Source organism: Chelonia mydas, chromosome 6 (assembly GCF_015237465.2).
Source record: "Chelonia mydas isolate rCheMyd1 chromosome 6, rCheMyd1.pri.v2, whole genome shotgun sequence".
Lineage (NCBI taxonomy): Eukaryota > Metazoa > Chordata > Testudines > Cheloniidae > Chelonia > Chelonia mydas.
Genome location: NC_051246.2, coordinates 19,030,422 through 19,090,312, shown reverse-complemented (window position 1 = coordinate 19,090,312; position 59,891 = coordinate 19,030,422). Strand labels below are relative to the sequence as shown.

Below are 59,891 nucleotides of genomic sequence, written 5' to 3'. Positions count from 1 at the left end.
ACCCCCTGCTCAAAGCAGGACCAATCCCCAACTAATCTGCCCTCTCCTGGGAAACAGAAGCAGGAAGCCCTCAAGTGACCAAACTCTGGGTCCCCTGTGGCACCAACAGTTTCTTAAGGCTCAAACAGGCGTGCTGGAAAGAGAGAGTCTTGCTAGGGAACGTCCGTAGAGAGGCCCTGAGATTTAGTGAATCTGCAGTCCCGAGGCATTCGCCATCTCCATCCGTGCATGAGATAGCAGGCTGAGTGTGGCATGACACAGGCACTGAAAACCATCCCTTACCAACCTCATCCATGTGACACACTTTTAATTACCCCCCCCCCCCCCCCCGCCGTCAACCCATCTCCCCAACCCCAGCTCCAGGAGGGGCTCGCAGCGTTTAACGGAAAACCCAAAAGAGAGAAAACAATTGCGTTCTGAAATCCTCAGCTAGGCCTTCATTCCTCTGCCTGTGACTACAGAAACTCCTTTCCTTATGATCCTGGCTCCAGAGACTCTGGCATGTGTAAAATGCTGCTGCCATCTTCTCTCACACACTCACAGATGAATGAGCACATTCACCCCAAAATACTCCATCATCTCCCCACTCATTTCAAGGTTAGGTTCAAAACTGTCCTCAGTGTTCTTAAAACCATCCCAGGACATGCTTTAGGTGACTTCAAAACCTTCTCTCTGCCTCCACTTTTCATCTAGCCTTGACCTCTTCTCTATCCTGCCATGCAGTCTGACCACTGTAGCTGTAAGAACCTTCTCTGTAGAATCTTATATCTCTTCGCCTCTCAGATGGAATCCTATTGTCCCTTGCCTGTACACTTTTATTTCTCTCCGCTTTTGAAATTATTTAACTCTGTTAAATCAGTTAATGTTGTTTGTGTATTTTATACAGATGCCACAAAAGTTGTATTGTACTGAAGAAAATAATTAAAAGTGTACCAGCAGTTGAAAGCAGCCAAGCAAGTCTATCTCTGGTGCCCACAAGCCAATGAGGGGTTCCACCACTCTCGCTATACCCTGAGCGTTCACAGGATTAAAGCCTACTACCACGCATCCCAACAAGCCACATCACCACTGGACAGGTTTCCAGCTCCACCAGAGTGTTCTCCTGGGACTTGCATTCCCCCGACCATGCAAGTGTGCCAGATACAGTACATGCCCCGTAACTCACGGGCTGTGTGACCATAAATGCCGCACACAGAGCCCCTCCCTGTTCCTGCAAATACACCAGACTACACGCACGTACTTGTACTCGACTCCAGCGGAAATCGGCAATTAGAACTTGTACAAAACATGATCAGTCTTCAATCGGTTATTTTTAAAGCCCCTAAATGGAGCTCTTTCTGCTTCAGAGTCTGGATCCTCACAATCTGGGAACTGTTCTTCCACTGGGGGGGATGTGATTTCATCTTTAGGAAATGTCTTAAGGTTGGTGGGGAGGTGCTTTCTTGCCTATGGCTGCACACTTACAAAGAAACATCTCTTCCTGCTGAATCTCGTGTGAGGTTCACAGTGGGCACTCTGAAGGCATGCTAGTGTCCATTGAACAGAACGGCTGCATTCCCAGATCACTCCCCTACACAATTTGCCCATGACAAATGTAAGCATTAGTAGTACCTCCAAGCAGCGTTGGTAAAACAGCAAGGGATGAACCCCAGAATAATGAGAAAGTAAATTCCCCTCTCATCCCAGAAGTAGAATGTATCTCCAAGACAGGGCTGCGTCCCAACCTGGAAGCAGCACGGGAGAGAAGCTAAAGGCTGAATAAACAGGGAGACTGAATTTCCTTGATACTCTAGGAGGGCAGGGCTGTATTTTACAGGTAGAAGACTATATATCTCTTGATGAAAGCCCACAGCAACCGCAGGAAGAACCTCTCTGCTTCCCATAAGAGGAGCTGGTGTGCGGGCTGGTGGAGCATTTGGAGAATGGGCCCGTTACTGACGTAAACAGTTATTAGAAAAAAAAATCCACCTCATTCTATTTAGATCTAAAGCTCCCAAAGACATGGGTTCCTGAATATGGGGTAGGGAGTAATGGGTAAATTGATGGGGACTTTAATATTGGAATTTATCACAAGTTCCAACTTCACATCTGATTTTAAAGGTTCTCCCTTATACTTCTCCAGTTCCTTTATGCTGGGAGACACGAGAGGGAAAATGAAATGAAGCAAACAGAAGAGAGACAAGACTAAGGGTATGTCTACACTACAGCTGCTACAGCAGCACAGCCATGGCACTGCAGCTGTGCTGCTGTCGCATAGTAGTGCAGACCCTTCCTACACCAATGGAAAGCGTTTTTCTGTTGATGTAGGTAATCGTAGAATCACAGAATATCAGGGTTGGAAGAGACCTCAGGAGGTCATCTAGTCCAACCCCCTGCTCAAAGCAGGACCAACCCCAACTAAATCACCTCAGCCAGGGCTTTGTCGGGGATGATTTAGTTGGTGTTGGTCCTGCTTTGAGCAGGGGATTGGACTAGATGACCTCCTGAGGTAATCCTCTCCAAGAGGCAGTAGCTAGGTGGACTGAAGAATTCTTCTGTTGACCTTGCTGCATCTACACCAGAGGTTAGGTCAACCTAACTATACTCCTCAGGGCATGACATTTTTCACAGCCCTGAGCGATGGAGCTAGGTCAATCTAAGTTCTGGTTGTAGACCAGGCCTCTGTTCCCCAGTTGAGAAGGGAAAGGCTCAAGAAGCCTCTTTAGGTCAAGACTCCTAGGGTTGGCGGATTTCAGACGTATGTGGCCCAAGACAAAGCCATTACACCACAACCCAACCTAGTTTATTAATAACACTACAATAATGTGCTTATGTCTAGTGCAGCATCACAAACTAATGACACAGATACCCAAAGTAAATTCTGGAAATCAAATTGACCTGCAAGCCCCAGGGAACAAGCATTTACCTCCAGATCAAATACTGCTTAACTTATGAGATCTGGCAAGATCTCACTCCTGGAAGTGGAATGACGTAGGCCACAAAAACAAAAGATATGGTTAGGAGCTAGAAAAGACCAACTAGCTGACCCAACATATTGCCCCATCTCCAGTTTATCTTATTCCTGCCTTCTGCTTTCTCACAAAGTGCTTTTCCCAGGCCTCATTGTGCTGCAGACACAAATCAAGGTGTCTTCTGGGCACTTCCATTGTCCACACTTAAATCATCCCCTTGGTCCCTTAGTGCAAAGTAGCTCTCCCAAGTTCCCTATTTCCTCAAGTCGAGGTAATGTTTTCTACATAGCTGAATGCTCCAGCAGCTTTACTGACCCCTTTTGGAATTTCAAAAGTCTCCATCAGTCTCCCCTAGAAGGCCCCCTTTCCCTCACGAGAATAAACTAGGGCAGTCAATTAATCGTAGTTAACTTGCGCAATTAACTCAAAAAATTAATCGTGATTAATTGCACTGTTAAACAATAGGATACCAATTGAAATTTATTAAATATTTTGGGATATTTTTCTACATTTTCAAATATATAGATTTCAGTTACCACACAGAATACAAAGTGTATAGTGCTCACTTTATATTATTTTTATTACAAATATTTGCACTGTAAAAATGATAAACAAAAGAAATTGTATTTTTCAATTCACTTCATACAAGTACTGTCCTGCAATCTCTTTATCATGAAAGTGCAACTTACAAATGTAGATTTTTTTTGTTACATAGCTGCACTCAAAAACAAAACAATGTAAAACTTTAGAGCCTACAAAGTCCACTCAGGCCTACTTCTTGTTCAGCCAATCGCTAAGACAAACAAGTTTGTTTACATTTACAGGAGGTAATGCTGCCTGTTTCTTATTTACAATGTCAACTGAAAGTGAGAACAGGCGTTCACATGACACTGTTGTAGACTATGTTACAACTTATGGTGGTTTTGGTCCAGGGATCGGAGGGAGTTCTAAATGGAGACAATCAATTTCCTAGCTAACTATACTTTTGCTAATTGCAATATTGCTCTTCCCTCCCAGACCTTTACAATCAGCAGTGATGGAGGATCAACCAAATTAAAGAGAAGTTGGAATGATTTCTCTGTCTCTGAAGGCACCCTCTCTCTGGATACTGCTAAACTATCCCTGAGCAACAGGATTTGTCCCCAGGACTCCTATCCTTAGCAGAATGCACCACATGACTCCATGCAAGAGAACATTTTTTCAGTTGTGGCTATGAGAAAGCATTTTTGTCTAAATGGGAAAACAAATGAGTTGATTTCTCAGTCCCATACCCTCCCTTCTATGAGTCGACACACCTAGTGCAAGGATTTATCACAGAACCAGGAGGACATTTTTCAAGGAAGGGGGGCACACACACAACATATTAAAATATTGGCAGCACATCACTGGCGGTTTGTGACAAACTAGTCAGAATATGCCTGCTAGTGATCACCAGGAGTGAAGAAACTAATCAGGTTTCTAAGTCCTAGACTGGCTTCCCAGGTCCAGGAAAGAGGAAATTTTGTGAAATATGGAAACTGCTGGCAGTGGCCCAGTCCTGCTTCCACTTAAATATTGGGACTTTTGCCTTTAATTTGAATGGATCGGATTGATCTCAGAGTTTCATATTTACTAGAATAACTGAACACAAAACATCTCCATGTATTACTCACCAAGGAATGACTTTGACAAACCCAACAAATGCTGCTGCCTTGGATATGGTTAAGACTAACCATTGCATTTGGAAGATGATCAAAGTCTAGTGACACTAATTTGGTTAAAAACAACACACAGGTGTTGTGTCAATGCCAATACGTCTGCAACCACCCACATTTGGTGCTTACAAGACCAGAATCTGAGCAGATTATTCCAAGCTTGAGCTAAAAGACCATCCTAGTAATTGCAGAAATCTGTGTTTAAAATGATAGACATTACAGGAAGAAAAGGAGTACTTGTGGCACCTTAGAGACTAACAAATTTATTTGAGCATAAGCTTTCGTGAGCTACAGCTCACTTCATCGGATGCATCCAATGACACATGACACATGCACTGGAGATGGTAGTTTGTGGTTTTGTTGTAATATCCACTGAATGCATCTGATGAAGTGAGCTGTAGCTCACGAAAGCTTATGTTCAAATAAATTTGTGAGTCTCTAAGGTACCACAAGTACTCCTTTTCTTTTTGCGAATACAGACTAACACGGCTGCTACTCTGAAACCTATCCTAAGAGTGTATTCAAAATATACAAATTCATGCTTGTAAACTATACAACTCTCAACTTGTCTACAGTAAGAAAAACAAAGGGCTTGGTGATGTCTGCCAGGACTGGCTACACTAGGAAATGATACTTATGAAAGAGAATATTTGAGTGCCAATTAGACTGCCTTATTTACTTTAAACAGGCTATCTTCTTACTACAATACTGGCAAATCTGAAAGTCATCAGATCAGTCATCTCTTAGAAAAACAAAACAAAAGAAGAGCACACTTTAAGGCAAAAAATTAAATATCAGAACACATAACTGGCATACCCCAGCTATGACTAATTCTCCCTCTAGAGAAGGCTTTGCCACCAGTAGGTATGGAACCATGCTACTACAGCCATGCTCAAAAACAGTTTTCAAAAACAGAGCATGACATCTTGTTCTCCACATAGTTGTGGCCTTGTTTCCCTGCTTAAATAACCATGCCAGTGGGATTTCCATCCTGTGCGTCATCATGGAATCGTAGAAATGTAGGGCTAGAAGGGACCTCAAGAAGTCATCAAGTGCAGCCTTCTTTGCTGAGGCAGACCAAGTAAACCTAGATCACCTGACAGGTGTCACCAGGGGTCCCAGAGAGGAGGGTCCACAGGTGTGCAGACCCCTCTTATAGTAGGGATGTAGGAAAAGCAAATGAGGAAACAGTCGACCAGTGCCAAGCTCAGAAGAGCTCCTCCCTCACCAAACTCCCAACACTGAGGTTGCTGGTCAGCTATGGAAACAGCCATTCAACAGCACAGAGAGGGAGCCCCAGACTCAGCCAGCAACGAGAACAGCTTCCCTCCTTACAGCTGCATGCCAAAAAAGGAGGAACTGCTGGTTCCCCCCACGTGCTTGGCCAAGTGTTGGAGAAAGAGAAGGCATCTCTGGGTTGAGAAGTGGCTGGTGGTTGTGTTTGTAAAGGTAGTGTTGTGAGAGAGAAAGCCCTCCACAACATCACCACTGAGAGAGGGGATCTGAGGTAGGATGACTCAGAGGGGACATGTGGGAAGACAGAGAGAATCCTGGGAGGACAGCAAAGTATCAATTGGCTGTCACAGAACAGTCCTTCTCACTCCACCAGTTTCTTATGTAACTCTTAACCCAGTAGCCTCAGCCCTGCCTCTCCCAAAAAAGCCCCCCTACCCTGCAGCACCAGTACCTCCACTTTTTTGATCCACAACCCACAAAATGGTTGAAAACTCATCCTGTGACCTAAATCCTTTGCACTCCCAATGGACTGTGGGATAGGATGTGTCACTAGAAGATTTTTCAGTCATTCGGTTGGTCACAGGCCAAAAACATTGAGAACTTCTATCGGCTAATCCCTTAAGTAGTCTCTGACGCTGGTAAACCAAGTGCCGGCTCTGGCCAAGGCCGTAGGCATGAGTGAAGAACTGACAAAGTCATAGCTGGAAACCAAACCAGCTCACCTGTATGTTAGTTTTGCTTAAAATAGGTATTAGTCTTAGAAGAATGTTTGTAGACTCTATGAAATGCCTGTAAATTGCTGCATGCATTAATCTCACTTTTAATGTCTCTATTCCATGCTATAAAGAAATATGTAAGTTTTGCTTAATAAGTTTGAAAAGGTTTGCGCTGAACTTGTGAACCCAGGCATGGGAATCATTCTCCCCTCCCCCGCCCATTACGAATACCTTTCAAGATTCAATAGGCCATTAAGGAACATCATGATACAAAGGATTGGTGAATGGCCCTATTATGCTTTGGAAATGCTATGTGCAAGGAAGCTGGTCTCATGGACTGGAAGACTAAATGTAAAAGATAAAACAGAGTTACAAGACAATTTTTCACCTCCTTGCTGTTTGAACTCTCACAGGATCAGAGACTCTAAAGTAAGGCAGAGATCCGCAGGGGTTACCCCTGAGTCCACCATGAAAACATTTTGAACTGATAGATTACTGCATCCTTGTCATCTTTAGTTATCGTATATGATTCCTAATGTGCATATGCCTGCTTGCTTTAACCTGTAAATAACTCTAATTTCTTTTTCCTAGATAGTAAACCTTTAGTTAGATTATTACAGGATTAGTTAGAGTGGTTGTCTTTGGTGTGAGATCTAAAGTACAAATTGATCTGGGGTAAGTGACAGGTCTCTCGGGACTGGGAGCAACCTGAATATTTTGTGATTTTTGGTGTACGTGACCATTTATCACTAAGTCCAGCTTGCTTGGGTGGCAAGATAGACTGGAGAGCCTAAGGGAGAGTTTGTGACTCCAAGGTTGTAATGTTACAGTGATCTGGGAATTCACATTTGTTACTGGGTTGGGGAAATCTAATTACAGAACACACCACCCGTTTGGGGCATCTGCCCTGAGATTGGCACTAACGGTCGTGAACCGTTCCAGACAGCGTGACGTAGTCTTTAGCACAGTGGTCCTCAAACTTTTGTTGTGCCCCCCCGGCCTTACCCTGTCCATGCCCTGCCAGAGCCAGGGCCAGGAGCAGGGACGCGGCTCAGGAAGGGAGGGGGAAGACGCAGACAGGGGTAAGGGGCCGAGGCTGGGGGTGGGGCTGGAGCTGGGCACGGGGCCAAGGCCAGGATAGAAGCAGAGCTGCAGCTGGGCTGTGGTGGGGGTCAGCAGCCAGGCCCCCAGCTGGGTGCGGCTCCACTCCTGGCCCCGCTCCAGCATCACCCTTCGCAGGAACGGAGCCGCCATCGGGCTGTGGTGGGGGCCAGCAGCTGGGCCTCTGGCCAAGTGCAGAGCCGCACTGAGGTTGGGAACGGGGACAGGTGCAGAGCTGGGAGCTGGGACCAGGGCTGGAGCAGAGCTGGAGGCGGGGTGTGGCTCCCTCCCTCCCTTCCTTGGCTGTTGGCCCAGGCCCACAATGCCCCCCAGAACATTCCTCCACGCCCCCCCTAGGGGGACACACCCCACAGTTTGGGGACCATAACGTGATTTTTTTGTATCAAAGAGATTCAAACTGTACTGCAACCCTTTTAGGCTGTAACTATGTTGGAAAGTGGCTTCAGATACTGTTATAACACTTACGGTGGATATGCTTTTATGCTCATTTACTTCAGCTGAGCACTGGGCTCAGAGGTTCAAAGATTTCCCCATAATCCTATTTCTGATCAGTGTATGTTGGCCTAATAGTTCCATTTATAATTTAATGCCTGGGCCTTACATTGGTTCATTGGTCTCAAAGTTATTTTACATTTGCACTGAATGTGTCATCTGCTGATCTCTCAAACCAGCTGAATCTTATGGAGACTGGTTGCTTTGTTTCACATTCTCTGCTTTGGAGAGGAGGAACATGCATCTTAGACTCCTAGAAATTAGACACAGAAAAGACCTATTAAGGTCATCTAGTTTCTAGTCCATATACCCCAGAATCAATGCAAGACTGTCTCCTGTAGTTAGGCTTGGAAGGATTTCATTTTTACTGGTAAATGTCAGTAAACACCCATTTCACTGTACACACACAAACCAAAATTATTTGCATCTATAATAATCAAAATCTACAGATAGGCAATGTATGAAAAATGCTGTATGAGAACTTAGAGTTTGATTTAAGGATATTTACTTTGTATATTTGACTTGTGATGTTAACAATCTGTGTTTTAATGATTATAAAGCTTTAACTTTTTGAATCTCAACATCTACTGTCTTTAAATAATTATTGTCTGACATTCCCCCATAATATCCCCCCAACTGTGAACATTTAGATTGATTAAAAAATAAAAATGATTAAAACCCATAATTTTGCATAACTGTGAAAATTTAAGTTGATAAAATAAAAAATGCTTAAAATAAACATCAATATTATCTGTCAAAATTATAAAAAAAATACACATCTAATTCTGACAAACCTACCTATTCTATTTATTACTTCCTGAAAGCACCTAAATTACCTGGGATCTGAGTTTGGGATCTCTCTTTCTACGTTTTGTTTTAAATGACAAACAATCAAGCTTGCACTACTTCCTTGGGATGCTCTTCCAGTCCACTCTCATCATTAAGAAATGTTTCCTAATACTCAATATAAATTGTCCTTTGCTCAATTTTAGCCCATTATTTTCCCACGGACAACCCTAAACACTTCCTCTCCCTCCTAATTTTTATGTAAGATACTTGAAGACAGTTACATACCCTTCCCTCACCACTGTCTTTTAGTCAAGCTAATACATACTTAGCTTTTAAAACCTTTCCTCATAAATCAATCCCTCCAGCTCCCTTAATCTTTTTCTGTTTGAAAGTGCTCTTGAAATTCTCTCCAATTATCTACTAAGGAGGAACCTAGGACAACTACATATTATTATAGAGACATCCTTCAGGATAGGAATAACTTCCATTGACCCCAGGTGCCATCTTACTATTATCAGTCTCTGAAAGAGGGGCTACCAGCTGGCTTCTCTGTGGCATAATTCCTCTGCAAAATCCGTGTTTTTTGCTGCCATACTGCATTGCAAACACATATCTACATTAGCAGTTCACTGTCACCCCTAAGTCTCCCTCAGCATTCCTGCTCTCCAGTTTTCTCCCCTGCACTAGATTATTCTCAGAAGTATTAGCCTGCATTTTTCTAGATGGAATCTCATTTTATTTCCTGCCCATATTTCTGGACTTTTTAGATGCCTCTTTATTATTTCTGTGCCCTCCCTGCTGTTTGCAATGCATTCCAATTTAGGACCATACATAGATTTCATTTATTCTTGTCTTCTTCATCATTAATAAAACGTAATACAGCATCAATATTTACAGCACTCCCCCCCCCCTTTGAAGCTTCTCCCTAACTCTATATATTGCATCATTTTGCACCTGGATACAACTTTCCAGCTACTTTTCACTCCATGTAACTGGTCCCTTATCTAAACTAGCTGGAATTCACTTTTCCAGTAAGATTCTGTGAGACACCACACCGAATGATCTTCTTAAATCCAGAGGAACACTGCTTTTCAAGATAGGGCTTCTTTCAGCTCAGGACTAATCTAGGCCACATAACAACATCACAAGGTGTACAGTTTCACTTTTAACATTTTCCCTACTGCATTAAAGAAGCAGTGATCAAATGCCAAAGTAACAAGAGCTCTGTCTAGTGAAAGACGTGCATGACAATGAATAAGCATGAGTGTTTGCGTGTATAGGCTGGGTTGGATGTTTGGACCTGTACCTATGTTCCCATGAAGTGCCATAAGGACAGTATTGGCACAAGAACAATGGATATAAACTGTCCATGAACAAATTCAGGTCAGGAATTGGAAGAAGGTTTCTAACCATCAGAGTGAGGTTCTGGAACAGCCTCCCCATAGTTATGAACAATTTAATTAGTTTTAAGAGAGAGATGGACAAATTTATGAGCAGGATTGCATGACAGGATTGCTTGTGATGGTGGGGCAGGGCTCAGCAGCCTTAGGGGAACCCTTCTAGTTTGAGTCTTATGTTCCTAAAGCGCATGCTTCAGGGTTCAGCTGGTCACCTGAAGGAGTCAAGAAGGGATTTTCCCCCCAATGTATTCTGGGGTTTGTTTGTTTTTTGGTCTCCTTCCTCAGAAGCATCAGGGATAGCCATGGCTGGAGATGGCACACTGGACAGGGTGGGCCAGTGCTCTGAGGTGGCACTGAGTAGTCTCTCTGTCACATGCTTAGCTAGTTGTTGCCCATATGCTCAGGATCTAACTGCCAACCATATATGGGGGCTGGGAAGGAATTTCCCTTCAGCTCAGATTGGCAGTGTGACCTTGGGGTTTTCTCACCTTCCTCTGCAGCATGAAATGATGGCCACTTGCTGGGATTATCTGAGTATATAGATCTCACTTAATCAATTCACTAGCATTGCAGGGGCCTTGGGCATTGGTGCACCTCGCTCCCTCCTATTCTCCACCTGTGGCACATAACAGTTTACTCTTCTGTGGGCTGTAATATTTTGGTCTAATTTTGGTTGCTGGGTTTAATGTGCGAGTGTTGGTTGGTACTGGCGACCTGTGGTACACAGGAGGTCAGACTAGATGATCTGGTTTAAACTCTTCTGGCTTTAAACTCTATGACCCTATCAATTTATGTGTGTGCTCTTGTACTTTCCAAGATATGCAAAAATGGATCTGAAAGCACAAGAACTGCCCAATTTTTACAAAAGGCCTGAAGCACAACACAGTTGCAGCCCCAACCTGATATTTTCTTTCCTTACTCAATAGTGCTATATTCAGAAGGGGAGATGCTATATCACCTGCCAAAGAAGAAGCTGCTAGTGTCTACTGTAGAAATACACATGTGCAGTGTGTGTATTTTGGACCTGTGCAGTGACCCTTTTCCGCTATCGCTCTGTCCTTTTTATTTGCTGCATTCAACAGGAACCTTTTCTGTTTTAAAGAGGAAGCAGATTCTAGAAGAAAATGAGCACAGAATGCCTCCTCTCAGCAAACAGGTTGTTCCCACGCCTGAAAGCTAAAACAGACAGAATTATTGTAGCTTCTCATTCGACAAACAAATGTTGCTGTCACATCTAAGCCCAACGGGAACATTTAGGTTCTGATTGTGGCCCCCAGAAAACAGGGTTTTCTAGCTGAAACTTAAGGAGGGGTCTGCAGCAATACCTCTTCCCTATGAACTCTACCTCGGAATCTGGTTGCAGAAAGTCGCTCAAGACACAGCGGGGGACACAGTTAGAGAGTCCCGGAGGGTCAGCTCTTCTCATTCCTGTATGAAGAATGCTGTCTTTCCAAAGGAAGATGCCAGCTCCTGACTCCACTCATGGAAAGCTCGCTAATTACAGTGAAAATCAGAAAGAAGAAAGAGAGGGAGGGAAGGAGACTCGCTCTCCAGCTCACACAAATGACAGCTTGAGCAAACTTTTCCTGCCTCAGCGGCTGCTGCTATAAATAACACTCTCCAGGGCTCAGCACTGCAGTACGACAACCCAGAATCCCAGTCACCTCACACAGACCCTCTAAAACCTGCACTCCCCTATGCATAGGGCACCTCTCATACGCACACCCAAGCACTAAAAATTGCATTCCACTCCACTGTAAACACACATCTCCGCTACACATAGTATACACACATGCATTTCCGAAAAGTGCTGGATGCTCCCTCCCTGCTGGCACTGAGCCCACTGTCTCCACAGCACACCCCACTCCCTGATGGCCAAGGAAACAAAGGACCAAACTGACACCCAAACTACTGCTAATGCTGACAACACAACAGGTGCAGTTCCCCCTTGCTCTGTCAGTCTCCCTTTCCTACCCCACCCCTCAGTGGATTGTGCCTGTGCTACTGAGGCTGATGCTACTCCTGCACACTGCATCTTCACAGAAGCAATCAAATCCTCCCAGTTGAACTCTGCGCCACAGAGGCCACAGATGAAAAGGAGAAGCACGGGTACCAGCATCACCCTACACTGATGCTGATGGGGGCGCAGAGACTAAATGCCTCCTTTTCTCCCAGGAGTTCCTACTGGTAGCCCTTCTCTAATGGCAGCAGCTGCAGCAGGGTAAGAGGCTATCATTCTCATCAGTCTCACTCTGCTCCCAGTACGTAGCTGGAGAACCACCTGCTATGGATGGGGGCAACAAAGACAGGACTCTTCTTGCATGTGAGATTTGAAGATGTCTGGGGTAGGGAAGATAAGGCAGGAAACAGATTCTCACCTACCTCAAGCCCAGGATTTCTGTGAACTTCTGTCATATTTAAACCACATCTATAGCCTCTGGCAACCCAGAGCTAAGAACCCTTCTCTTCACAAACAGACCCTCCAATCACTACACTTCTGAATACCCAGCACACACCCCTCCTCCACAACGCCCACACACATCACACAGTGCATTCTGCACACACACACACACAGCACATCATCTGCATACATATATCTTCTGCAGAAACCTATGTAACAGGCCTCTGACCTCTGCCTGGTCCTCTGATTACACAGAAAGTGCTTCTCACCACCTCCAACAACCCGTCTCCCTGATCCCCGAGAGGAGATGATGGCAGACAATGGGAAGCAGTTTCTAGACCATTTCTGATTTAATCAGATAACCCAATTTTAAAAGATCTATTTAAACTCTCTGATCCTCTAATTTTCTAGTTATGAGCCCTGTGATCATCTCCGCTGTGCCTGATGGGATATTCTCCCAAACCTCTTTATCTCTTCTGTCACAGCCACACCCTCCCCTACCCCCACTGCCAATCCCTTTGCTTCCTCAGTAACTTTCCTTTTCCCTGGAGGTCTCTGGAGTCTTTATAATGAACGAGGGTTGCCAACTTTCTACTCGCACAAAACTGAACACTCTTGCCCTGCCCCCACCCTCCCTTTTTCAGAGGCCCTGACCCCCGCTCACTCCACCCCCTTCCGTCACTCGTTCTCCCCACCCCCACTCACTCGCTCATTTCCACCAAGCTGTGGCAGGAGGGGGATCAGGGCTGGGGCAGAGGCTTGAAGGGAGATGAGGGCTCCAGCTGGTGGTGCAGGCTCTGGGGTAGGGCTGGGGATAAGGGGTTTGTCGTGCAGGAGGATGCTCCTGGCTGGGACTGAGGGGTTTGGAGGGCAGGAGAGGGGATCAGGGTTGGGCCATGGGGTTGGGGCACATTACTTCTTTTCTTCTGCAACCCTCAGCTGCCATGGAACCTCCCAGGTCGAACATGCCATAATCCTCTAAAAGGAGCATTATATTAAAAGTTATTTTCTGCTGATTTAACTAATCAGGCTCCAGAAGAGAGACTTACACAAAGGGGCCTGTGTGGACCATGGTGGACTCCTTTACACAGTTCCGGGGTGTGTATGTTTCTCAATGAATTGTACAGTCCGGTATATAATCAAAGTATTGATGGAATGTCCCAGCTGATTGTCTTGATGGTTTATTAAGCCAAAACTATTTTCCTCCTTGCTGCCATCTCTCCCCCTCATTTACAGACTTTTCTCCAGCAGCTGCGGACATGAAAAAACAAGGAATCACTGAGCACTCAGGTGTAGTGTCAGGATGGCATGTCACTGCAGGAGTGGCATTGCTTCAGCGCAGTGCCAGAAGCCAGTCAGCAAAGAGAGGCAAGAGTGAGGGGAGGGGAGGCAGAAGAGAACCTCTTACATAACTCAAGGAGAGGGAGAGGGGAGCTGTAGCCCCAATTATGGAAATAAGAAAACTTAGCAATACAGCTTTCTAGTTTCAAACAGCTGTGCAGACTTTAACTATGGGAGGGAACAAAGACAGAGAGGATAAAATACTTGCCCAAAATCTTAGTGGGAGAACTGGGATCAGAAAACACAGTCACATTCTGACTTGCAATCCTGAGCTTATTTCCTTAGATTGCACCAATTCTCAATGGTCATTAACATTTCTAGACTGAAATGTACAAATTATAAAGTATTATATTATTATAAATTATATATATAAATTATAAAGACCAACAACAAGAGACCAACTTCTAGGTGAGGAAAAGCAGATTAAGAATTCCTGCTCCATAAACTAATGGTACATAGGAAACATGGGCTAGTCACACATAGCAGGATTCCACTAAGCCCAATGTTACAGGCTGCAATGAGTCTATCGTAGGAAGTCTGAAAAAGCAGCATGAAACCATTCAGAACAAAAATCAGAACCAAGGTTACTAAAACAAAGAAGAGCATGTGAATGAGACAAAACCATTACTCTCAACAAAAGGAGCTGAGCTCACCAAAGAGAAGTGGTGTGCGGGAAATGGGAACTTGGTATCTCCTCCAGCCACAACCCCTGCCTACCAGGCCTTTAGATTGTTTAGTTAGGAACTACATCCAAAAGACATGTCTGTTTTGGGCCAGTGCACAGCAAGTGAAGAGGAAGCAAGATCTGCTGCCTTACCCAGGAGCAAACAGAGTGAGATGAAAAGAATTGCCAGACAATAACAGGTCAATGGCACAGCTCATCTGGTATCCTGTTCTAGATGTTTCAGATAAAAGGCATAAAGTCTCTAAAACGAACCTAACTGTGCAGTTATCTATGCTTTTCTCACCAAAGGGTGGACTAGTGCAATAATACTGAAACAGCACTATGTTAATGCGCTCTAGGGAACTTTTAGTTCACACTAGCTGGATCTACATGGGCCAGTTAGTGCACAACTTGTTGACGTGCTTTAGAAATCACTTCCTGTTTAGTGCACATTGCCAGCCATGTACACAAGCTCTTTGGACTTTTTTTGCCTCCATAATATCATGTGACAGCAAGTTCCACGGGTCAATTATATGTTGCTTTTGAAAAAAACTTTATTTTTACCTGGTGCCAATTCACTCTCTTTCTTTCTATTCCTTGGTAGCAAAGAACAATAGTAAACAAGCCCAGAACATAGTGAAGTCTGCTACAGTATTCAGCTTTTTGAGCAAAATATCTTGTCCAACGCTTTGTGAGTCTGAGCTTCCTTAAAGGAGGATAAAACGAGTGCCCACATATTCCTCCCTTTCTCTATTGTATCCTTCTCTCAATCACAGTTCGGCTCATAGTGTGCAACGGAAGAGCAGGCATTAGCACGTAGGATCCTGCTTCGATTGAGAAGATAGTCTTGCCAAAAGTCCAGAAAGATCATCAGAAAGAGAGAGGAAACAAAAATGCTAGCACAATGAAGTTATCAATAATTCATCAACAGTCCACTGATCTCTCCTGGCATCACTGAAACTTGAAAGATGTTCCAGCTGTCAGACAGGAGTACACCTGGGAGAAATGCCCACAGAGGATACAATAAGAACATCCTCACTTCCTTTCATTGGGTAGATCTTGAGCTCACAGGCGCCAGCTTCCAATTTTCCCCAGGGGTGCTTAAACCCGCACAGCGCCAGGCCCTGCCCCCATTCCACCCCTTCCTCCAAACCCCCATCGCGCCCTGCCTCTTTCGGCCCCCACTCCATCCCCACCCCACATCTTCCCTGCCTCTTCCTGCCCCCTTCCTGAGCATGCTCCTCTCCCTCCCTCCCTCCCAGCGCCTCCTGCACACCGCGGAACAGCTGATCCACAGCGGGCAGGAGCGCTGGGAGGGACGGGGAGGAGTTGATCTGCGGGAACACTGGCAGGCAGGAGGTGCTGGGGGGGAGGGAGGGGAGCTGGCTGCTGGGCGCATGCTAAACACCCACCAATTTTTTTCGGCGGCACCTGTGCTTGAGCTGCAATTCCAGCAGCCACTCCACTCCACCCCAGCAGGACAGTGAGGAGACAAGTAAGAGGGACTAAGCAAGATGTGAGAAATGGAAAGCCACTTCCGAGGGTAAACACGTGCTGGCAGTGGTGCTAGTGGGGGTAATTCAAGCCTCTGAAACACTCCACAAATACTTATCTTCAGACCCAGACAGAGGAAAAGGAATTGGGATAGCCAGGCTTTCTTGAGTCAAGCAACTCAAAAGCAAACTATCACATAAAAGACCATATGGAAAGAAGCTAGAGAGTAAAGAGATACAGAGCTAGAACAGCCATCTTAACTCCCCTGCTTGCTGCAAGCAAGTTCCTTTAAGTCACAGGAATAACACTTGGCATTCCATTACCCAGTCAAGAGCAGGTGGCAAAGTGGACTGAACACTGCATTAGCCACCTGTAAAGAAAGCAAAGAGACTCTGATGTATTGAGATTATAATGAGTCAAGGCCCACTTTTCAAAAATGTCCACTCAATTAGGTTGCCTCAGTTATTGGGTGCGCAATCTCAGACACCTTAAAAACCAGATCTCATGAGTCTCAACAAAAACTGAGGCACATAAAATAAGTGAACATCTTTGAAAAAGTAGGCTGAAATATCTCTCTCTCGCAAAGATTTTACATTGCCTAGGTAACTGCCCTCATCAGTTCACAGAGGCTGCAAAGAAGGTGAGTACAGTGCCTGCCTGCAGACTAAGAAACCCCTGAATTGGGCACTTTTGGCAGGTTTTCTTCACAACCATGTGGTGTAGGACTGTAGTTATTTAAATGAAAAGTGAAATTCTACAGAAAATGTGAAAGTTTAAGAAACAGGAAAACATTCCTACTGACTATCAATGAGTGAAGTTTTTCAGTCCTGAGCTAACCATTACATATACCCCCTACTAACAACTCAGATTAGCTTACAGAGTAGCAGCCGTGTTAGTCTGTATTCGCAAAAAGAACAGGAGTACTTGTGGCATCTTAGAGACTAACAAATTTATTTGAGCACAAGCTTTCGTGAGCTACAGCTCACTTCATTGGATGCATGCAGTGGAAAATAAAGTGGGGAGATTTTATATACACAGAGAACATGAAACAATGGGTGTTACCATACACACAGTAACAAGAGTGATCAGGTAAGGTGAGCTATTACAGCAAGAGAGCGGGGGGGGGGGGGGGGGGGGGGGGGGGGGGGGGGCAGGAGGGGGAACCTTTTGTAGTGATAATCAAGGTGGGTCATTTCCAGCAGTTGACAAGAACTTCTGAGGAACAGTGGGGGGTGGGAGGGGAATAAACAAGGGGAAATAGTTTTATTTTGTGTAATGACCCATTCACTCCCAGTCTCTATTCAAGCCTAAATTAATTGTATCCAGTTTGCAAATTAATTCCAATTCAGCAGTCTCTCGTTGGAGTCTGGTTTTGAAGTTTTTTTGTCGAAGAATTGCCACTTTTAAGTCTGTAATCAAGCGACCAGAGAGACTGAAGTGTTCTCCGACTGGTTTATGAATGTTATAATTCTTGACATCTGATTTGTGTCCATTTATTCTTTTACGTAGAGACTGTCCAGTTTGACCAATGTACATGGCAGAGGGGCATTGCTGGCACATGATGGCATATATCACATTGGTAGATGTGAAGGTGAACGAGCCTCTGATACTCTGGCTGATGTGATTAGGCCCTATGATGGTGTCCCCTGAATAGATATGTGGACACAGTTGGCAACGGGCTTTGTTGCAAGGATAGGTTCCTGGGTTAGTGGTTCTGTTCTGTCGTGTGTGGTTGCTGGGGAGTATTTGCTTCAGGTTGGGGGGCTGTCTGTAAGCAAGGACTGGCCTGTCTCCCAAGATCTGTGAGAGTAATGGGTCCTCCTTCAGGATAGGTTGTAGATCCTTGATGATGTGTTGGAGAGGTTTTAGTTGGGGGCTGAAGGTGATGGCTAATGGTGTTCTGTTATTTTCTTTTTGGGCCTGTCCTGTAGTAGGTGACTTCTGGGTACTCTTCTGGCTCTGTCAATCTGTTTCTTCACTTCAGCAGCTGGGTATTGTAGTTGTAAGGATGCTTGATAGAGATCTTGTAGGTGTTTGTCTGTGTCTGAGGGGTTGGAGCAAATGCGGTTGTATCGTAGAGCTTGGCTGTAGACAATGGATCGTGTGCTGTGGTCTGGGTGAAAGCTGGAGGCATGTAGGCAGGAATAGTGGTCAGTAGTTTTCTGGTATAGGGTGGTGTTTATGTGACCATCGCTTATTAGCACCATAGTGTCCAAGAAGTGGATCTCTTGTGTGGACTGGTCCAGGCTGAGGTTGATGTTGGGATGAAAATTGTTGAAATCATGGTGGAATTCCTCAAGGGCTTCTTTTCCATGGGTCCAGATTATGAAGATGTCATCAATGTAGCGCAAGTAGAGTAGGGACATTAGGGGATGAGAGCTGAGGAAGCGTTGTTCTAAGTCAGCCATAAAAATGTTGGCATACTGTGGAGCCATGCGGGTACCCATAGCAGTGCCGCTGATTTGAAGGTATACATTGTCCTCAAATGTGAAATAGTTATGGATGAGGACAAAGTCACAAAGTTCAGCCACCAGGTTTGCCGTGACATTATCGGGGATAGTGTTCCTGACGGCTTGTAGTCCATCTTTGTGTGGAATGTCGGTGTAGAGGGCTTCTACATCCATAGTGGCCAGGATGGTGTTTTCAGGAAGATCACCAATGGACTGTAGTTTCCTTAGGAAGTCAGTGGTGTCTCGAAGACAGCTGGGAGTGCTGGGAGTGTAGGGCCTGAGGAGCGAGTCTACATAGCCAGACAATCCTGCTGTCAGGGTGCCAATGCCTGAGATGATGGGGGCATCCAGGATTTCCAGGCTTATGGATCTTGGGTAGCAGATAGAATACCCCAGGTCGGGGTTCCAGGGGTGTGTCTGTGCGGATTTGTTCTTGTGCTTTTTCAGGGAGTTTCTTGAGCATATTTTCTGGGGACAATGAGCTAGACCAACAGACCTTGATGTGGCAACAATCCCCCTTACAACAAAATGAGAAATAGGACCTCACAGCTGAACATATTTAAAGGTACTAAGTGTACCACATTCAGGTTGCATCTACACTGGCAGAAATGGGACCTGTAATTCCCAATGGACAAAGCTGCACTGATTGTAGCTATAAATTCAGAAAGGGCTCAGACATTTTCACCACTGTATCATCTAAACTTACTTCAGACAGGGTTAGACAACAAAGCATTATTTCCCTGTCTATGCTACAGCTTCCACTTGTTCTGCCACCACCAGTGGCGAGTTACAGGTCCTAATTATTCCACTGTAAACAAGGCCTCAGAGTGTAGAGCAAAGATACACACTTGAAGCCAGAACATGTGGCTTGTACATATGCTTGTGATATACCAGGTAAAACTTCATGGGGCACTGTAGCATTCTTTCTGCAATGGGTGCACTCAAGAGAGATTAATTACATCTATATCGAAAAGGGATCAAGATCACAAGGTTACTTCAGTCTCAGGTCAAGGCCCTCTATAAGGCAACTCCCGGATTTTTCCTTGATCCCTTTGTAAATGCAGCTGTGAAACTCTGCCCAGGCCAGCAGTACCTCCCCATCTGAAGAGGATTTAAAAATCTATTAAAAGTACTCCCCCTAGTCTCCCTTGCCATTTCCTTTACAATTCCAAGAAAGACTTCAATCCAGTCCTGGGATTCCAATCTGAGCTCAATCACATAATTCAATCCCTTTGCCAGGGGATACAAACAAACCTCACATCACCGAACTCCTTATGAATAAGGAAAACTTTTGCTTACAACAAGTCACCTGATCGCCTCCATAAGAGGTCAGGCACACTAAGACTTCCAGTGTGCAAAGTCCAGAATGCTGAGGCTCTTCCAGGGGAGAGCAGCATTTACTGGGCATCTTTCTGAACAGTGTACTGTAAAACAGTGCAATGGGACCAGCAAATGGGAGCTCTTGACTGCATGTGTTCCCTGCTCCAGTGGGGGTGGAGGAAATGGATTCAAGAAAGCCCTTTGGAGTCACTCTGGGCAAATCATTCTGGAAAGGTGAAATGAAGGTCAGAAGACAGAATCAAATGGGGGAAACGACACTAGGCCTATCCTTGGTGCAGAAGATATGATACAAGCTCTGCCAGAAGCTCAGCTGCTCCCTGGAATAAAGAGCGTTGTGTGTGTTCTAGTCCTGAGGACATGCGCTGTCTTCCGCCGCTCCCTCCACACAAAAGGAGCAATTGAACTATCGAGTCCATAAAACAGCAACAGGCTGGATTCCTAAACTTCACTGTCCACTGTGTGCTTAACTCTCTGTAGCACTCAGGAATAGCACAGAGTGCTGCACAACCCCGAGGAGAATGCATCAGGAATAAAGTCTCTTCCATTTCCTACCCCATCCCAGTCACAGGAAAATGCAGCCCCTTCATTCCCTCCCTGATCCATTCCTGGTTGGAAGAAAAATCCAGCTCTTCATCAGATTTCTATCCAGACCAAAAATTAACCCGTTCTCCCAGCATTCCTGACAAAGTCCCATCTGGGTGAAAATTCAAGCCCCTGCACTTCTCATCAATTCCTTGGAAATGGCTAATGAAGAAAGAACTGTTTCCAGCCTCTGAACCCCTTTCCCAACAGCAGGTGCAGGTGGAGCTAAGGAAACCACAACAGCCACGAACCTGTTATTTCAGGTAATGCATGGAATATCACAAACAAGCTTTGGAGGGAAGGGATAGTCTTTCAGAGACTCAGTCACCCTTCCCGGACTATGTAACTGCTGCTTCCAGAACTCTGGAAGCAGCAGTTACATAGTCCGGGAAGGGTGACTGAGTCTCGGATATCATCAAATCTACCTTCTTGTCCTTGCCTTGCCCCGCACCGCATCCCCAATCTTTCCTCTGCCACTTTGCATTTCCAAAAATTGGAGAGTTTAAAAAAGCCTCCACTGTGAAATACAAACTCCACGAAAAACCTTCTGCAAATAGTCAGCAGTCAGGTGAAAGGCAGCTGAGCAAACACTGCCAAGTTCATCCTAAAACAAACACAGGAAAAAACAAACAGACATGGTAGCAGGACCTTGTGCTTCTTTAGGTTTAACACATAAGGGACTTCAGCATCATATCCTCTGGCTCTGTCCTGAAGACTTATGTTTTCAGATACAGAGGAGGATCAGTTTGGTACCCCACTGCCAACATGGAAGCTGCAGGCCAGAAATCTTGGCTAACTGGAGGTGATCCAGAATGGGATTAGAGGAGGGAGGGTGAGGGGAACACAGTGTTTACTCACTCTATCCACCAGCAGATTTACTTCCTCAAATGTCAGTGCTAAGTGAAACACATTAGTGAAACTATGCCAGTTGAAAGGACTGAGAGTTCAAATTAAACACTTGGTACAGAGTCATTCTTAAGGAGTGTTCAGTCCTTATGGTTTACACCAAAGCATGAAAAGCTGTGATTTCCCAGGCTAGTCAGCAAAAGGAGAGCTTTGGCACTGCACCAGCTAACTTACAGTCCAACAATATGCAAAGCAAGCCTATCTTAAATCAACACTAACACTAAGACAGTTTTAGCTGCCTAAGTTAGGTAATTCAGAGTGAAACTCCTCCATTTGCCTTAGATCTGCCATCTTCTGCGTTTGTGTTCAAGAGGGTCTCTCTTCATGCCCACATGATACGTGGCCAATAATACAAAGTGCTCAATATTTGCATTTACAACTATTGAAACAAGTGCCATTTCTTCCTATTCTACTAGGCTGAATTATTTTCCAAACCATACACTATGTTGCACAGTACTATGACCCCTCACTAAAGCCCCTGTTTCTCATGCACCCATACAAGAGGGCAGTAGGATTACTGCTTCTTGTCTTTTGTCCAACTAAAAGCTCAGCAATTACATTGTGTTTAAGTCATCTTTATGCTTATAATTTAAATTACAGTAGAAATTCAGAGTTACGAACACTTCGGACATGGAGGTTGTTCGTAACTCTGAAAAGTTTGAAACGCTGAACAAAATGTTATGGTGGTTCTTTCAAAAGTTTACAAGTGAACACTGACTTAATACAGCTTTGAAACTTTACTATGCAGAAGAAAAATGCTGCTTTTGACCATCTTAATTTAAATGAAACAAGCAGTTTCCTTACCTTGTCAAATCTTTTTTTAAACTTTCCCTTTTTTAGTAATTTATGTTTAACACAGTACTGTGCTGTATTTGCTTTTCTTTTTTTTTTTTTCTTTCTTTTTTTTTTTTTTTTGGTGTGTCTCTGCTGCTGCCTGGCTGCATACTGCCAGTTCCAAATGTGGTGTGTGGTTGACCGGTTAGTTCGTAACTCTGGTGTTTGTAACTCTGAGGTTCTACTGTATAAGGAAAAAAGGTGTGGGAAGGGGAGAGAAGCAACTGAAACAGCAACTGGAGATTCTGAGAGGGGCAAAGTAGGAGCTGCAGTTTGCTGCACAGAAGATACCATCTTGCCTACTGCACAGAGGGATGTTGTGAGGATTAACAGAGTGATTTGTTCCTTTCTGCACAGTGCTTCGAAGACAGAACATGATGGATACTGATTGTTACATGGACTCCTCCTTTCTCTTTGAGTTCTCCCATCCATTTACTAGGCCCAATCTTGCTTAGCTAGAGGAGCTAATCAAATCATCACTGTCTATGGTAGAAGAGTCTAGCTAATTATTTTGACATCTAATTTGATATAAATAATAAAAATGGCCTAACAGAATTTCATTCAACTCTCCCCAAACAAGTCCACCTGCTCTAGACTAAGGCCAAGCACACAGATTTTCAGCTCAGAAGTTATTTTTTGAAAGTTATAAGACACTAAAATCAAAGGTTTAAAATGGAAGTGCCATCTCAGCCTTACCTATAGTCTCCTTACAGTTATGCAATAGTCTTGCAGTACAAAATAATGCTTAGTCCTCACCAGCATCTCGTTCTGCCCATTGCATGAAGAAGGCCTGGCTCTGCTGCATCAAGAATTCAAGCCTCGCAACGAGTAATTTCCTCTTTGTGTTTTTGTTGCTGGCAGCCTCCTCTGCCAACCTACTTCTAACAAGCGTCTCGCTGTACTCAGCCTGCTGTAGTGCTTCACTACCCTACGGTATGCTGAGACATCTGTTAACCCTACCCTGCACTTGCAGTAACTCCTCCTGAATTCATCAGTCCAGGAAGAATATAGCTGCAGGTGAACAAAGTGGCAACAGGTGATGGGAAAGCCCTGGCATGGGAACAAAGCTCACCACAGCATGATAGGCTGCATTCCTTCTGCTGCTTACCACTCCCTGCACCTGCCCTAAAGGCAATTATACTAGTGTGTCAATACATCACAAAGTGAGTGCAGCATGTCTCAAAGGATAATGATCAGATATATGACATGCCTTAGAGCTCCAAACCAACACAAAAGCTAGACTGCTTCTAGCTAGCCCAAGAGTTCAGTGCCCGAGGAATCCATAACAACTTCTGCCAGCACATACAGATACAAACACACCCATATAAACAGCTGAGAAGAGAGACAGCATTAGCTTCCCCTGCTTCCCTGGTGTAACAGACGAAAGAACCTCTTTAGTAAGACAACTCGTCTCAGATGGATATACAGATACAGTGCCCATGCACACCTTCACTTGACAAAAGCATATGGGCATACGTACATGCAGACATACACTGGAGACTTAATTGGCAACTTCCAGGCAAGAACACGAACATACCACTTCTACTAACATGCAAGCACAAATACCCTTTTCACTAGGGTGACCAGATGTCCCTTTTCTGGAGACTTTTTCTTATATAGACTCCTATTACACCCCACCCGCGGTCCCATTTTTTCACAGTTGCTATCTGGTCACCCTACTTTTCACACACCTGCTAATGCACCTTCACACTAGCATGCCAAGTACATAAGCACAGAGCTACCTCACCTACCTCCATGCAAGCTACCATTCACATGCACCCACCCATACACATGCAAATCTCCAAAGGCACACACCTATTGACATATACATGAACGCCTATATGCTAGCCCATGGGCACATTTCCCCAGGAAACATGTAGACTCTGCAGACATACCAATACACTCTCTGATAAGGAAACACTTCACAGGCACACACACACACCACACTTATTTCTGCAGCAGCCCACATGATGTCTCCTCTCACCCTGGTAAATGCCTGCCTCATGCTCTACAATCCAAGAAAGAAAGAAAGAACGAAAGAAAGAAAGAAAAGACGTGACAGGACCTCAGACAGATCAATGTAAATGCCCTTCCCAACAGCAGCAAGTTGGAGCCCAACAAAATGAGGAGGAATGATTAACTAGCTGTACAGGCAGGAGCACCTTTCTGTAAAACCCAGTGCTTGCTCTTCCAGGCCTAGAACCTTTGGAGGCATCTGGGATGATGCTGCGCTTGTTTAATGGCCCTGTTTTTCCAGTTCAGTTAAATCAGGCTTAGGACCCAGAGGTCTTCACAAGGGTTCGGTTCTATAAAGGCCAGGAAAATCATGTCTCCCTTTTTCTTCATGTCTCTCAAGAAGCACAGAGCATGGAAATGGAATATAGAAAGTTATACTGATCCAGGAATATTACAAAGGCATGAAATACAGGGAGAGAGTTGCCTGGTGGAAAGAAGGGCTTTCATTACTATGTGATGCGCTCAATAATAAACTCTGCTTAGTACGGACCTTCCCCTGCTCCCATTTGATGCTGCTGAAGTTCTGGTGAAATTCTACTTTATTGATTAATAAAGCCATTCTGTAAAGAGAATCTGCTAACTATGTGCAAACAATAAGACTTTTTAAACCACAGTAAAGCAGGTGTTTTAGTTGTTTCTAAAAAGCTTTGAAAATTAAAAGCACTATATAACTGCTAAGTATCTGACAGGTACAGAGTACATAATCACCATTTTCTTAATGTGCTCACCAATCATATTGGAGCACAGACGCCAGCTTCTAATATTTCCCGGGTGTGCTCAACCCCTGCTCCGCCCAAGCCCCGTCCCCTTCCCCTAAGCCCCCACTCCCACCCCAACTCTTCCTGCCCCCGCTCCACCCCCAGCCCTGCCCATATTCCATCTCTTCCCCCAAGGCCTCACCACCACCCCGCCTCTTTCTGCCCCCTCCCCCAAGCACACCTTGTCCCCGCTCCTCCACCTCCCTCCTAACACATCCTGCACGCTGCTGAACAGCTGTTCCAAGGCGTGCAGGATGCGCTGGGAGGGAGCGGGAGGAGTTGATCAGCCAGGGGTGCAGGTAGGTGGGAGTGGGGGAGAGGGAGGTGAGCTTGGCTGCGAGTGGGTGCTAAGCACCCGCTAATTTTTTGGAGCACCCCTGGAGTCAGCGCCTATGTACTGGAGATTTGGAAGAGACAGTAGCAAGACTGAAATCTTCGTTGAGTTTAAACACAAAAAGGAAGCTTACAAGAAGTGGAAACTTGGTCAGATGATTAGGGAGGAGTATAAAAATATTGCTCGAGCATGCAGGGGTGTAATCTGGAAGGTCAAGACACAATTGGAGTTGCAGCTAGCAAGGGATGTAAAGGGTAACAAGAAGGGTTTCTACAGATATGTGAGCAACAAAAAAAAGGTCAGGGAAAGTATGGGACCCTTAATGAATGGGGGAGGCAACCTAGTGACAGATGATGTAGAAAAAGCTGAAGTATTCAATGCTCTTTTTACCTTAGTCTCCACAGACAAGGGCAGCTCCCAGACAGCTGTCCTGGGCAACACAGTATGAGGAGGTGGTGAGCAGCCCTCAATGGTGAAAGAACAGGTTAAGGACTATTTAGACAAGCTGGACATGCACAAGTCCATATGTTCAGATCTAATGCACCCGAGGGTGCTGAGGGAATTGGCTGATGTGATTGCAGAGCCATTGGCCATTATCTTTGAAAACTTGTGGCAATCGGAGGAGGTCCCAGACAATTAGAAAAAGTCAAATATAGTGCCCATCTTTTAAAAAGGGAAGAAGGAGAACCCAGGGAACTACAGCCTCACCCCAGTCCCTGGAAAAATCATGGAGCAGGTTCTCAAGGAAACCATTTTGAAGCACTTGGAGGAGAAGAAGGTGATCAGGAACAGTTAACTTGGATTCACCAAGGGCAAGTCATGCCTCACCAACCAGATTGCCTTCTATAATGAGATAACTGGCTCTATGGATATGGGGAAAGCAGTGGATGTGATATATCTTGACTTTAGCAAAGCTTTTGATACAGTCTCCCACAGTATTCTTGCCTGCAAGTTAAAGAAGTATGGGCTGGATGAATGGACTATAAGGTGGATAGAAAGCTGGCTAGATTGTTGGGCTCAACGGGTAGTGATCAATGGCTTGATATCTAGTTGGCAGCCGGTATCAAGTGGAGTGCCCCAGGGGTCGGTCCTCGGGCTGGTTTTGTTCAACATCTTATTAATGATCTGGACAATGGGATAGATTGCACCATCAGCAAGATGACACTAAGCTGTGGGGAGAGGTAGATATGCTAGAGGGTAGGGATAGGATCCAGAGTGACCTAGACAATTTGGAGGATTGGGCCAAAAGAAATCTGATGAGGTTCAACAAGGACAAGTGCAGAGTCCTGCACTTAGGACGGAAGAATCCCATGCACCGCTACAGGCTGGGGACCGCCTGGCTAAGCAGCAGTTCTGCAGAGAAGGACCTGGGGATTACAGTGGATGAGAAGCTGGATATGAGTCAGCACTATGCCCTTGTTGCCAAGAAGGCTAAAGGCATATTGGGCTGCATTAGTAGGAGCACTGCCAGCAGATCGAGGGAAGTGATTATTCCCCTCTATTCAGCATTGGTGAGGCCACATCTGGAGTACTGCGTCCAGTTTTGGGCCCCCCACTGCAGAAAGGATGTGGACAAACTGGAGAGAGTCCAGCGGAGGGCAGCGAAAATTATCAGAGGGCCTGGGGCACATGACTTACAAGGACAGGATGAGGGAACTTGGCTTGTTTAATCTGCAGAAGAGAAGAGTGAGGGGGGATTTGATAGCAGCCTTCAACTACCTGAAGGGGGGTTCCAAAAGGGATGGAAGTAGGCTATTCTCAGTGCTGGCAGATGACAGAACAAGGAGCAACGGTCTCAAGTTGCAGTGGGGGAGGTCTAGGCTGGATATTAGGAAACACTATTTCATGAGGAGGGTGGTGAAGCACTGGAATGGGTTACCTAGGGAGGTGGTGGAATCTCCATCCTTAGAGGTTTTTAAGGGCTAGCTTGACAAAGCCCTGGATGGGATGATTTAGTTGGTGTTAGTCCTGCTTTGCGCAGGGGGTTGGACTAGATGACCTCCTAAGGTCTCTTCCAACCCTAATCTTCTATGATTCTAAGACAGCAAAGAAGAGAGTAAGAAGATGTACCAAATGTGAGGACAATAGAGGAGATGGCAGCATAGGGTGTGCCAAGGAAAACCAATTGATTTGAGGAGCTGTAATTATTATCAGTGTAATCTTTGAGTTGGTGGGAACCAGAGGAACATCTATAGTGAAATTATATCTTGCAAGAATTCCCAAGACTTGGAGAGAAGGTCCACGTTGCCTCTTCTTGATTTTTTGTATAAAGAGCCTTAACCAGTGTCCACTGGGAGTCACTGAGAATATTTTCACTGACTTCAGTGAGCACTGGATCAGGCCCTTTGACAATGGATATTACATATTATGGGTTTTTCCCCCATTCAGCAAAAAAGACGGCGGTTTAGATTAATAGAGTCCAAGGCCAGAAGTGACCATTGTGATAATCTAACCTGACATCCTGAATAACACAGGCCAGAGAACTTCCCCAAAATAATTCCTAGAGCAGATCTGTAAGAAAAACATCCAATCTTGTTTTAAAAATTGTCACTGATTAGAGAATCCACCACAACCTGTGATAAGTTGTTTCAGTAGTTTGTTAACAATTTGTTTTATTTAGTCTCAATTTGTTTAACTTCAACTTCCAGTGATTGGATCTTGTTATACTTTTCACTGCTAGACTGAAGGGCCCATTATCAAATACTTGTTCCCCTTGTGGGTCCTTACAGACTTGTTCCTCTCGTAGGTACTTACAGGCCAAATCACCCCTTAATCTTCTCTTTGTTAAAAAAAATATATCGAGCTCTTTCAGTCAATCCTTATAAGTCATGTTTTTTAATCCTTTACTCATTCTTGTGGCTTTTCTCTGAATTCTCTCCAATTTATCAACTTTCTTCTTGAATCATGGACACCAGAACTAGACACAGAATTCCAGCAACAGTTGCACCAGTGTTAAATATAGAGGTAAAATAACCTCTCTACTCCTATTTGATATTCCCCTACTTATACATCGAAGGACTGCATTAGGCCTTTTGGCCACATCACCACACTGGGAGCTCATGCTCAGCTGATTATCCACCTTCACATCATTTTCACAGTCATTGCTTCCCAGGACAGAGTCCACCATTATGCAAGTACGGCCTATATTCTTTGTTCCTAGATGTATACATTTTATTTAGCTATATTAAAAACATGTATCGTTTTCTTGAGCACAGCTTACCAAGCGCTCCAGATCACACTATACAAGTGACCTATCCTCTTCATTATCTACCACTCCCCCAATTTTTGTGTCATCTGCAAACTTCAGTGATGATTATATGTTTTCTTTCAGATAATTAAAATGCTAAATAACATAAAACCCCACTAGAAACACACCTGCTCAATGATGATTAGCTGTATACAATTACACTTTGAGACCTATCAGTTAGCCAGTTTTTAATGCATTTAATGTATGCCATGTTAATTTTATATCTTTCTAGTTTTTTAATGAAAATGTCATGTGGTACAAAATCAAATGCCTTACAGAAGTCTAGTACATCAACACTAGTATCCTTATCAATCAAACTTGTAATCTCACCAAAAAAAGTATCAAATTAGTTTGACTCTATTTTCCATAAACCCATGTTAATTGGCATTAATTATATTGCCCTCCTTTAATTCTTTATTACTCAAGTCGTGTATCAGCTGTTCTGTTATCTTGCCCAGGATTGATGTCAGACTGGTAGACCTATAATTACCCAAATCATCCCATTTACCCTTTTAAAATATTGGCTCAACATCAGCTTTCTTCCAATCTTCTAGAACTCCCCCCAGTGTTCTAAGACTTAATGAAAATCAACATTAATGGTCCAGCAAGCTCCTTAGCCAACTCTTCTTAACTTTTGGATGCAAGTTATCTGAACCTGCTGATTTAAAAATATCCAACTTTAGTAGCTGGTCTTTAACAACATCCTGAGGTACCAGTGGAATGGAAAAAGCATTATAACATAATATGACTATAGCATCAGGTTTTTTTCCCAAGATACAGAACAGAAATATTTATTGAACACTACTGCATTATTATTGATAATTCTACCATTTCCATCATCTAATAACGTACCGATCCAATTATTAGGATTTTTTTTTTTTTTGCTCCTAACATACTTTAAAAACTCTTTTTTATTGTCCTTAACTCTGCTGGCCCTAGATCTCTCCTTGTACCCGAAGTGGCTTCCTTTATCAATTTTCTACAATTCCTAGCTTCTAATTTATATTAATTACTGTCAACTTCTTCTTTCTTCCATTTACTTTACAGCTGCCTTCACTTCCTCTCTAAACCAGGTCAGATTTTTAAACTAATTTGACTTTCTTCCTTGATTGTCATTTTTTGGGCAGCTAGTAAAGTGCTCTGAAACAATTCCAAACTATCATTCACATTTTTCTGATTCAATTCTTCCTTCCAGCTGATCTAGCTCATATTTATTTTCAGCTTTGTGAAACTGGATCTCTTAAAGCCCCAAGTATATATTTCACTGGTCTGGACTTTATTCTATTTGATATTATAAATGTGATCAAGTAATGAACACCTGTACCTAAATTACCATTAATTTTTAGTTCTGTTATCAGTTCCTCTTTATCTGTCAAGACAAGGTCTAATACAGAAATCCCCTGTGCTGGGTGCAACATTTTTTGAATTAGGAAATTGTCATCTATAGTATTTAGAAATTCCAAGGATGTTTTAGCACTGGCAACATGACACCTCCAGCATATGTCACTCAGACTGAAGTCCCCTAAGATCACACAGCTTTTTTTCCTACACATTATAGATAGATGCATAAGGAGCTGGTCATCTTGTTCCCTAATGTGATTTGGCGGTCTGTAGCAGGCCTGTGCTTTACCTGTTATAGGACATTGCATTCCAGATAATTTTCTTCTCAGTTATCAGTGACTCGGAAACAGGTAATGCCATTTTTGACATTGAGTACCACGCCCCTTTCTCCTTTGCCCACTCAATCCTTCCTACATAGCTTATAACCAGAGACCCTAATTTTCTGTGATTAAAAAAACCCCTAAATGCTCAAAAACCCCAACATCAAAATCTGTGGTTTTCCGCAATTAAAATGAAACGCTGAACTTATTTTCCCTAGCCACAATATATACAGGTATCTGTACAACGCAATGTTTTATTGATACAGTGCAATCCATTTATCTGATCTAATTGGGACTGGGGCCAGATCGGATAATCAACAATTCTGACAATCTGGAGCACTTCAGATCCAGGCGGCGGGGCTTGGGCCGTCAGCCCTGTTTCAATTAATACAGAAAGCTGGATAATAGAGACTTGGATAAATGGGGTTCTGTTGTGTATGTTTTTATTTTTTCACAAAATGTAAAAAACTAAAGATTCTCTGTAAAAATGCAAATTCTGTGTTTTTCTACTTTTTCCCCACAGCAAATGGACTTCTAGGATCCCTGGTTATAACCACTGATTTTAACATTCCAATCATGGGAACCATCCCACCTGGTTTCAGTCATACCAACTAGATCAAATTTATGGTCATAAATGAACAATTCCAATTCCTCTTGTTTGTTTCCCAGGCTTCTGGAGTTGGTGTATAGACAATTCAATAATTCCATTCTCTTCATGTCCTTTGGTTTCTGGATTAATTTTGTTCTTAACATCCCGATTTTGTGCTGAGTGCTCATATCTTCCCTTTTTTTTATCCTCCCCTTTTGTTATTAGTTTAGCACTCTCCCGACTACTCCAGCCAGCCTGTCCTGCTTCCACTGAGGTGGAGACCATTCAAACTTTACAGATCTTCCCTGTATCAACAGGATGCTCCCATCTAGCGCAACAGCTGTCAGTAACAGATGTCCATGGTGACAGTGGTATAACAAAACAGAACGTGTGAGGTTACCAGCATTTAAAAGGCCAAGTTTGACTGAAGGATGATGGAGTCACTCAAGACCTACGAGATATGGGAACAGGTCATCCTAATGAAGATACTTTGGGGCATGATAAGAGGCAATGTGATAGTAAGCTAGGCGAGTGGGTACATCTCCGGTAGGTCTAGGAGGCTGGGATGACTGGAGTCTGGCTGTTGTCCTTTGTTTACAGATTTTGTTTTGGGTTAGGCAAGGATAGGTAATAGAATGGTCCATTTTCCAAAGCTGCTTAGTTTTCCATCACTACATTTAGTTCATAGAATCACAGGACTGGAAGGGACCTCGAAAGGTCACCTAGTCCAGTCCCCTGCATTCATGGCAGGACTCATCATTCCATCTGGTTCTGTTTATCTTGGGGTTTTCCATAATGCCCATTACTATATCATCTAAGCGCTAGATTTTAGAGTTTGCGAGGAGATGTAACAGTGTTTATACAGTGAAAAGACCAATGAAATGCTAGCAAGTTCTAGTTTAAAAGACAAATCCCTCCAGCTGGGAGGTGATGAATGAAGAAGGACACCTCAGTTATGGTTCAATGGAGGATTCAGTATCGAAGAAAAGGGTGAGGCTAGAGGCCTGTGAGATGGGAATCATGTAATAGTGTGTTCATATACTTTATCCCCTTGTGTGGATCCTAGAGGTTAGGGCTGAAAATTTCTATTCTTCAAGTGTGGTTTGTTCCACAGCAGAGATTTAAATTTCATATTTTGGAGAGGAATGGGGGTGGATTTCAGTTACCTTTTTTCTCCTCCTTTCAGTTTCCACCCTTAAGAGCTCTCTCTGGTGAAGAGGCTCTTTTACTTTGGAGATCTCCCTCCCAACAGACTCACACAGTCACTCTCCAGTAATCTCAAAAATTCAGCGCATGCAGAGGAGATGAAACAAGCAGCCTCCCCTGAAGAACAGGCAAGTGAGGCTAAAGTTCCTTGACTTAGCACCTTCCTTAGTCTTCCTCTATGTGACCCATCTCCGCTATTGAGTTGGGAAAGGAAAGGAGAAAGAGCAGAGTCAGCCCCTCAAGCAGAGCTCCAACTGATCACTGGCTAAAGAACTAAGCAAGGAAATGGCCTAGCTTGACAAAGCAGGACTCTACTCTCTGGACTTTTCAAACCGCAGACAAGGCTTTAAAAATGAGTGACTCCACAAATGAATGCTGAACTTGAAGCCATGCATAAAGGGAAGTTAAGTACAGAGCTAGGTTGGATTTTTATAAGAACGCTCCAGAGGGTCCCTTCTGATGGGCGTTGACAAGGCTCACAAGCGGATGTAGACTGAAAGACAAAAAAGGGCAAGGTTAGAAGAGCTTTTCTTAAAGTTAGCCATGGCTAGTATTGTGTGTTTTGCACTCCTGTAAGCCACCTGGCTTCACCGTCCATATGATCGGAGTTAGCACAGGTCATCTGCAGACTGGAAGACCCAGCACTCAGTTCTGCCAGATCTTCAGAGGACCTAGTGGAAAAATCATGAAGCCTTTTCAAACCTGATGAAGTTAAAATGCTTAGACAATACCACTTTGTGTTGACTATGACTAACAACAATTTTTGTGGTGTAAACCGCAACAGCAAATACACCTGTACACAGCTGTGTTGACACAAGAAGCTGCAGCATCACTTCAACTCTACTCTTCATTCCACCAGATAGAGAAAAGTGTACCGTCCCCATCCTCTGGCAGGCGTGAAACAGTCCAGACCAGCCATACTGGCTTCTAAGATTCTCACTATGGATCAGCATTCCTAGTTTCATCCACAGTTATGTGGCCATTTTCATTATCCTTTTTATGTCTAGACTATTACTTATATGGTATTGCACCTCTTTGGTTCTCTCCTCCCCACCTCCTGGTTCAACTGTAAGCACTGTAGTTGCCCCAACTATTTGATTCAGAGTTTCACTTGTATTTCTGCCATCCGTAGCAGAAAATAAGAGCTGACTCAGGGAGCTCGTCCAGGATTTGAAGCTGGTACCTCTTGGATTCAAGCCGAGAATCATACCCCTAGACCAGCGACACAGTGTGGAGGAGCTCAAGAGAGAGGGTGTCAGTCATATGAACTGAGTAGTGAACCTCTTTATGTACAGTGGTGTCACATATTCACATGTTACCTAAAAGCTCAAAATAACCAGTCAGACTGGTTAGAAGTCTCCTCATACCTCACCATGACTTCACAAGAGGAAGGTATGCTCTCATTCAGTGAATTTCTATTTCAGTAAGTGCGTCTCTCATACCAGGACACACTCATGCAGCATGAGATGCAGTAACAAGCTATTCAACCGTAGTAAAGAATCATTGTTTGGATCTTCCAAGCAGTTCGCCTTGTCTTACATGTCACAGGGCATTGAATTACATCAAATAAGCCACCCTCCAAGCCAGGGTGGGAGAGTGAACACTCATGAAAATAATCATCTGGTCTCACTCTTCCCTAAAGATGCTGATGCACTGACCTAGTGTGTGTTGAGGGGAGGATGGCTGACACAGATGCATATTAGAAGGACTGACTCTCCTGTTTCTGAAAGCATTCTCAACTTGTACACACACAAAGGCACAGTAAACTCTTAATGTTGCAGAGCCACCAAGGAAATGGAATTACATGCAACACTGGGATCCCACATCTAAAGGAAAGAGCTGACTGAAGCACCTACGTGACACAAACAAAAAGGTTTTGGAGAATTAATATAAAAAATCCACACTAGTGAAATAGTGAACTCTGAACTGCACAAACACATCAGGAAATGCTCAGTTCAGGTTCCCACAGTAACTTTAACAACAGCATTCTGCCTGTACGTGCTCCAAAAATGTCTTTCATTACCCAATTACAAAACATACCACATATGCAGTAACACAGATTTGTACATAAGACTGTAGAAATAGGAGCAGTTTAAATAAATGAACTGTAGAGAATTCATCTTAACAGTGCAGTACTGGAGCAGCACAGAAACACAGGCCTTTCCATTATTATTGTTTGCTGAATAGTACACTTGGCTAGTATTATGTAATAATGAAATGGAATAAGCAAGGGATTTGAGTGAGGATTATAACAATACTGACATTTTAAATTCTAGATCATATTTGGCTCCACATAAACACTGCTCTCTTCCTGCTTCTGGAAGTCTGCAATTTTCAGTGAATCCACTTGCCAGAAGCCTTAAGGAAACAACAAAAAGCAGGCTGACTGCTGAATGAAGATCTCCAGCAGCACTAAGCCTTCTAGATATGGGAGCCAGCACCTGCAGTTCCACAGACATCCATAGCCAATGTGAGGGAGCCAAGACCAGGCCTCCCTATCAGAGACTAGCAGGAATTCTGATGGAGAGGCTGGGGAGAAGTATTCCCATCAGACCTCTCCAAGAGACCCACAGAGTCAGCTGCAGAGATGAGGGTGCAGGAAGAAAAGCATTGTCTATAAAACAATAAACCGGGAACTCCTAATCACTGTCTCTCAGTTTCCAATCCCCTGCTGCAGATCTGCTGGTGAGGCTCTCTGCTCTCCCTGCTGACTTTTTGCTGCAAAGGGAGAAGGGAAACAAGGTTGAAGCTTGCTAACCTTCTCTGAATCTTGACAACTTTTACAAAGAAATTCGCCACGGGAGGAAGGAAGGGAGAACGGCCAAAACCCCTTTTTGGGGGGAAGGAGATCTAAGCCACTGAAAAACAGAAAGGAAAGGGAAAAGGGAATGGAAAAGAAAAGAAAGCCAACTCAACCGGAACTCTACCTCCATACAACTACGCCTGTTCAGGAAATGAGAATATTAAGGGTTATGCTCACAACCTTAACTCTACCCCTGTGTGCTTTTGCATTATAAATCTACATGATCATATTGTTTCTCAAAATACAATACCATACCATTTCCCCCCCAAGAGTATTAGTTACACATACATCATCTTGTCATTTTTAAAGTCTTTTGTACTGAGACTTGATTGTAATCATAGGGTTATAAGGGACTGCAAGGATCATCTAGTCCAGGGGTTCCCAAACTTGGTTTGCGGCTTGTTGAGGGTAAGACTGTGACAGGCCGCGAGACACTTTGTTTACCTGAGCGTCCACAGGTACAGCAGCTCCCAGCTCCCAGTGGTCGTGGTTCGCCGTTCCCAGTCAATGAGAGCTGCAGGAAATGGTGGCCCAGCCCACACCACTTCCTGCAGCTCCCATTGGCCGGGAACAGCAAACCACAGCCATTGGGAGCTGCAAGCGGCCATACCTGCGGACACTCAGGTAAACAAAGCGCCTCGCGGCCTGCCAGGGGTTTATCCTGAACAAGCCGCGAACCAAGTTTGGGAACCCCTGATCTAGTCTAACCCCCTGCCAAAATGCAGGATTTGTTGTATCTAAACAATCCAAGACAGAAGGCTATACAGCCTGCAATGCAGTGACAGTGCAAATGGCATATTTTATTAACTTAAGAGTTTTGGGGGGTTGTTTAGGGGAAGGATTGTTTGGTTTTTTTAAAAGAATACCTAAAGATATACTCTTAAATGTGCTCAGTCTGATTATCAAAAGAGCCTTCTACACAGATCTAAGGTTGTATAAAAAGTTATGATATATTGTAATGGAGAAACAGAGTGAGCTCCTGAAATTACAGATTGTACAGTAATGACACAGGTGCACAAAGCTGATGTAGAGTTCAGTCTTCACCACAACACTAAAATGCCCTCCTCCTCAGTGAGGGCTATTTCCCTACCCTATAGTCACTTTCGGCATCCAGCCATTTTGAGGCTCTTCATATAAAGATGGCAAGCTTTTTTTTTTTTTTTTGCTTTTTTTCTTTTTCTTGGTAATAAACAAAGTAATTTTTCACTTTATGGAAGGAAGGTTAGGGCACTAACTAGGAAATGGGAGACCTGGATTCAAGTCCCTACCCTGTCATGGACTTCTTGTATGACCTTGGGCAAGTCACTTATCCTCTCTAAGCACGTCTACATAGCAAACAGAAGCCCACAGCAGTGAATCTCAGAGCCTGGGCTCATGGGGCTTATGCTATGGCACTAAAAATAGCTATGTGACTTTCAGGCTCAGGCACTGAAGCCTTGGGATAGGGGGCGGGCTTCAGAGCCTGAGCCAAATCAGCTAGGAGGACAAATTTAGTCAGAAAAATGTGAATGATAATTGGGAATCACTTAAGAACACTCCAAAAGTCACAATCCCGCAATTGAGGAAGAAGATCATACCAGTTATAAAATCAACCTGATTTAGCGGGAAAGTGAAGGCAACAATAAAACAAATTATATATATATATATATAAAATATAAAACAAATAGAAGAAAGGGGAAGTTGATACTAATTAATATATATAAATCAGAAGTTAGGAACTGTAGAAAATTGATGAGGGACACAAGGAGAAGTCTATGGCCAGCACAGTTAAAGACAGTAAGAAGGAGTTTTTAAGGTATATTAGGAACTAAATGAATCTTGACACTGGTACTGGTCCATTGCTAGACGTAAATGGCAGAATTACCAATAATAATGCAGAAAAGGCAGAAGTGTTCAATAAACATTTCTGGTCTGTATCTTGGGGAAAACAGATGATATAATCTCATCATATGGTGATGATAAAACTTCTTCCATTCCACTTGTATCTCTGGAGGATGTTAAACAGAAACTACTAAAGTCTGACATTTTTAAATCAACGGTTTTAGAAGAGCCGGCTGAAGAGCTTGTTGGATCACTAATGTTGGTTTTACATAAGTCTTGGAACACTAGGGAAGTTCCAGAAGAATGGAAGAAAGCTCATGTGTTGTGCCAATTTTTTAAAAAGATAAAAGATAAAACCTGTGAAATTATAGGCCTGCCAGCCTGGTATTGATCCCAGGCAAGATAATAGAGTGGCTGATACAGGATTCAATTAATAAAGAATTAAAGGAGGATAATATAATTAATGCAAATCAACATGGGTTTATGGGAAATAGATCCAGTCAAACTAACTTGATATCTTTTACTGATGATATTATGAGTTTGGTTGATAAAGATAATAGTTTTGACATAATATACTTAGACTTCTGTAAGGCATTTGACTTGGTACCACACAACATTTTGATTAAAACACTAGAATATAAAATTAACATGGTACACATTAAATACATTAAAAACTGATTAACTGAAAGATCTCCAATTGTAACTGAAAATGGGGAATGGTCACTGAGTGGGTGCATGCCCAAAAGGATCCCACAAGGATTGATTTTTTGGCCCTATGCTATGAAACATTTTGATCAAGGTCCTGGAAGAAAACATAAAATCACTGATAAAGTTTGCAGATAATATAAAAATTGGGAAGTGGTAAACAATGACGAGGGCAGGTCACTGATTCAGAGTGATAAATGTGTTAGTCTCTAAGTGCCACAAGTCCTCCTGTTCTTTTTGTGGATACAGACTAACATGGCTGCTACTCTGAAATCTGGATTCTTTGGGTAACTGGAAGCAAGAAACAATGTTCATTTTAATATGTATACATTTACATTTAGCCCATCTAGGAACAAAGAACATAGGCTATACTTGCACAATGGAGGACTCTTATCCTGGGAAGCAGTTACTCTGAAAATGATCTGGGGATGAGTGTGGATAATCAGCTGAACATGAGCTTCCAGTATAATCCTATAGCCAAAAGAGCTAATGCAATCTGGGAGTGTATAAACAGGGGACTCTCGAGTAGGAGCAGAAAGGTTATTTTACCTCTATATTTGGCACTGGTGCGACCACTGCTGGAATAATTTCTCCAGTGCTGGTGCTCACAATTCAAGAAGGATGCTGACTAAGATGGAGAGGGTTCAGCGAAGAGCCAAGAGAATGACTGAAGCATTAAAAAACACATCTTATAGTGATAGACTCAAAGAGCTCAATCTATTTCATTTAACAAAGAGAAGGTTAAGGGGTAACCTGATTACAGTCTGTAAGTATTCACACAGGGAACAAATATGTGACAACGGGCATTTCAACTTAGCAGACGAAGGTATAACACAATCAAATGGCTGGAAGTTGACACTAGACAAATTCACTCTGGAAATAAGGCATAAACTTTGAACAGTGAGAGTAATTAATCACTGGAACAATTTACCAAGGGTCATGGTGGATTCTCCATCACTGACGGTTTTTAAATCTGTTTTTCTAACAGATATGCTCTAGGAATTATTTTGGGGAAATTCTCTTGCCTGTGTTATATAGGAGGTCAGACTAGAAGATCACAATGGTCCCTTCTGGTCTTAAAAGCTTGGCAGGGGGAGGGACGTCTGTGCCTCAGTCCCCGATCTGTAAAATGGGCCTAGACTTATGGTGACTGCAGTCTAGGTACCAAAGCCATGAAACTAACAGAAGTCAGCCCAATCCAACATTAGTGTTGGAGACAGGAGATGATGATGTTGATGATGATTTTTCACTTTCCACTTACTCAAAAACACAAGAACGATTTTTGCTCAAACTTTCCTAAACAGAACACAAAAAAGAAAAATCAACTTTGGACAAAGATCAAACTTGCTACATTTTAGCCCCAAAAACTAGTTTCAGAAAGATAAGAACAACTGCAAAGCTTACATTTGAAACCAAAGGCAGACTTAACTACAGTAGCTGTGACCGTTCCCACTATAATAAAGCCAGATGCCATATACCTGCATTCTGGCGGGAATAAATAAAAATGACAAAGCCTGATGTGGATAATGGTACAGAAAGGAGAAAAGAACCTAAGTATGTCAACTTCAAGTAAAAGATTAGCTTTGCTGGTGAGGAATCCATTCCAGCGGGAATCTGTATCCAAAACTATCCATACATAGAATTAAAAGGTAATCTACTTCTTCTGTTTCTGATAGTCCCGTTAGCTCAGAATCTGGGGCACAAAATGCACTTTCACAGACTCTTTTGCCCTCTCTGAGGTCTCCCATCCAAGTACTGACAAGCCCCGTAGCTTTCAAAAGCTGATGAGAACAATTTCCACTCTTTCAAGGATCCCAGCTGCTGTCTCTTTAAACACAACTTCCCACAGCTCCCATACTTTATCCAACTCAGGATGCACTTATTCATCTGCTAGATCATTATCTGATTCAGTGAGGCCATTAGCTTTAACAATTTATAAACTGCTGCTCAGGTGGCAAGTTGAAAAGTTACATAGGGTGATTTATTAGAGAAAAAAGCAAGGTGAAGTCAGACTCACCAAAGGCAAAGGTTCTCACTCTAGAGTGGATATAAAATTTTGCTATACAAGAGGAAGAAATAGCTCTAGAAACCCTTACCCCAAAGGAAAGCAGAAGAGAATCACCTGCTGTTATAATGCAAGACAGATTGAAAAATCATATCTGGACCTGTAAATGTTTGGAGCTTCACAGTCTATCATCTCTCTCTGCAGTTAAAGCAACGAATGTACTGTGCATGTTGAAGTCAACACTTTCAAGGAGAGAAGGTGGGCCAGGGTACTAACCTAGGATTTGGGAGAGCTGGATTCAATTCCCTGCTGTCCAACAGACTTCCTATTTAACCTTGGGAAAGTCACTTAGAAAATCTTTGTGCCTCAGTTCCCATCTTTAAAAATGAAGATAATGCTTTGCTACCTCAAAGGGGTGTTGTGAGGACAAAATACATTTTAAAAGACTGTGAAGTGCACTGAGATCTACTTATGAAAAGCACTATATAAGAACTAGGTATATTATATAATAATTATTTCAAAGTTATCACTTTTGTTTTTCTTCAGGTATCCCACTTAACAGTTCTTGCTCAGAAGGCACAAGCACATACCAAGATTGAGGTTTTAAAGCAAAGCCTTTTTTGTTTGTTTGTTTTTATTGGACTCAATAATTTACAAAAAACAGCATCTGAAAACTTTCTTTACAGCTTAAAAATAAAACATACAAAAAACCCACACATTTCCCATCCTCCAAATCTAAAACGGCAGAACTTTTTTTGAGTCCCTTCCCAGAAAAATTCACTTCTGGACTGAGACTAAGCATGAAAAATTTCAGCTCAAATGATTGTTTTAAACTAAATGCAAGAAGCCACTGAATACAACAGAACCTCAGAGTTACGAACACTAGAGTTACAAACTGACCAATCAACCACACACCTCATTTGGAACCGAAGTACACAATCAGGCCACAGCAGAGACCATAAAAAAAAAAGAAAGAAAGAAAGAAAGGCAAATACAGTACAGTACTTTGTTAAAGGTAAACTACTAAAAAACAAAACAAATGGAAAGCAGCGTTTTTCTTCTACATAGTAGAGTTTCAAAGCTATATTAAGTCAGTGTTCAGTTGTAAACTTTTGAAAGAACCACCATAAGGTTTTGTTCAGAGTTACAAACAAGCTCCATCAGTTCCCGGGGTGTTCGTAACTCTGAGGTTCTACTGTACTGGCATTCAATCCCTCTCAAGATTAACTCTATCATCAAAAATAAAAACACTCAATCTAAATCTCACAGGGATAATATGAAAATCTGTGGCTGTCTCATTCAGGTCCCCAGGGGAATCCCAGGCAGCTGTAGAGACAGGAGCACATACAGCAGAAAGCTATGGACCAAGAAATGTGCAAGTAAATTTGACTCATCAGAAAGGGCAGCTGGAGGTTCCAAGTTTATATCTTTAGCATTCAGTAAGGGATGCATATGACGTCAGTGGGTAATATGGAGACTACTGCAGCAGAACACCCCCTGTGGTACCTGGCACAACAATGAATGAAATATTAGTTCTCCCATCTAACCCCACAAGCAGACACACAAACAAATGAAATCCAAAAATCTTTACTGGCAAGAGAATTTATACAAGTATTGACAAAGTTTGAGAGGTAGTAATATCTATTAGACGCAGTACAATGCATTGAATATCTGCTTAGGACACGCCTTCCGAAGTAGGGGTGGGTTTTGTTTTGGGGGTTTTTTTCGGGGGGGGGGGGGGGGGGGGGGGGGGGTTATTACCCATGTCCACTTTCATCCATTTTTGATGCAGTGACAGATTGTTATATATCTTGCTCTGCCATGCTTCTCTTTTCTCCTAGTTATGCACATTTCTTTCACACTTTTTAAAGGAGTCTTATTTCTGATCATTTCAGGAAATATCTCTTCACAGTCCTTCATATCTTAGACGCTGGAGTGGAAAATATCTGTTTCAATCTCTCCTCTGCCTTACTGGTTGCACAATTGTTCCTTTCCACAATTCCACTGTGCTTTGTGTCTCCCAGTTCCTCCTTCTAGCTTAGAGCAGCGAGTCTATATTTGGTAAGAGTCACTCTGAGTTTTGTGCATTTCAGTATGGAACGGTCTGCTGCTAGGGTGAAACTTCTTTGTAGAGACATACAGCAGCCTAGTTTTTGTGACTTTTGATCTATTCTTTCCCAGTAGATAGCAGACAGTCTTCTCAGTGCTAGGTACAGGATCTTGAATGTAATTCCATTTTTGGTGAAGTTGTTTTATCCTTTTGCTTTTAGAGGTCAGCACTGGTGAGTCCTGTTAGTGATGCCATCTAGAAGTGGGGCATGTTTTGTCAAGTTTATGGTTCCTTCACACTTGATTGTGGTGAGCGTATACAGTACATCGGTTGTGATGGCATCAGAAGATGGGTTGTTGGGTTTTTCTGCATGCAGATCAGAAGAGGGCACATGTCCCGGTTCTGTTCTGCAGAGTCCTAGTTTGGGGCACATGAAGTATTTGCTCACAGAACAGCAGATGTAGGATGGGTTTGTTGGAGTTTCAGCCCATTTTGTGTAGTTTTCAGTCATAGTTGGGTTCCAGACTTTGCTCTTTTATGATAAGATGTGTTGAAGAGCACTTAACAGTTTTAGGAGTAGTCTAACCAGGGGGCTGTAGTTGTCCAATGCAATTTTTATGGCACAGAAGACTGATACCCACCCCCATTGACAACCTATGTCAGGAAGACGACACCAATCCCCAAGAAATGACCCCACCAAACACACACACACACAAACAAACCTCCATATAAATATAGACACCTCTTCACCACACACACACAGCCCAGCAGAAACCAGTATCAGAAACAAAGAGATGAAATATTTGTTTTTACAGAAACCACATGCAGGAGTTGGTAACCACATCCTGCAATTTCGTTATCTCCCAGCCACTACTATTTCAGAACTCTTACCACTTATCCTGACCACACAAACAGTGACGTTTTCCCCTACCACCAAGCATGAGCTATAACACCCTCCCTGACATACCAGAAAACAACCACCAGTGGCCTTCCCATTAAAGCCTCACACCTTTAGCTGGCTATATGTGGCTTTGTCCTGACAAGCATTTAACCTCCTTCCTACCTGGAAGGATGCTTATATTTTCCTTTGGAGTATTTCTATTTAATACAATGGCTTATAACTCTCTAAAGTAAGGATTCTTAATCCTTTTCATTGGTCCTCCCCAGAGCCCCCACCTTCCCCAATGTAACTTCACCTTCAGCATGGAGGAGAGACCTATGGTGCCTATTGGAATCACTGAACAGTGCTCCACCTTGATCTGACTCTAGATACAGGGCTGCACATTGGGAGCTATAGTCTCTGCAGGCACCATAGTCATGTATAGAGGTGGCAACTGCAAACCGCTCTAATAAGACACCTAAGTATGGTCCCCAGAATCCTTGGAAGAGCCCAGAATGGCTCTTGGTTGGGCAAAGTTTGGGCATCCCTAAACTATAGGATGTACGGGTCTTACCAGTGTGGTACAGCCTGTATTTTACATGCAGACAGCACTCTTGATTTTCACTGTTGTGGATTTTAAGGACAGATCTCATGACTTGCCCAGGCTAGAAAAACTTTGGCAGGATTCATACAAATACTTTTTGGATGAATAAATGTTTCCAAATACTGATCCTGGACCAGTGAAGAGAGGGGAGAAAAATTATCCCTGCATCAAATCATCCTAAATATAGCCTCAAAGTCTCCTATTCCAGCCCTAGAAAGTGGCACTGTTATCTAATGCTTCTAAGGAGTAGAGTTGATGCTACTTGCACTGATAGTCAAACACATCCTTCCACCACAGCATGGGCAGGGGTTACTTGCTAGGATCGTCTGGGTATAGCTCACTAACTCAATTTCCTACCATTGCCAGAGTTTTCGATAATGATGCACCTCAGTTCCTGCTGTTCTCTGCCTGTGGCATACAATAGTTTAGTCTCAAGGGCTGTAATACTTTGGTCTAATTCTGGTTATTGGGCTTGGTGATGTTGTGACATTCTCCAGGGTACAATCTGGACTGCTGAGCAGTTGTGTTCCCTCAATTCTCTAACCTGGGGAGCCTTTTACACACAGGAGTGAGAGTAACCACTCCTGGCCTACTCACACACAGCTTCTAGCATGTAAATTACTCCCAGCCATACTGTATGAGTGCTGAGCCAGCCACCCATGAATTACATTGCAGAATGACACCAGCAAATCCCAATCCCAGACATGTCCCAAAATGTGTGTCTTGTACTGCCCAGCTCTTTCCTTCTGGACAATACAAGCTCATAGTAAGTCCATCATTTTATTAATAGAAAATGATATGCACAAATCCTGTTATCTCAAATGAAGTTTCCCAAACACTTCGATCCAAAGACACTGGTTTAAATCAAACAAGTTTATTAACTACAGAAAGATAGATTTTCAGCGATTACAAACAATGAGGCATAAAAGTCAGAATTGGTTACAAAGAAATAAAAGGTAGAACACAAACTAATACTTAACTTATCAAGCTAAGTGAATTCAAGGCAAAGATTTCTCTCAGCACTTGCTTTAGCAGTCTTACTGGCTGAACTCCTTACAGACAGGATTCCCTCCCCACCTCAGTTCAAAGCTGTTTCTTTGTGCCTCGGGTGTTGTGGTTGCTGTAGATGGAGAGAAAGGAGGAATGTTTTGGGGCCTCTGTCCTCCTTTCTTATAGCTCCCTTTTTCTTTGAAAATTATCTCCAGTTGAGGTTCAGGCAACAGCCAGTCTATTTACATGGGACCCCAGCTGTTCCATTGCCAAGATGTAAACTTCTCATTTACACCCTTCTTCCTGCCAAACAATGGATACTTAATCAGGTGATAGTCCATTTGATTATGCTGACACCTGGCTGAAATACTAGCTAGCCTTATGTCTCTAGGGAACTGGCTAGAAGTTGTTTCTCAGACTTGGAACGTGTCTTATACAGCAGAATTTACCAGGACCACAATGATCAGCAGATTATGAATTTTCAAATGATACCTCACAAAGCATACTTTGTACAAAATATATCAAGGTCTTGTACAAAGGATGAACGTAAGGGTACAAACTGTCACAGATGTTTACTGACTGGTGATAAACAGGAGTTCAGATTAGATGATCTGGTGGTCCTTTCTGACCTTACACTCTCTATGAATAGGTCAGCTGACTTGGGCTCCTGGAGCGCAGGCTGTGGGGCTAAGAATAGCAGTGTAGATGTTCGAGCCCCAGCTGCAGCCTGGCCTCTGAGACCGTTCCTCCTCACAGGGTGCAGGCTCCACCAGACCAAGCCCAAACATCTACACTGCAATTTTATAGCTCTGCAGCCTGAGACCGGGGAGCCCAAGTCAGCTGACTCAGTCGAGCTGAGGTCATGCTGTGGGTCTTTTATTGCAGTGCAGACATACACTCTGACTCTGACTGTAATCCTTCTTCCTCATATACAATATTCCACACCACACAAAGGACCAGTGGTTAGAGCCCTGAACTGGGACACCAGTGACTTGGGTTATAATCCTTACTCTGTCACTGATCTGCTGCGACACCTTGCCCAAATCATTTAACCTCTCTTGGCCTCTGACTCTTTGTGTCTTTTGTCTATTTACACTGTATGCTCTTTGGGATAGGGGATGTCTTGTACTATAAATCTGTACAAGGCCAATCACAATGGAATCTGTAACAATGATAACAATACTACAGGGGCACATTGAGTTTGGACTCAACAGACGTTGCCTTACATAAAAGAAAATATTTCTGGTAAATTAAAGGCGGAATTACAACGCTGAAAGACCCCCGAATCTCCTGAAACTAAGGGATTTCCACTCATCAAATAAGAGGAGAATGCTCTCCCTAAGCGTGGACCCAAAATTCACACACATACAAACTGCAGCCCCTGAACTCAAGACAGAAAACAGTAAGAAACAAACAAACCAGAATACACAAAGCAACAGGAACCAAAGAGGGGATATACAACCCTCACGCCCCCAAAGCAGCAGCAAGAGGTACCCCAAAGCAGATTCCACACATCAGCTTTAGGGATCCGGCGAACTCCGCTATAAACTGGGCAAATAAATATCTTCAGAGAGAGACCTCACTCTTAAAAGCCCCAACCACAGGAGGCGACTATGCCCAATGCCCCTCTGTCAAGTCCCGCAACGGGGACCTCCCCTGACATGAAGCCACATGGAAAACACACCCATGAGGCGACAAAGACTTACTGCGCCCCCTCCCAGCCCCACTTCCTGGCCCATCCCTTCCTCCGCCCCACGCCCGGGGGCCACCGCCCCATCCATCCCCCGCGACGGGAGGGGGCAGGGGGAGCTGGTTCCTCACGAGGGCAGGGGGCACCTCCCGCCTCTCCCCTCCTCGCTGCCATGCCGGGGGGGCGGGGGAGAGGGCGCGGTTCCTCCTCCCGGGAGGGGGGCGCCCCCCTAACCTCCCCTCCCCCGTCGGGAGACACCCCGCCCGCGGCGAGGGCCGAGCCGGGCACCTCCCGCTGCTTCCCGCCCCGCACCTCTCTGCCGCCGCCTCCGCCGCCGCCGCCAGCGGGCCAGGGCCAGGGCCGCGGCCGCCGCCTCCATCCCGGGTCTCCCCGGCCCCCCGATTCTGCCCCCAGCGCCTCTGCCCGCCGGGCCGCCCACTGCGTCAGCTCCGTAAGCCCCGAGTACGCACCCAGCGGTAACCATGGCGACGGCGGGCGCCTGCAGCGCCCCCTGGCGCCAGGCAGCGCGGCCTGGTTCTGAAAGCAGCGGCGGGGAGCGGGCGCTCGGGGGGCAGCGAGAGGGGCGGGTCCCAGCGCGGGCCGGGGGGCGGGGGTGATGGGTGGGGTTTGGGTGCCCAGATTCCTCTCTTAGCGGGTGTTCAGAGAGGGGCCCTGTGCCCTAGGCCAGGGGTCTGCTGGAGGTGTAGGAAGTGGGGTGTGACAGCTCAGCCCTGACCTTGCTTCCTCCCCCCCGGCACGATGCGCAGGGCTACACTTAAATCGCGGCAGGGGCTGTGCATCTGCGCCGCTGTAGCACTTCGGTGAAGACAGGAGAGCGTCTCCCGTCGGCGCAGTTAAGCCACCTCCCAGAGGACATCGCTACATTGATGGGAGAAGCCCTCCCATGGACACAGCACTGTCCCCTGTGCGGGTGAAGTCGGTGTAAGTGCATCCCTCAGAGGGGTTGATTTTTCACACCCTTGTGTGACATAGTTACACCATTGTAAGTTTATAGCGTAGACCTGGCCTAAGACCACATCACCATCAGGGTTTCCCCATGAATAACAGAGGAGGGGCAGCCACTGGTGGGTGAACCCCTATCAAGGAGTGCACATTCCCTACCAACGGGTCCCCTTGCATCTTCGGGAATTTCTTTATTCAAGAATAATCATTCTGTAACAATAATAGGATTTCTATAATGCTTTATGTTCTCAGAGTACTGCATAAAATTAATTAAATAATCCTCCCACGGTGATAATTGGGTACATATTATTCCCTATTTAGGGGGACTGGGAAGACAGCAAAGTGAATTTACTTAGCTAAGGCCATGCATTTAGCCAGTGCTCTAAGGTCAATCTCATTTTAGTTCCTGAAATGTTCGGACACATTTTCCCTCCAGCTTCCACTTTCCAGGCAGAAGCAGAAGTTCTAGATATCTCCAGCAAAAGCTTGTTTGCACCAGCTCTCCAGCCTGAACAGATTCAGATAAACATCCACACCAAACCCGGGTGTGATGCTCTTGCTCCAAAACTACATACTTAACCTAAAGAATCTCCTTTAAATTAACAGCACAGGGGCCTATGAAACACCGATAATTCCATTCTCCTACTTGAGCTGGTAGGATATGATAAATTAAATAACATTTATTGAATATTGGTTTGCATTTTTACCAGCTCTATAGTTAGTGGAGTAATATAGTCCATCAATTCTACATTATTAATTGAGGTCCTGTTCATGTTTATGCTAAAACTACTTTAGATTGCTCTGGTAGTACACAGGTGCCTTTCAGAGGGCATAAATTACATCTACACTCATTTTAAGGCCTCTTTACTCTGCTGAAGGAATATAAAGTGGCTTTGGTACAAATAAAAATCAGGCCCTGAATATATAATCATTTTACCCAGTGTGCAGCCTTACAAGGTCTTCCAGCAGTGCTAACCCTGTTATAAGCAGGGTGGCAAAGATTTGGCAGGCATAAACCCCCAGAAGCTCAAGAATGTAGGAACAAATGGAGGCAAACTTGTGATAAGTTTTTTTTAAAAAATCATTTTTATTAATAAAGTCTACAAGTAGCTGTTCTGATTAGAATTTTTAAAGTCAACCACTTTCATTTCAACACTGGCCCACAAAATGCTTAAGGGGGACAGATCCTACAAATCTGTAGATGTGACTTTACACGTGAACCACCATCACACGTGAATAGCCCCATTGAAGTCACAAGCTTTACGCACAGAAGTAGTCTCCTTTGTCCCTGATTGTCCAAAACTATAATTGAACTCACTGGAACTATTGCATAGATGTGTTTGTAGGGTCTGGGCCACACAAAGTACAGCAAAAGGCATTGAATGTTACATGTAGCGTAACAAACCAAGTTTTATTTCAGAACACTTAAGAAACTGACACAGTTGATAGATGATGAAAAGTGAATTTAGCTCTTTTGTGGCTCTCTTTGTGCACTCCTCTTTCCCTGACACCTTTGAACCACCCTTAATCTTTTCTTTTACATACAGGTCATCAGCCTCCATTCTTTTGGTTAATCCACGTGAGAGCAGCTGGTGGTGTGGTTGGGGTAATAATTATAGGCCAGAGGCAAAGCAAAAAAAAGTGAACTGCTTTAATAAAGGAGATTAATTCAACTGCATGAGGAGGAGAGAGGGAACGTTTTCTGAGTCCTGGAGAACCACTTCAGACCAGTTTAACTGAATCCCACCCCCATCATCTGCAGTAAGAATATTGATTTACATGCTTCACCACCTTAGAACAAGTGGATAAGAGTTCAGGTCTGGACAATTATCAGGGCAATGGAATGGTGATGCATACCCATCAGTAAGTGGTGCAAGTTACAACTCCATCCCCATCATGGCATGTAACAAGGAAGGAAAATAACTAGGAGTTGCAAGTTAATTTTTGGGTGTATTGGAAGGTGCTTTATCGGACATCCTCCTATTAGTTTTTCCTGCTACTCCATTCTCTTGCCCCCTCATCAGGTAAATGACACCAATTGCTGATATGTAATTTACACCACCATTTTAGCAATTTCTGAATATGGTCCCACTTGTCCAAAACCAGGTTCAGATAGGCCACTGGGGTCTTCAAGGTGTGCCAGCAGCACACAGCTGGAGTTAATCAGTGAAGAAACAAAACAAGTTCATATATTTCTTGGGCCAAATCCTGCTGGCTTTACTCACAGAAGCATGCTAATTGAAGTCAATGGTATTCTGGGGCTAGGAACAAGGATCCACATCATTCAGGGAATCTTAAAGAAAAGAAAATCTATTAATGATAAATTTGAAAGGGTGGCGAAAAGGAACTGAAACATTTAAAAACTCATGATTCATAACAGACTGTGCATTCATAAGGTTTTGGTGTATTTCTTAGCCAGCATTGCCCAATCTACACCCTGTTATGACTAACTGCTATTATTGGTTGATCAGTGAGGGGAGAACATTCCCACCTAGCAATACCCCTTTTATCCTAGCACTCAAACTGCAGGTATCACTGAACATCACAATGAACAATAAAATAAAAATCAGAGTAAGTCCATTGAGAAAACCCTATCAGGAGTTTTCCTAGAGCAAAGAGGGCTGCTTGTCACACAAGCTCTAATGCTCACAATATCTGGGCCTGGTACAGTTTCATGATTTTGCTCTGTAGCAGCTCTTATGTTATGGTGTATGCCTCATCATAAAGCTTAGAGCTTTGCAGACACATATCATCACTCTACAAACTCTCACAGCCAGATTCACCCTCGCACTGCACTAGTACTAATGTCAAGGGGGTGCCAGAGCTCCTAGAGATCTTGCAGCCCTGAACCACAAGGACAGCCAAACAGCTTCTCCCACCCTGGAATACCCTTAACAATGTAGGTTCTTTGGGAAAACTGAAAACCAGCTCTGTACCTACCACAGAAGTCCTCTAGGCCATGGTAGCTCCCCCGCATGGGCCTTATGGCTGCTTTGAGATCTCTTTATGCCAGCACAGGTGGTGAAAAGCGTCTATAAGTCACCACCACCTGACTAGCCATCTAATTCACATGAGCCTTTACGTACTTCCCCATTTACTTCCACTAAGTTGGCACTAGACAGAGTATCTTTTTTGCTCCCTGTGAAAATATACTAGCCTCTGAGTAATAAGAGATCAGGAGAGCAAAACAGGTACCTATCAGCTGGAAGAGAAGGAGCTGCATCTATTAGCTGCAAAATACCCCTCTTAAAGCTGCTACTGTTTGGCTTTCCCAGTTTTAAAGGGTCAATAGCAGAAAGGCATGTTGGGGGGAAAAGCCATACCAGTTCCTAATAATTCTTCCTATTCTAAGTCACTAAGGGATAGGGATATCATATATTCACCTTTTAACCAATTTTCTTCTATGAGGAAAAAAGCCCTAAATATTTCAAGCCCATCTTCTCTACCTCTATGTAATTGTGTTTGATTGGTCTCAGCCTATTCAGTTTGGAGGTTTTACCAAGGTAGAGAAATGTTTCATAGACTTTTCCTCAAAAGGTAGAAACGTCAGACAAAATCAGAATCTCTGAAGTGCCGGAAGATACCAGTGCTAAGTCTGTGGCTTCAGTTTCTCTTTAGCTGGAGGAATCCCTTTAGCAGCCCTTGCCTCTAAAGCAAATTATGCTACCATGAGAAAACAAGGTGGCATTACTCAACACATTCTTTTAGGCTGTTAAATGGTTCTTTCACGTTATGCTAGTGCATATCTGCGATTCCTCCTGGTACTAGGATAGCTAAATAACATTATTATGCTATTACCAATCATATAACCACCCCACCCACTCCATTTGCCTCCGATGCCTGCTCCTTAAGGTGCTGAATGTTGATACACATTAGGGTGCTGTACCAGAATAATCCTCTTATTTTATAAAAAGCTTGTATTTTATAGGTAACAGGTAAAATATGCATGTAGTATACACAGATGGTGATACAAGTTTTAGGTGTGGCATTGTACTACATAGATAAGAATAAAAGGATTCAGAAAAGTGTTATTGTTTGCAAGAATACACACAGGTACGTTAGTGCAGTATTGCTTTCTGTGAAAAGCAACACAGTTATTTGGTGCAGCATTGTGACACATGCTGTGTGATATCAGGAGTGGGATTGTGAGACACAGGTAGTTTCACAAGCAGTTGGATTTTTTTATGCAGGGAGGTATATGGTTATTTAGTGCAGCATTGTTAGGCCGAGGTGGGATGCAGGTGTTCCTCATTCAGCACATGAAAATGATTGACAATTTTCTAGCCATAGAAAAGGGCTCTTTTAACTAGAGTGGTTGTCTTTGTTTCTCATGTGTTACAAGTAGCTCATTGGCTAAATGGAATAATCCTTTTAATGCATTAATGCCAAGGTAATGTTCAGATTTACTATCCAGCACCACCTGCTGGTAAGCCAGTATCAAATCTGATTTGGAGAATTTTATTTTCTTCTATGAATGTTGAAAAACAATTAGAACTGGGTTATTGACTTACTTCTAAACCAAGGAGTGCAATCTCCACACACATACCGTTTGTGTCAGGTCCAGACACACGGTCATGGTGGCCCATCACTGTGAACAACAGAGGAGATTGTCCCTTCATTTTTTCAGAGCCCTGAGTTGCTGATGCACTATAGTTTTTAGGGAGAGAGGCACTCAGCACCTATTGAAAATCAACAGAAGTTGGGTGTCTCATTCCCCATCTGTGCCTTTGAAGAGCTCCTTCTCAATGCATAAAGACACTAGTGTAACTTTATGGAATTTTTGATTGGCTGGTTCTGTCCCTGGTCCTTTCAATGCTTGTGCTTCTGTTCCTTCAAACAAACCTATTCCTGATATAAAACAGAGGCACATTTGAGCACAGTTCTCCTGAGTCAGCCCTCTGATTAAATCTTGATCAGTCTAAATTTAGCGATTGAGATTCTGTACTGTGCCATCTGGAAGGTGCAGCCCACGGGGCTTCATGCCCTCAGGATTCTAAACTGCTCCAGAGGCCTTAACTCCCCCAACATAAATTAGAACAGCCACAGGGGAGCGGCCTGTAGGCTGATCTGCAGTGCCAGGCAGCCCAGAATCTCTGTCATGGCATGCACTAAACAGACCTGCCTCCTGCACAGAGATTTGCAAAGGGGGCAGTGTAGAGCTGCTTACATCAGCTCTACCCTGGGTCTGCACCACCAGAATTTTCCTCAGGCTTCTGTGCACTAGGACTAGGACGGGGAACAGAGTCTATTCCAGAGTCTCACACCGTTTTTACCTTTATCCTTGGATGCAAACCAGTATTATATTTCAGAGTAGCAGCCGTGTTAGTCTGTAGCCGCAAAAAGAAAAGGAGAACTTGTGTACCTTAGAGACTAACCAATTTATTTGAGCATAAGCTTTCGTGAGCTACAGCTCACTAGTATTATATTTGCCACCTGTGGCTGACACCATTCAGTGGCATTTCCCTGGGATTTCGAACTGCTGTGCTGTGGGTTGTGTTTTCAGAGCTATTCAGCTGGATTGCAATTTAATTTTTTTTTTTAAATAATTTTACTCTTGAACACAAATATTCAGAAGCAGACATTGTTACCCCAGGTTTTCTGCTCTGAACATCTGATCAGAGTGAAGCTCTACACACTCAGAAGGCATGTTCATTACATAAAAGTCCCATAGCTGGGGATTGTTGTCTCTACAGGTCCTTTTGCACATGACAAGTAGAAAGCGATGCAGCACCCTGCTGCTAGATACATTTATCTTGTTAACGTCTCTAGGGCATGTTGTTTGAGAACAAAGTCTGGGTGATGGCTCTGGACGCTTCTCCCTTCTTGAGGATCATATTCGCATGCAATTATATATGTCCACACTGTAAACATGCCCAGTGCTGCAATTTCATAGCGTCAAGTATCAGAGGGGTAGCCGTGTTAGTCTGTATCCACAAAAACAATGAGGAGTCCAAATAAATCTGTTAGTCTTTAAGGTGCCACTGGACTCCTTGTAATTTCATAGCAGTAGCTTTACAGTGAATACCTGGTTCCAGGCACAAAATTGTTTCCCCAGCGATATTGCTGGCTGACTATTTGTGCTGCTTTGCGTGAAGTACCCTGAACTGTATGAAAGAAATCTTTAAAGCTCCCAGCCTGGGAAGTGTACAGTAGTACACACCCATCCGATCTTTGCATGCCGTGTCCTCTGTTTTCAAAGTTGTTCATGATTTCCAGACTTTTTTGCTGAAGACCAATTTTCCCCATAGGCTGCACATGGTAATTCAGGGCAATGCTTGCTACTAAGAATTCTGTACACACAAACGGATCTCTCAGCTGTTTTTCTAACTTTGTGCCAAACAAATGCAGAAGACAAGCCTTTGCAGACTTACTATAAATTCAGGCAGCGTTTTCCCCCAAGTGCTAGCCAGCGTCATAGACGCTGTAACTTCTCAGCTATTTCTTGCAGGGGAATAACAGTCTCACTTTAATGAGAATGTTGAACACAGTTTTGCTGAGTTCTCTCAGTCCCACTAAGTCCTTTAGCAGAGCAAAGCATATTTTGTCTAACCCTCAGTGAAAGGTGATCTTTCTTGCTTAGAGGAAGTTTGATCTTGTGGCTAACTGACTGGATTGGGCTTCAGGTGATCTGCATTCAAGCCCTGGTTCTGCAAAAGACTTCCTCTGTGACCTTGGGCAAATCCCTTAATCTCACTGTGCCTCACTTCCCCCTCTGAAAAATGGGGATACTGCTGCCTTCTTTCTGTCTGGTCTATTCAGAGTGTAAGTGCTCCAGGATAGGGATTGGATGTTACAATGTGTATGTACAGCACCCAGCACTGTGAGCCCCCAATCTCATTTCGAACCCTTAAATGCTAATTGATGCAAGTAATTAATTATAATTGACAGCAATATAATTGCTCTTTCCTCTACTCTTGCTCGGATACTATGGTGATCGGGGTCCTACAAGGACCCAGATAGTATAAGTAGTATGTTTTCTGCTTCTAAAATCTCATGTAATGGTTTCTTGTATGTGAAAGCAGAACTGTTGCCAACTCTTGCCCTATTTGGTATATTTCTTGGTGCACATCTACACTAGAATAAAAGACCCGTGGCATGGCCATGGCTGGCCTGGGTTCACGGGGCTCAGGCTGCTGGGGTAAAATTTGCTGTGCAGACATTTGGGCTCCTCGCAGGGTCCCAGAGCTCAGGCTCCATCCCAAGTCTTGAACCTCTACATAGCTGAAGGAACAAAATATGGACACTGTGTAGAATTAAGCACATTGGTTTATTACGCACAGCGCTGGCGGAGTGTAATAAAGAAGAAACGGGGCCGCTTTCATTGAAGGGCTAAAATCTGTATGCTCTTTATGTTACAATCTGATACATAGACTGTGTCAGCTCTTTTTACAGGCCCCAAAATCCAGAGTTTGATCAAGAAAACAGAGGCCTAGCAAATAGTGAACAATATTAGCTAAGAAGCAGAACAAACAAAGAACAACTTTGCTTTTTGCTAAAATAAGCTTGGTCAGCAAGAAGCTAGGTGGAAATTATAATTGGGGGCTTTATCTGAAAGTTGCAAACAGACCAAAGAAATGAAAGGGGCTCTGTTTCTTCCGTAGAAAAGGTGCCCTACTACACACCAGCCTTGAGTTTATGGAAGAGGTTCAAACATGTCAGTATAAGATATAATATCCTCCCTCTCACAGATGTGCACCTCTCCTCCAAGCCATTGCCAGTGCCTGCCTTAGAAACACAAATGAACAACTAAAAGACAATCTTTATTGCTATATACTTTTCATTTGTCCTTTTGCTTTAACTCCTACATGTGTACCTGTTGGACAGTCAGGGGAGCTGCTTCGTTCCTATGAATTCCAAATCAGAATTCAACATATGTATTTTATACTAACACACTCTATATATTGTTTAATGAAAAACACCTGTGTACTAATTGTCATATGTAAACTTGAAACCATGGGTGGAGACATTATGTAACTTTTTAACCATTGGCTACTGTGCTTATCTTGTCTTGCTGCTAGATCTATCCAAGGGTTTGGGACTGCCTACCCCGTCATTTCCCTCTGCCCATGGAAAATCCATATAATCCATTGTAATCAATTGTTTGGCAGTGTCTCTGAGCCTAATAAGCAAGGTGACACTCCGCCAGCGCTGTGTGTAATAAACCCACGTGCTTAATTTTACATGGTATCTGTATTTTGTTCCTTCAGCCGGGGGCTTGTCCAGGATGCAAGCTTGTGAACTGATTGAGGAACTGAGACTGAAATCCAAAAGGAGGTGAGTATGTTTAATTTACCACCTCATTAGGGCAGGGATAAAAGTTTCTCAGCCCCTTTCAGGCACATCTTGTTCCCACTTTTTAAATTTAAGTGCAAAGGAACCTAAACACGTGTAGTATAAGCAGAGGGGTTAATAAGGGTACCAGTTGGGAGGGGAGACATGTGCAAGAGGGTTATGTACTGTTTAAACTAAGGGGTGTGTTACGGAGGACTTGGATAAACCACCAGCAAGCGATTGGCCATGAGTTAAGCCCAGGACTGGCTGGGTACGCGAGCGGTAGGCAGTGCAAACTGGTGGTCCCATTTCCTCATTGCACGTAATATTGCAAGCCCTAGGGGAGCGCCCCCCAGGCATGTAACGTACATGCCTTCGAATAGCGCAAGTCTCCAGTAAAGCCGGCAACTGTGTGTAACCTAAGACCGTGGCATTCAAAGAGGGGGGAGACGTGCATCCCCATCAAAGCTGTCAGTGTGGAGATTTAGACCACACTATTCAAAAGGGGGGAAACGTAAATCCCCATTAAGGCTGACATTTGTGGAGATTGAAACCACAGAAATAAGGGGGAAGACGTACGTTCCCAACAAGGTCAGCAGCCAGGGTGAGTAAAAGACCATGGCATCAAAAGGAGAGGCGATAATCAGCCCTCGAGAATATTTGGAGTATAAACATGTCAAAACCCGACAAACAGCAACTAAAAAAAAACAAACTATTCTGCTGCCGAACCAGAAGCAGATCTGGTTACTTGGTGGAATAATCAGAAAAGTGACAAAACAGACAAGGCAGTAATAGTGTTATTGGTTATACTCAACCTAAAAGAAAGAGAAATTGCAACTTTAAAATCTGAGAATCAGGCTCTGAAGGATAAGAGCTTGTGCTTTAAACCATGTAATTGTCAGGAAATTGGAAAAGATCTCAAAACAAAAGAACTATATTCACCATGCCTGGGACACACGCCCAGAGCAGGAGGGGGAGAGCCCTCTCCCTGCATTTGTCAGCCAACAGCACCACTGATTAACTATCTGTGGGAAAACTCAGCAGCACAAGACAAATGGGAGGAATCAGAACCCCTTCCATACATTATTTCGTGCAAAAAGCCAAATTTAAGCCCCCACAGAGATAATGAAGGGACACCACAAGGATTAATTGCCCCAGGGGAGCAAGTACAGCGTATGGCTCCAATCAAAACGCAGCTAAGAAGGTTCAGAAATGTTAATGCAGAGGGTGAACCAGGAAGGGGACTCAGGACAGAAACCGCTAAAATCTACCGTCCCTTCACCCCCCAGGAAAAACAGGCACTGTTGTCTGATTTAACCAAACTCTGGATTTTGGGGCCTGTAAAAAGAGCTGACAGTCTATATATCAGGTTGTAACATAAACAGCATATGGATTTTAGCCCTTTAATAGCAATTTTACAGTCCCGCAGCCTGAGCCCCATGAACGTGAAGCAGCTGCCCCGGCCAGCCACAAGTGTTTAATTGCTGTGTAGACCTACCCTTAAAGCCCCAGCCCCCAAAGTCATGTGATTACATGAGACTTTCAGCTTCAGTTTTAAGAGAGTACATTTCTAGCCCTCAGGTTTGCAGAGGAAAGCTTAAAAATGTGAACCCTGAAGCCAATAAGCACCCACAATTTATTGTTTTTTAAAAGGTCATGGTCTTGGAGACCTAACTCATCGTTTTATTAAAGCTTGGTGTTGGCACTACTGTAACCCTGTGGCTTCATTAAAGCACCTGCCAAACTTACTATTGAAACACCCAGTTTTCTTCCTCTGCTTTATTCCAGTCAACTATTTACTATTTCTTCTTGTCCGTCCCCCTCCTGCCCCCGGCTCCCCACCCACACTTCCCCTTTATACCCTCAGTTCCATCTTCAACACTAAAGTGTTGTTAGGAATAACAGTTATAGCCAGAGATGAAGCAGGAAATATAACAACAGCTTTGTGAAAGTGGAATGAATTCAACTCAATGAACAGGAGAACTGCCCTAGCCTCAAAGCTCCAGAAAACCCTTTCAGGCTTATTCAGCAGCAAATCACCCAGGCAAACTCTAGAAAAGATATTAAGTCAAAAGAATTGACATAATCAGAAGAGTCACTGGCTGATCAGGGATCCTGAGGGCAGGGCTCTGTCACCTGCCAGTTTCAGATTGCTCCTTAACACTTTTTCACAGGTGTCACAGACACGGGCAAAGTTTACAGGTCACCCATGTTTTGCTTGTCTAGGTTCTTGCTTTGGGAAATTTAGATGGTATCTCAGATGGTTCATAGAGCTAGGTGTTCCATTTTTCCATATACATACACTTTCAGTCTGAATTATTGTTGTCTTAGATGGAGGGAAACAACAAGAGTGATAAGAAATAAAGTCTCCTTGGGGAGACCACAGTGTGTGTGATTTCTCTGTACCATGCAGCATCAGCTGTGCCAAGCACATTTCCCAGAAATTTAAAGGGGCAATGCACAAACAACATCACAAGCTACATACACCCCACAAAAGCTGGCTTGTTGAGCTTGCTTTATCGGCCTCTTGCCATCAGCTGAGAGTGACTGAGAGCATCAACAAGAGCCACTGCCATTGGGAGATTACTTACAGCTAAACGCATTGCCACCTAGTCTTCCTTGGAAGCTGTGAGGGGGCTGCATTAATTTCTGGAGATTTGTTTATAGTGCTAAAAGTGAAATAGTCGCTATAAACAAAAATATTCTCAAATCAAAAATTACTAGATCCTAACTCTTGTAATAGGCACCTTTCCCTCGGCCACTAATAGTTCCAGCAGGGCCATTAATCAATTTCCCCAGAATGTTAGCATATACGCAGCCCATCAAAACCCCACCCCCAGAATGTTAACATATATGCAGCACATTCAACCGATAGAAAGAGGGAACGTCATGTTTTTATGTAAAGAATCCGTACGACAGTGACAAATGAGAGGGGTCCTGAGACAGCCAAACGCAGGAGGAGGAGGAGAGAGAAAAGTGACAGAGGGTTTGACAGGCAGACTCTGCTTTAGACGCCTAACCAAGGAGAAGAAAAGGACAAATGGTTGCTAAGGGAAATGGGACAGATGGTTGGAACAAACAACTTGCTGACTCTTGGGGACTTAAAACTCTCCAGATTTTGTGAGGAAAAAACAGGCAGCAAAGCTAAAGTCCTTAACACTTGTTTCGCTCTCTAAATGTCATGACAGATCATTTCCTAGCACGAAAGAACAAAAAGCAACAAGTGGGGAGACAGTTGGACTTAATACTCCAGCACACCTATAGTTGTCTCTCTGTCCATCATCTTCTCTCCCTCCTTCCCTCTCTCCCTATTCCTCCCACTCCTCTTCTTTTACTCTTTCACCAACACTCTCTTCACCATTTTCTCTCCTGTTTCCCAAAGACACCATGGCAGATACGACCGCCAGAGCCCCCTCTTGAGCTGCTGTGCAGCATTTTCCATTGCACTCCATCAAGTATGCGAGTCACATTTGAGCTGTGTAATATCACGGCTCTGGGACATGGAGCAGCTGAGTAATGTCATAGCTCTGGAATTCAGAGCAGCTGGGTAATATCATGGCTTCGGGATACAGTAAGACTGTACAGTAAGACTGTGATATGATGACTGGAATTCAGAGCGGCTGGGTAATACCATAGCTCTAGGACATATTGTCCTTTGGGGGGTGCATTTACACCTCTCGCTGTTGTTCTCATTACAGTGCCAGGTCTTGTCTGGCTCAGAAGTCTCTGACTTGAAGAACTGCGATTGCATGAAACCAACAGGTCCCTGAAATCTCCGTCACAGAGCAAAGGGGATGAGCGAGAGGACAGGAGATACTGCAATTTGCTGGGGATGGGACGCCTGCCAAGAATTTGTCAAGTTCACTGACAGCAATAAACAATCTCTGAAGGAGGGAGCTGAAAAACTTTGCCAGCAGGGAAGGCAGAGTTCACAAAGCAAGATACATATCATCAGTGTAATATTCAAGATCATCTTTGGACTGAGATTTTTTTGAAGCATGGCCTAGTGGACAGAGCCCGGGACTGGGTGTTGGGAAACCTGCATTCTGTTCCCGGCTCCACCACTGACCTGCTGTGTGACCTTGAATAACCCACTTTGCCTCTGTTTCCCATCCTATCCTTTGTCTGTCATGTCTATTTAGATTATAATGTATCACCAGTAAGAGAACTCTCCAAACTCAAGAGATCTAGAAAATCTAAGTTCAGGTTTTCAAGGGTCCCTGGAGGCAATGACCCTGTCTCCTTCTTTCAGACCACTTTTAAGATGCCCTTGACATAAGATCCTTGTAGAAGGTTCCCCCAGGACCTTCAGATCTGAAGTCAGCATTGAGTGAATGCTTCACACACACCAGGGAGAATGCTGAATGGCAACCACAGAACTGGCCAATTGGCCAGATTTCTTCCCCAGCATGTCACCAAGCAACAGAGAGCATTTACTCTTGTCATCTGAGTGCTCCAGGGATAGCGCTGCATTGCACTCACACACTCCTGCTCCGTCATGCCCAGGTCTATGGCTATGTCAGGAGACACTGCTATGAAGAGTTCTCCTTCATCAGGAATACCAGCCAGCAAGGGGCTATGGGGACCATCTCAGCAGCTTTACAGACACCAGTTCCCGGATGCTCAATAAAGGGATAAAGCATCATGGTGGATATGTGTGAAGTTTTTTTCTACTGCAGCTGATTGTGGAAGGTGCCACAGTCAGCCCAGGCCAGGCATCACAGCACGCTCTGTTATATCTGGCAGGTGGCCGGAGAGATTCACTCAGGCCAAGTTGGATGAGCTAAAGCTGGGGAGGGGGACTTGTCATGTTGTGAGACGGTGTGTATCAGGTAATAGTTGTAACATTATTGGGCAACACCAGGTGGCCCTATAACAGCTAGTC

The 59,891-nt window shown here is 43.8% G+C and overlaps 1 long non-coding RNA gene across 1 annotated transcript; it reads left to right on the top strand.

The window, feature by feature from the left end:
* The first annotated feature begins 46,414 nt into the window (after window positions 1-46,414).
* On the top strand, window positions 46,415-59,648 carry LOC119566522. Its single transcript, XR_005225679.2, has 3 exons — window positions 46,415-46,714; window positions 54,943-55,009; window positions 58,705-59,648. It is a non-coding gene; the product is annotated as an uncharacterized LOC119566522 (long non-coding RNA).
* Window positions 59,649-59,891: the final 243 nt, after the last annotated feature.